Consider the following 72,089-nt stretch of genomic DNA (forward strand, 5'->3'; position numbering starts at 1 on the left):
AAAATTGAAGAAAAATAAAAGGTAAAATTGATGCCCCAAGGTAATTTTTATTGGTGTTGATAATTGATGTATGGTTGATTGATGTGATATAATTGATGTTAGAAATATTTTCATGGTTGTGAAAAAATAAAAAAGATTGATTGTTTTGGTAATAAACTATATGCTCACCAAGTATTTGTGAAAATGCTTAAAAGAGATGTGGTAAAAACAACAGATATGGATGATGGAAAGTTGTAATTTGGTTGTTAGAGATTTGTTTTAAATGTATGATGTAGTGTATTAAATATCTTAGAGAGGTTAGTCACTATTCTTGGCCAAAATAGTTCCTACCCATCCCTTAGCCTACATTACAACCCAAAAAAGACCTATTTGATCCTAGGTTCATCATTCGAATATTAGTGCAGCATGACACTAGGGGCAAGCCTATGTTTCATTATGTGTAATTTGTGAATTCTTTGTGAGAGTGAGCATAGCTTAATTTGTATACCCATTATGATAAGTACTTTACTGTAAGTATTTATGGGTAACTCTCTTATTGTGAGGCCACATGTTTGATGATTGTGGGTAATTTGTAAGATGTCTTATATTGAGAAATATGCATGAGTTTTCCATATATTGAGTAAATTCTTGAAGCTAGGATGTTTTGGAGTAGGATTCTTGAGCTTTCAATTATGTAAAACATGCTTAGTGTTGTAAACTTTCATTCCACGTAGTCATTGTAGTGCTATTTATTGCATGTATTAGAAGTGTGGAGTCTTCCCAGCTCATAATGCTTTTAGTAAAGATTTGTTCAAGGACAAACAAGGATTTAAGTATGGGGTGGTGATGTTGGGTGTATTTACGCATTCTAGAGCTACTATTCTAGCCTTTTTAGCCTTGTTTAGAGGGCGATTCATGTGATTAATTGGGTGAAAATTATATAAATGATAATTTATGTGTCCAAGTATGTGTTTACAATGTTTAATTGTGGATTCACATTAGTTTTTATTCAATTTGAGCATATAGAGTTCAAACGAGAAAACTAGTGTAACTACCTTGAGCTAGGTGTTTATCTAGTCTACTGTGTTGGGTTATAATGTATTTTAATGAGTTACTAAGGTTTTTATTATGTATTATACATGAAAAAACTTGTTATAAAGTTCAAGGGTCAATTGGATCAAGAAAAGATTCAGAACAATAAGTTAAAGCTCAATTTGAATTTAGCCTATGCTTAGTCGTGTTTCTAGTTCATCGTTGAGAATTTTGTGTTGTTTTGATCTCTAAATTATTGTGTTTAATGCTATAGGATTCTTTTTTAATGGACTATTATGATATAGGAAGGATTTACAAGCTTTAAATAAAGTGGAAACAACTAAAAAAGGCTTGGAATGGATCACGGAAAAACAAAACACAGCTTGACGCCAATTTGGATACTTGAAAAGTATTGGAAGAGTGTGGGCATGTGAGAAGGATTCTTGGAATGTGCGATATATCAATGGATTCAGAAGGCACCCAAAACAGTGAACCAATGTGAAGTCTACACGGTGCATTACTGGGTTTGCAGATGACCAAAAACTGTTTCCTTGTTCAACAAGGCATGTGCTATTTCTTCCACTATAAATAGGACATTATTCATGTTTTTTTACTAACTTTTGGACATCCTTGGAAGCTATTGGAGGATACACAACATATTTTTAGGGTTTTTATCATTCTTTTATTTTAGTTTTTTCATGATTTGTATCATTAATCCAAGGGATTGGATGATGAATATTCCCATTAAAGGCTAAAACTCCCTTTCCCCAATTAAGGCTAAGATCATAACTACTTTCATTTTGAATTAATTTTGTTTAAATTGCTTATCATTATGGTTTTTTGTTTATTCTTGTTTTAACTATTTTGAGGATTGATCACTCTTAGAATGCATCAATTGTCAAACTTGTGATCTCGGGAGAGGAAATAGTGAGATAGAACTAGGGAATAAGAAAAGTATGGTTCTTGTTTCTTTGTAAAATAAGAGATTTGAATTAGTATCTAAGACAGGGATGTACTTAGATACCTTACTTGATTCACGTGTATGATGATAGTCGGAAAGAACTTAAGTGAACTATTCCATCCCCGCTTAATGATGTAATTTATGGTTCAAATTAGGTAAAGGATTAGAGATTGAGAAACCATGATCATGCAATTAACCCTACGAATCAACAACCAAGGTAAGAGATTAAGCAAATGAAGTTCAATAACATAGTATAATTGGTCTTAAGCCTTAACTCTAGGCTTCTATCCATTGATTGTCCTAAGTCATTACTTTTTTGCATTAGTTTAGTTTCTTTTTAGTTATCAATTCTAAAACTCTATTTGTTACTCTTCTCAAATTTTTAAACTAGAATTGGATAGGAGTTGAGTCCCTAAGAGATCAATACTTGGGTTTTCTTGAATCCACTTTACTACTTGATAAGACCACGTATGCTTGCGTGTATGCTTGGGTGGTGTCTGTATTCCTTTGGGTATCTTGATGAATTCTGAGTAGTCAAGATACCCACATCATGTCACGACGTTAAATCAAGTGCTACATAGGACGCAAACCATGGTATTGTTGGTGATGTATGAGTAACCAACATAGCCAGGTCATGCCTCCAAGTTAAGTCAATCGCTTAGTGGGAAGTAGCCCACTAATTTAGTGTTCACATTTTTGTTGTTCTGTCTTTTTGTAGGTTTTTATCTTTTGTACCTTACCTAAAATACGATAAAAATTGCTACATTCATCAATTTCTAGGTAATAGATTGTGTGATTTGTCCATCATGGTCATAAGTCCCATACAGTAAGTTGAATAATAAGTCAAAAATTCAAAATTTTAAGGATACAAAATGGTAAGTTTGGCTCTCTACCTGCGCCCAACACCTGTAGGCCGTAAGTGGTACCTGCGCCCACAACCAAACTGCAGGTATGGGGCTAGCTCACTTTATAATCCCAATTTTTAATTTAAATTCTTGGCCCACAAATATTTAAATATGACCTAAAATAGTCCCCACCTATATAAAAATATTCTTACCCTCATTATAACTCATTCAAATTCTCAAAACTTCACTTTTCTGTTTGAATCAAAATTTCCTATTAAAGCATAAAGTAACCCCACACTTGAGTAACGACTACATTCACACTTATTGGAGGTATCAACTTTTCCCAACAAACTAAAAACAAGTTTCAACATTTTTTTGTTGTAGTTCTTCATTGTTCACTTCTGATTCTTCATATAAAAGGTTACTTTCTCAGTTCCTAATGGTTATATATTGGTTTATCTACTGTTTACACAATTTGATATGTGCATTTCATTGCACAATATATAGAAACTATCATTCTTATATGTGGGAGCCTTGAAGTAACCTAAAATCATAACATAGGCCCTTGTTTTGAAGAAAAATCTAAGTTTAGGCCCTATGCAAAAGTTAAACTTTAATAAATAAAGTAATACATCAAGTTGAACATGTTTTTTTTCTTTAAAATTTTTGATTCTTGATTAGTGTGTAGACATTGGACTTTTTGGAATATCAAATAGGTTGCAGGGATGTGAAATTGACAAAAAATTTGAATTTTTTGAATTTTGAGTTTTTCTTCAACTTTTGCTATCTCTCACTTTTGTTGGAAATTGACAATAGGTTTTTCAGGTACATGTGGCACCTAAAGTGGTGAATAATATGAAGGCCGGTACTTCGAGGAGACGGGCAGAGTCTCTCGAGACTAGTGGTTCAATGGAGGAGTATTTGAGGAAGTGATATAGAGACATTGCAACTGGGGTGACATGCAGAGTCAATAAATGATAGACTCACCAAGATATTCAATTATCTATAACCCAATTAAGGATAAAGTATACACGAATATCACCCTTATACACTCCTCCACATGATAATGATGATGATGAGGAGACTAAGTCCGAGACTACTCCATAGATTTCTACTTAGGATCCTCAAACCGAGGAGGGTATCGTTACTCATGTACAATAGACAAAGGTGCCCCTGTCTGATGATGGTGCTGAGAAGCCTTCCTACAATACTTCAGTACAGAAGAGCTACACACCTGTACATGCCCTAAATGCATCTCTTAAGGAGGGACATCTGAGGTAGTGTCTGGATGAGATGCGGGAGATCTATGATATTGATAGTAATGTTTGGGAGCAAGGTAAGACTACTAGATGTAATTATAAGGAGTGTTGGATCTACTTATCAAGGTTAGAGTGTATACCACCGTTACAGACAATATTTGATAAATATCACCTAGAGTGGATTATCAAACAACTCAATTTCTATAGCCCAACTATGGTATTAGAGTTTTTTGCAACCTATAGAGCTATTGTAGTCCTTCCTATGTGCCATCATCCAGGATTTATTAGATTTGTATGGTAGCCATAACCTGATCACATATTGGTTTGAGGGGTCAGAGTTGACATATCGACAGAGTTGTCTTTGGCTAATATCACATCACTCCTGTATCAATAGCTGAGTGCGACCATAAAATAAGGATCACACGAGATAAACATATTATGCAGGATACTGAAAACCATCTAGAAAGGGTTGAGATGGCTAGGAAGATAGCTAGTTATATTTCACCGCTGGGTGATGCAACCCTATTGATCGAAAGGCAAGCTATGATCAAGAAGGGCCTTTTGATAGTACAGGATAAGTTTTGGTGGTTTCTGATTAGAAACAAATTGACACCCATTGCTTTGAATAACATATTAATATGGGAGACAGAAAAACTAGTTTTCTATCTAAAGACCAGTTATGATGTTGACTTTGCAGATATTTTGAGGCATGAGTTTCATGATAGAGTCTTTGGTCAGATAACTAATTTTCCATTTCCTTTCATAATCCAGAGGCTGTGTGATAAGGTTAGAGTGCTTAATTTACCAGGGATTGATAAGAGGGTAGCTCCAACCGTGATTGTGCAGATAAGGACCTTGAAGGGTCTAGCAACTTTAGGTACTTCTAGGAGATCGAGATAGTGAGAAGTTGTACCACAAGGCCAGTCTGAGGACCCTATAGTTTTTGCAAAGCTTGATGAGGCATATTGGGATAATGCAGGTGTTAATCTGGACATATAGATAGGGTAGTAGAGAGATGCTCCAAATTAGAGTACACAAAGCGAGGGACACAGTCTACTTCTTCTTTAGCCCCGGCTTTGACCTCAGAGCCAATTAGTGCATCTACAGAGACTGCTATCTCATCCGCTACAACTCCTATGATAGGTATGAATGCTATGTCTCGTGAGTTTTTCTAGAGCTTAGTAGACGAATAGAGGTCCAAAACTACTCGATTGAAGGTTGTTGAGATTGAGATAACTACTCTCTTCAAGTAGATCAGATCAGGGGTTAGAACCAGATTTGAGCATGCCAAGGCTAGATGGGAGATTGCTTAGAGAACCAGATTGACAGAGCTACGTCCTTATTTTAGACAATAATAGATGAGCTGGAAAGATAGGTAACATCCTGATATATAGAGATAGGTGTGCCAAATCTAATTTAGCTGTAAGAGGATTTTGATATCCTACGAGTAGAGGTAAGCTCTCTTGTAGAGAGATCTGTAGTAGCCACTACCTCAATTATACCCCTTGGGGTACAGATATTACCTCTGCATGTACCGAGATACTTTGATTTATTTATAGAGGATAAGAAGGATGTCCCAATAGTTGGGACCAAGAGAGGTCACTTAGACGACTTGCAGGATCCTGATATGATAGAGGAGGAGTACGTTAAAAAGGCCAGGAACGATTGTTTATAGAATACATTTGTCAACAGGAAGAGGCATGAATCTATATAAGAGGGTGCATCCACTAGTAGTGCATCTCCACCACTACCCTCTCCGCTAGCTGATATTCCCCCATCTAGGGATGCTCCTGACTCGGATTCCTAGTGCATCCCAGATATGTTTTCACTTCTTATGTTTTTATTTATTTAAGCGCATTTAGGATAGTGTGTGGTATTTTAGTTAGGGATGGGCATACCATGTCACCGCAGGTTTTGCAGCGTACTTTTTTTCCTGTCGGCACTAATATAGTTATAGAACTTATATTTCTAGGATAATTATGTGTCATATCATGTTTTTCTTCATATCGTGTTGTGTTTGTGTGTAATTAGGAAACTTTGAGTATTTAGGGCAGTAGTCATATTTTGACTGATTTTTAATACCCCTTAAAAAATTTGCGTTACTAAAACTATGTTGGCATATATATATGTGAATTTTGTACATCTAGTTATGGCATTAGTATTAGGGATATGATAACTATTTGCTAAAAATTGCATAAACTAGATAGGTAGTAGTTGGTAACATTGACTCTGTGCTTTGTGTGTGAGAGATACTACCTAGTTCCCTTTATATGTCGAATTCAGAACTTTTCTAGTTCGTCTTGCCTAGGTTGAAGGATAGTCGATTTGGAAATGATTATAGGCCATTTTTTATTTTAGTGCATTTTTAGCTTAAATGACCTTCCATGTGAGAATAATATCCTTTGATCCCTGCTTTGAGCCTTGTAAGTCTATTTTTCTTTTTTTTCACCGTTCATCTTCCCAATTGTATTATAATTTACCTATTTTGACCAAGGTCATCCTTGTACATTGTGCACCTCAACATAGGCAAAATCCCTAAGTTGAGGGTGGTATCATAGGGGTGCGTAATATAAATGGGTATGAAGAAGGGTTATAAGAGAAAAAGTTAGTAGGGGTGTGGTAGAAAAAAAATGAAAATGGACTGAAAATAAAAAAAATGTGAAAAAGTAAAAACGAAGGAATAAAAAGACAACACCCAACCTAAATGCGCATAAGAAAATAAAGGGTGGAATAAAAAGAAATTTGGTTAGTAAGTCAGACCCTACAGTTAGTGCAGTGCCAAAGGGGCTTAGTCACTTTATATGTCCATATGTACCATACCATCCCCCAAGCGTACATTACAAGCCAAGAAAATTCCTATATTGATCCTAACATGACTATCTGAATGCTAAGGTAAAAAAAATTAAGGGCAAGCCTAAGTATTTGACATGTATTGATTGGAACATCTATGTTGTGTGTGAGTGTCTCTTGACTGTCCCTACATTAACATGCATTATTTTATATGAATGAGTGGGATATCTTTGTTTTAAGGATACTTGAGTCATATTGCCACCTATTTTATTTTTCGAGTACTGTAATTTGTATATGTGTGGTTGTCTATTGTTAATGTAATTGTCATACCTTGATCCCATTGTGTCATACTATTGTGCATCATGTTCTTACATAATTGGTTTTGAAAATAGAGATAGGGGGGATGTTGTGATTTGAACTTAATGTGATGTCTGACTGTCTTGAATAGCTTAGTTTGTCATAGTTAAGCATCTTTTTTGTTTTGTTGTGTTTTTGTTGTCTCGGGACATACAAACATTCTACATTGAGGGTGTTGATGTGCTATAGAAATATAGCAATTTCGACACTGAACACAAGGAAAATATGCAAGTTTTTGAGGCCTTTTTGTTAGATTTGATCTATTTGTTTATGTTTTTCAAGAAACCATATTCTCGATGCTAAGTTCATAAAACAGCTGAAAAATGTGTTTTTGGACACTTTTGGAGCAATTATGGATGTTTGGGATGGTTTTTTGGCTTGATCATGATCAATGCATGTTTGAGAGTCGAAGAAGAGTTGGAAAACTACGGACCGCATGTAGACCTATGGACCGCATGATGACAAAACAGTTACCTAGAACCAAAAAATCTCGAGAGTTGACTTGTAGACAATTGTCCATCCATAACATGTGGTTCACCCCTATGCCCTATGCCAGAACATAGGTACTAACTGCTCTTGTGCCAGACCGCAGGTACAGAGAGCAGGTAGCCACCGACCCAATTTTCTCCTAGTTCATTCAGTTTTTGTTTTTACAGTTTTCTCATGTACTATAAATACCCCTTATGTACTTTTTAGCAGAAGTTATGCACTTTTAACACTCATAAACATATTTTGATTTCAAGATCCATCTTTGATCATGGGATTTCCTTGTACTAACTTTGATTGATTATTCAGTTATAGTTGAGGTTTTTTATTCATCTTATAATTGTGATTTCTTTTATGCTTTCTATTATGAATTTTATTGATTTCTTCATAATCAAGAGCGGCTAAACCCATAGCTAAGGTTGTGGAAACCCTATCGAATTGACGAAGTAGGGGAAATACAGTTATTGATCTAGACCAATACCAATGGTATGTATTGCTTTATCTTCGTTATGATTGATTTCTTAATGGGTGCACACATTAGGATCCCACCTAGATATTGCTACTTACTCAAAAACAGGAGTATTGACTAGGAAAAGATAAAGACAATAATAATTTTGAGTTTAACTATCGATCCATGCTCCTTGGTTCTATCTACGTAAGATGGTTAGGTTTTATGTAATAACTAGAGACTCAAAAGGTGATATTTAAATTGGATAAAGAAAAGGGTTATTAGTGTGAAACTTTGAAACTCAAAAGGTACATAACTAATTGATTCTGCATGCAACATATTGGATTGGTTCAACAACGCATGATAAGCCTAAGGAGTTAAGAAACTAGGGGAACACAATCCTAGTGTTCACTTACAAATAATCTCCATCAAGTTAATACTATTCTTTGTTCGAGATTACTATAAACAAAACCCTCCAATTACTTTTCCTGTTCTACCCATTGACTTCAAATGCCGAGATCTGCTAAACCAAGTGTTCCCTTGCTTAGTAGGGTTACTATATCTTGACAACAACCATATCATCATCTAATAGAAGGTGTTTCTTGGACAACATCATATAACTGATATTGATATGAATAAAATTGATTTCAATAAAGTGATAGAACCCCCTTTCACAACCCTAAATATGAAGTCTAGTGGCACTATTCCCAACATACAAATTTTTAAATAAATTTTTAAGTGGCTAGTTAGGCCATATTAGTAATTAAAATAAACAAAACAAACGAGTCTGTCCAATGCCCAAACTAAAATAAAAATAGTACAAAATTCGAAAAAAGAAACACCCAACCGACCGATAGGTAGCCAAACTTTAACTTGTTACTTAGTGAAATGCATAATATAAGAAATAATAACAGGAAGAATAAATCTTTAATTAATTCTTCATAAAACCTTAGAAGAAATATGAAAATAACATCCACACATGGAATCTTATAACCCAAAGTACAAGCTTAAAAAATATTCAAGTATAGAATAAAATTATAATAATATCTAACAACAAATGAATAAATGGACAAACTATAAAGATAAAAATACGGAATATTATGGAACTTCCAATCAACTTCTTCCAAGACCTTGACCACCCACAACAGACATGATGATCACCTTCCGTTAATATCATTTTCACTGCAATGATGATATGAGGACCAGTTCACTACAACAACACAATCTTACCCCAAAATTTGGATTTCACTAGTAATAGCCCTCTTAAAATCCTAATTGAATTTATTACTAAAAATTTATAAAAGAATTACGACACTACCATTACGAGCAACTAAATCATAAATTGTAACACCTCGAGAATACACCCTAGACGCCACATGGTGCCTAAAGTCACTAGTGACCACAAGCTAACCCATGAGCTGGTACCTGGTGTGAGCACTGAATAAAATTGCTATTAAAAGATACAAAAATGCAGAATAACTGAATATGCCATAAGGTTTTATAATACTAAGACATTACTAGACTCTTAAATATAAAATAACTATCTAAAAGCAATAACGTAAAGAATGGCAATCAACTGAAAAACTTGATAATCTCCTGAAAGTGTCAGAAATCCTCTAACTGAATGACTGTGGAATTGATGGGACATGTCCCCAACTAACTTCGACTGACTATTGGACTGAAGTGCTAAAATAAACATAATAGGTACTTGAATTATGAGGACTCACCACTATTACTGCTGCTGATGTGCTGCAATATCTTGGTGCGGTTGGGAACCTAAGCATCCGAACCTAAGATATGATATATCACAGCACAAGAAATGAATATGGGTTTTGTGAATGAGTAATAACTGAATGGATGAGTAGCATGAGGTAACTAAGTAACTGATACGAATATGTGAATGCTGTAAAATCTAAGATGCATGACAAAGCATATAACATGATTCTGAAAGTTTGTAAACTAAAATACTTAAATCTGATAACTGAATATTGATAAATTATATACTATGATCAAAATAATTTGAACTAAATTCTGTACTGAATATTCAAACTAAAACCATGGGAGTTATTTGTAATGCCCCGAGAGTACACCCTAGGGGTCACACGGTGCTTACAATCTCACGAGAGCAGAAACCAACCAATGAGCTGGCACCTGTTCTAGCACTGAATAATATAATAACATATGTGAAAGAACAGTTGATAATCCATAAGGTTTTAGCAACTAAAAATATTACTGAATCATGAATCTGGAAAACAACTATCTAAAACTAATAAAATAAAGATAATCTAACTGACTATCTAAAACGTCCAAAAGCCTCTAAACAGACTGAATATGAGTAGATAGGACAGGCCCCAACTAACTCCAACTAACTACTGAACTAAAAGAATTAAATATAATAGTCTGTCCTAAAAATATGAGGACTCACCACTGCTATGGCTAATAGTCTGAAAAATCTATGCGCGATCCGAGAACTGGGCATCCAAACCTATGATATAATACATCATAGCACAAAAAAAGAGTATGTGATCAGTACTTTAAATGTATAGGTTTGCTAAATAAGGTAGGCTGATATGCATGATTTCAAGAACATGAATAATAACTGTGTGAATATATATATATATATATATATATATATTTATAATGTGAAGTATTGAATAAAGTCCATGAAATCTGCAGATACTAAGGATACTTAAAATCTATAAATACTGAGGATGCATAAAATCTATAAGTACTGAGAATGCATGAAATCTTTAAGTATTGAGGATGCATGACCAAGCATATAACATATTCTGAATATAATTGGTAAGTAATGAAATACAGAAATATGATAACTGAATCACTGATATCTATATGCTATGTGGTCAAACAACTAAAACTGAATTACTGAACTGAAACTATGGGAGGTATCATCTAGATGACATGCCCCAATCTGCGCTAATTGGGGTCCAACCTGTAACCCCAGTTAGAAGGGTGTCAGTACTGTGCCACGGGTACTAACGCTGGCTGTGTGGATCCACTATACTAATGTACTGCCTCGAAGGACTAAGGGTGTCAAGCCTAAACAGACTTGTGATATTTACTAGGTAGTCAAGCCTAATCTGATGGGTTACTCCTCATATCCTACACTAGCTACGTAGTTCTGGAGTACAGGGATTGCTATTATCAACTCTGCCTATCTGATGGGGAAGCTGTTATCCCTGCACTCGCTCGGTTCTAAATCCTACTCCCAACTAAATTGACTTGAAATACTGAGTTGTTCTAAGTTTAATTGATATCTGATGATTGACTGAACTGATAATTCTTATAACATATTTTGAAACTATTCTAAAGATACCGAGACTTGGTAAAAAAAACTAAAGCTAGAATGATAAAATGATAAGGACTTTTGAAGGTTGGAGGCTCACCACTTCAAAACAACTCAACGAATGTGCTAATCTACCTAACACTACACAGAAGCAATAGAAGTGTCTTCGAACCCTACATCATGAAATGATGTAGAGTCCTAGGACGGTCAGTAGGATAAGTACTAGTATGTAACTCAGGTAAAGTGATAACATAAGGCAATGCCCAAAATCAGTCAAAAACCACATGCAAACATTCATATATACATGTATATAAGATGTCGGAATAAGGTAAGGGTCATTGGCATGATATTTTTAAAACCATTAGCCTGAACTGTGTAGCTCTATCAATCATAAGAGCACCCATAGACTATATAGTTTAGTTCCCTCTGTTGACTGAGTATTGTTACATATAGATAACTATTTATCACAAAAGTGACACATTTAGCAAAAAGGATAATAGAGGATTTGGTATTGTGATCAAGTAAGAGATAGTAGTACTACTTATGTATATTTTTGCCTGTATTTTTTGTAATAGATTATATTTTTCAATTGCTGACTGCATATTTTATAATTATTTGTATGGCTCAAAAAAATTATTATTAGATTTATTACTTTTTTGGCCAAATTTTGTACTCTAACTTCTGAATGTTTTGTCAATTTATAGTGTTTCCTAACCCGACAAATATTTATAATTAAAAGATTGTTATGAAATATAAAGAACGAATAGGAATAAATAGAGAGAGAAGAGAGGAAGATTCTTTATTGAAGATAAATCCTTGAGAATGAATTACAATGAATAAAACTACTCTATTTATAGGGAAAATTACTTCTAATTTCTCTCTAAAAGATAGATACTTCATATACTAATAGATATCAAATAGCTCTTATCTATATTGTTTATAGACATTCACTATAATGTAAATACATTCATAACACTCCTCCTTGAATGTTTAATTGATAGATAATGTGCCTCGTTAAAACCTTACTAGAGAAAACTCAATGGGAAAAAATCTAGTGAAGGAAAAAGAGTATACATCTCTAACAATATGCATATAGGCTACCTCATTAAAAAGCATACAAGGAAAACCCAGTAGGACAAAACCTCGTAGGGAAAAAAGAGTACAATGCATATTAACTCCCCCTAATGAGAACATCCTTGAAACTTTAAATCCTGATCTTATTCACCATCTTCTTGAAAGTTGCAATTAGTGGAGACATGGTGAATAAATCAGCCACATTGTCACTTGAAAAAAATCTGTTGCATATTAATATCACCTTTATTTTGTAGCTCATGTATGTAGAAAAGCTTTGATGAAGTGTGTTTCGTTCTATCTCATTTTATGAATCCTCCCTAAAGTTTTACTATGCATGCAACATTATATTCATATAAGATTGTGGGTAAATTGTTATATTTCAAACAACATTTTCTTGAATGAGATGTATCTTGCCTCAATCATATACATTCTCATCTTGCTTCATGAATAACTATTATTTCAACATGGTTCAATGAAGTAGTTATAATAGACTGCTTTATATATCTCCAAGATATTGTAGTACCACATTATATGAACACATAGCCTATTAAAGATTGATTTTTATATAGGTCAGATAAGTACCCAACATCAACATGACCAATGAGATCGGGTCTACAACCTTGCTAACAAATTAACTGAAAAAGACTATATCAGGCCTTGTGGTATTTGCAAGATGTATTAGTGCATCAATTGCACTAAGATATGGTACTTCATAACCAAGGAGTTTCTCATTTTTTTCTTGAGGTCGGAATGGATTCTTATTCAATTTTTCATGTTTCTCATTTAAGCAAAAATTCTATTTCTTTTGAAAACTCTCCAAGAGTTCCAATGATACTCAAATCATCAAATTATCTCTTAGGAGGATAATTTAAAGTTTCTTAGAAACTTTATATCCTTCAGGCATTTTGAATCCTTAGGATTCTCATATGGATTTTTGTCAAGTGACAATATCCAACATATCAATTGTGACATCTTCAAGTGTCTGGACTACAAATTAAATAGGTTTTATGCTTACTAAAATGCACCCTTTCAAGTCACTTGATAAATATTTCTATGTCAGCATGCTTAAATAAACATAGAATTCATATCCTTGTAATCTTTTACATTATTGCATCAATATTATGTCAAGGATATCATTGATGATATATCATTTCATATCGGTTCATAGTCTGACATAACATTTTGAGATCTCATCACTTCATTATTTTCAGGTACCTAAACCTCTCATAAGGTCTTATGAAATGTTATGTCATAGACATTGCCTTTTTATTATGTTAATTTGCTCCTTATCTTTTTCAAGGATTATATCATTTGAACCGATTGGTCTACCACGCTACATACATGCGTAGACTTTTTCCTTTAAGAACGCAAAATAGGAGCACTTGTAGCTTAGATATGATACTAAATTTGAGTCAACAGATGCTTCTGACATTTGATTTGTATCATCTTTTGAATAAAGATCTGATGATAATTCCAAACATATTTCATAGATAATTATAATCTCCCCCTAATGTTAGGAAAACTAACATTCATCCTCCATCTTCTTTAAGAAATCCATCTTCGTGCATCATGGTATATTCATTAATCGTATACCGCACATTAAAACTATTAGAAGAAATAGTTGGTTCCTGACCTTGAACAAATTGAGAAGAAAAACTAATTATAATTTATTGATCTAATGCATACAAGTGTTATTTGTATGCAATATATCATATTTCAAACCAACACATGATGTTTTGTTCTCATCAACAATGGTTTATCCATTTATTGAAGGCCTTCAATGCGAAACAGTTTTCATCAAGATGAATTATCTTGATTGTATTATCTGAAAGTAATGCGCTTATCTCAATTTTATTGAGCAAGCCACTTTATGAATTTCAAATTTTAGGTTGACAATAAACGTACAAGTGATCATCTTATATTGATGCATCTTAATAGATCACATGAATGGTGAACGGGCCCATATTCACCTTTTATACTTTTCAAATTTTATGGGATCCAATCCTAAAATTAGTTGGTCCAACCAACTTATCATGAGAACAAGGAACATTCAAAGTTCATGAAGAATTTTTTAATTCTTCAATATATGTTTAATACTTAATATGCACATCTTTGGGATGTCGTAATCGTTCATGTCAACTTATGAACATTTATACTAGTAAATTCCAAGTTTACCGTGACATGTGCCTATTCGCTTTAGTAAATTTCAGATTTACAATTACATGAATAAATTTTAGATTTATTACTTTAGAAGTAGATTTTTGAAATAACTCTTCTTAGTTATTCTGTCTCATTTGGAGGTGAGTTGTGATACCATCACAATCAAGTGCAAGTTTACATTAATAGATTTCTCATTCCTCAGGAATGGAATATAATCATGACTTAAGCCTATCAAATTCTGATAGCTTAGAACCTCTTTCATGATATTGCTACTTCAGGAGAAAATCGAGGCATATATATTGCTAACACATTCACTTTACGAATGGAGCAAATTGTCATCTTTCAGACCAGTCATATATTGCTACCACATTCACTTCATGGAATAAAACATATTCAATAGACAAGTTTCTAGACTTTTCATCAAAAATACATTATTTGGCCTTAGCCATCATAATATTATCAATATGGTGCATTGAGATTCAAACTCAACGTCTTATCCATATAAGGACATCTTAGGCATAAATCGATGGGACTTGAACCCAACATCTTATCAGTATGACATATTGGAACTTTTAACCCAATGTACATGAGATTTAAATTCATCATCATATCTTTTAACAATATTGATCTTCATGAGCAAATTTAAAGCATAAGTAATTCCAAACCAATTATTTTTTCTCAAATCCAATAATAATTATACTATTAGTAGCAAAAGACAAATAACATAATGAATAACCAACCTTGAAATTACCTTTAGATTTATAATCTCACATTGTTTGGCAGAGTCTCATGCTGATAACGTGCTATGAAATGTTAAGCAAGAAGAATAAATAGAGGGAGAAGAGAGGAGACTTATTTATTGTTGAGATTTCATCTTGAGAGATACTTGAGAATGATTTACAATGAATAAACCCCCTCTATTTATAGGGAAAATTACTCCTACTTTCTCTCTAAAATATAGATAATTTATATTCTAATAGATATCAAACAGATATTGATAGATCTTATCTATATTTTTGATAAACATTCACTATAATGTAAATACATTCGTAACAAAGATTTCATATAGGGTCTTATTTTTAGACCTTTTCTTAAGTCCTAATTTGTGGTGCACATCATAGAGTATCATCTTTTTCTTTTGCCCTATTTATTGATCTTTGTTGTTTTTTTCATCTTTATTTGTTTGACCAATACACTAAGGAAAAAACAACTTTTAGCGTTCAAATCAAGATATCAAGATCAGACTTGTTATCATAGAAAAGTTCCAGTAGAAAGAATTAGTAGATAATTTTATAGGCGAAGGCAATGCGTATGAACAACACAACAATGTAAGATTTTTATCCTTCCAAAAATTAAAATTCCTTGTGTTTCTTTTTGAACTACTTTTCGTATCTAATCTTACAAATCCTTTATATATAATGAAACAAAAATATTTTCAAGTATTATTTACTATAATTGAAATATAAAAATAAGAAAATGCAGAGGAATTAGAAGATCTCTCTCGTAGATACATAGATAAAAAAGTTTGTTTTTTCCTAAAGTTTGATTATGTAATTGTTGATTACAAAAAATAAAAGAAATCTAGGTTCAATTTAATTTAATATTAGAACGTGTGATTTTCAGAGATTATGGTGAATTTTTTGTTTACTTTCTTTTATTATTACATCTTGGGAAACAAAGTACTTACATTTGGACACTACTACATGATTCAAATAGGATTCAAGATACATAATCTAATGAGAATTCTATTGAATATCTTTTACTAAAATTTCTTATTTTACATTTCATCACATATAAATAAACTAAATATCCAGTGCTATGCTTCATACTATATATATTCATTTGCAAACAAATTTATTCAATTACATTTTCGAGCTGCTATAGAAATGAACAATTAGATTCTTCATAATCATGTTGGTGGTCAGGCTAATACAAAAGTTGATTCTATAATTGACTAAAATCTGAATTTGTACAGCGGGCATTGATAGCACATATTCTTCTGGGTATTCACTGAGAAAAAGAAAACCATGCATTAGAGTGGTCAATGCAATCAAAGACTAGTGGAAACAAAGATTACTAAAACAAAGATTTCATCAAAATGTACATTTCATGACGGATCTGAATCAACACAAATATTTTAAATAAAAACTTGCTTATTCGACATAACATCATAAATTTAGTTGGTTGAGGAAAAAGAGGGACAATCTTTCATAAAGCAGTAGCATGAAATGAGAGGAGGAAACAAGATTCAGACATAGTAATACTATTGTAACACCATCAAAAGTCTGTTTTAGAGCAGGTAAATTATGAGTACTACTTTGATATGTAGAACATTTTCTTTGCAATCTTTAGCCAGATACTGAACCAACATATTTATACACTTGTTAAGCCAATTTAGAATATGAGTCTTAAACCTATTTCAGGAAGAGACCGAAAATCTGAAGTAGAAGAAAACATAAATTATATTCATTACCAATATAACAACCATAATCACATATATTGCCACTTAGTCTAGTATGTTCCTATTTCTACATCATTATTACTCTATTTCTATATCGTTATAACTCTAAGTATAATAATAACAACAAATACTTACATTATATTTTCAATTTGATCATATGCAAGAAAAAACTGAAGTGGTTCTCTAATGTCTTTTCTTGGGAAAAATAGCCTTGGGTTAAATAGCTGAAAGAAATTTAAACTGTGATTTAGGGTCACATTCTATAGTGACCAAATATCATAACGTGTAGAATCTGCTACATTGGTAATCTAAGTTGCAAAGTAGATTTTGTCTACTATCATCCACGAATGGGAGAATTTTTTTCAACATACTAGGTAGACACATCATGTAATACAGCTTATGTCATGACTCGAACTAGGGCTTGGTCGTGACGGGTATCTCAAGTCCCACGTGGACCAGAGATTACCCTCTCACCTAACCTAACCAACATACCATCCGCAAGTGATGGATGAATTCCGTCCATATTATAAGATAGAACAATATAAGACTAACAACAACTCGTAAAATGTCTAAACCATTCATCACCACCACACACTAAACCATCATACTCAAGTCCACAGTAACCCACAAAGCCTCTACAATCCAAATTCAACAAGATGTCGGGACATGCACCCGACAATAGCCAAAATCCAAGTCTAACATAGTCTATGACATAAAGTGAAAGACCATGAAATGAATGCCTTTTGAATTATGGAAGCACACCATTTCAATGTCAACTCACGAGCCACTCGAATACCTGGTCACTGTGTAGGAAAAGAAGAAGTTTCAGTCCCTATATCGCTTGGGGATACATCATTCAGAGACGGTTAGTGGTTGGAAAGCTAGCATGTAACTCAGGGATAAGGCTAATATAAAGCCATTATGCAAAACCAAGTCAAAACCTCATATGCAATCATATGTATGCATATATATATATATATATATATATATATATCATCGGAAAAGAGAACAAGGCTTAGAATGCACTTTGATAAAAATTAACTTGGGCTATGTAGAATAACCATCATATAACAAGGCACCCACAAGCTATATGAGCCAAGCACTCCCCTAGATGAAACGACCCCAGTACGTATAGCCGCACGAACCATAGAATATTCATATATTAATGTGCCATTATGGGGGACTCAAACCCCCCGGCATAATCAAGGTGACATAGCACCAATGTATTAAATATGAGGGACTCAAATCTCCTATTCATATATTCATTCGGGGGACTCAGACCTCCCGATCATATAGACACCCGCACCGACTAGCGCGGTTGCTAGTGTTAGTCCTCGGACACCACTTTTACGACCTGGCTACACATCCTGCTTTTAAGCCCAATTTAAATATTTCTTAAACATTTACACAACCATTGGTCCAATTAATTACCAGAGGCATCCTGTTGGTATCGCCATACCAACCCCACTTGCAAGCGTACAACATGCCATAACGAATATTATTTTACATTGGGACTCAAATCCACTGTCTATTCGAAGACATCAATTCAATTAAACATTAAGGTACTCGAACCCATTTATCTATTCAAACCACCGAGGTTACAATTCAAATAAACTTACGGCCAACAAGGCATTTATGAAATAATTTGCTGACCATTTACATTAATAGGCCAATGCCTTAGTTTAAATCAGTATTCAATTCAATGAATGGTCATCAAGTCCTTTTCAAAGAAATTCACCTTCATCAAAATTCTTATGCCAAGCATTAGTTCAAAACACAATTCATCATGTGGCAAAATTGTTCTCATAGACATTTTCACAAACAGGTTGAGCCCATACTAATTCAAGACCAAAACCAAAGTAAAAACCATAAAGTTTATAGTTAACTATGATCCAAATGTTAAACCACAAAAACCAAGCACCAACATGTGAAAACCATCATTAAAGCATGTACATTTACAATTTAAACCAAGAGTAAAAAATACTCAACAATATGCAATAAAACCCTCCAAACTGGCATTCAAAACCACCATTAATTATTCATAAGCAAAGTTTTAATCATACTATTTTCATGAACTAACAATGATGAAAGAGTCACATGGCTTATTCAAAAATATTTATGGAAAGAACTTGACCTTCGAGCCTCTAGATAAAAACCTTGTAGAAACCCTAGCCACATCTTCAAAAGAGAGTTTAAAGAGCATTTGGATCCTTCAAAGTGATGAATGAGGAACCAAATAGTGTTATAAGACGTGGGGTCTTAAGGGCTGGGGTGGGAAATGTATAAAATACCCTCATCTTAAAAATTGTAAAAGACTTGAAGGAGGGTATGGTTGGGCCTCTCTACTCGTATCCATATCATATGAGTGGTACCCTCCACTCATATAATGATCAGAACGTTGGACACCTTAATTTGTCCAACATATGACTCCTTAGCATGAGTCTTACCCTACAATACTACTAGTACCCATTAAAATCGTACCCTAAGTAGAATGTAAAGGATAGACACTAAACAACATACGGTTGGCACTATACTTCTCATATTATCAACATATTATCCTTATGATGTCCATTCATACCTTGGACAGAAAACAACTAAAACCACTCTAAGAAATATACGACCAAGACCCTTAAATCGTACCCACATTATAAGACAAGTAAGCATTTGTTGTATGATGATTAGAAAGCTCAAAATCAGGAAAATTTGCAGGGGCCGAAGTTTGAGGTGTTTCAGTCTCCCCCACTTAGGATCATTTGTCGTCGAATGATGGGACAAAGAACTACAAGCACGATTAAACCCCAAACATATCTACTTTTACCTTTAAGAAAGAAAAAAAACAAGAGATTCACAATCCATCATCCACAAAGGTATAAAACAGAGGTGTTAAGAACAACACATACCTCCAGCATGATTATTTTAAATTGGGAATAGCAATGGATACTTGGACTTTATGTCCTCCTCAACTTCCCAATTAGCTTCCTCACACTTTGGGTTTCATCATAGAACCTTCTCTAAAGCCACATCTTTCATTCACAACCGATGAAATTGCTGATCTAGGATCCTCATCGGGATCTCTTCATAAGATAAGTAATCTGAAATACTAATGTCCTCCGAGGGAACAACCACCAAAGAATCACCCACATATTTTCGCAACATAGAAACATAGAATATTAGATGAATGAAGCTCATGCTAGAGGGAAATTCCAACTTATATACAACACTGCAAACCCTTCTAAAAACCACATACAGGCCAACATACCGAGGACTGAGCTTTCCCTTCTTCCCTAACTGCATCACTCCCTTCATAGAATAAACCTTCAAGAATACCCAATCCCCAACCTTAAACTCCAAGTCTCTTTACCTTACATCCACATAGGACTTTTGGAAAATTTAGGTGGTCTTAAGCCTTTCTTGAATCAGCTTCACCTTTTCCAGAGCTTGGTCAACCAAATTTGGCCTAAATATTTTTGCTTCACCAAACTCGAACCACCCAATAGGAGATCTACACCTCTTATGATATAATTCCTCAAACGGGGCAAAACCTATACTACTATAGTAACTATTGTAATAAGCAAACTTAATCAAAGGTAAATGGTTGAAACAGATACCACCATAAAAAATCACATAGGCTTGCAACATTTCCTCCAAGTCTAAATGGTCATTTTGGCTTGCCCATCCAATTGTGGAGGAAAATTCATACAAAGACTCACTTTATTCCCCAAACCACATTGAAAAGAGCGTTAGATATACGACGAGAACTAAGTACTATGATCTAAAATAATCAAGACAGGTGCACTATGAAACATTATAATTTCCTGAAGGAACAACTTTGCATAATCCTCTGTAGAATAAATGGCCCTTGTTAGCTTTCTAAGTCCATTATTTAATAATGACAAACTAACAAGTATATCTTTCCAAAACACTAAGAATGCTAATAGTGGAAAGATAAAGAAAGTTGGCCCCAGAAATAGAAGGACACCAAGAATGGACAGACATCCACGCTATCTAAGTAAAATTAATCACAATGAGAAAAAATAGAAGGAAAATCTCAGCCCCAAATGTCATGAAGAATTAATTCAAGATATTAAAGGATATGGAAAATCATGGCATGGCAAATAGATCAATCAAATATCATGGAAATAGAAGAAGCATCACAATCCCAATATCAAGGAAGCCCATATCAATCAGGAAGAAAAGATAATGAGCATATTTGAAAAGGAATCAATATTAAAAAACCAAAAATAAAAAAAGATCACAAATATATCTAATATGTACGTGATCCAAATCCATATATGGACATATCATATCGCTACATTCCTTAATCAAGGAATAAGATTATATCCTTGATTGCAAAAAAATCTCTTGGGTTTCCTTATGAAATGTAGTAGCCCAAGACTATAAAAGATGAAAGACCGAAGACAGTAACTTTTTATGCAACTTCAAGCAGAAAATTCAAAGTGTCTCAATCTTAGTCTTAAAAGGCTTTGTAACTTTAGTTTACAATTGTTATATAAAGAGTAGGATCGAGTCAACTTTGTAATTTTAACTAAAGCTGTGTCACAAGATCTCAAGAGCAAAATAAGTCCTCAGAACTAGTTTTCTATCATTGAACTCGACTCAAACATTAAACGATCTAAGGAAACTTTAAAACACAAGGGGAATGGACGTATGAACCATATTTGTGTTCCAAACTAGGATAAATCTTTGATTTATTACTTTACATTTTGTTCTCTACTTACCTAACTACTCTAAATTTAATCTATTTGTAAAGTGTTCTGATCTGCAGGATAGTCGACTGTGAGGAGTTAGTAGTCAACTCACAGAAGAAAACTTTAATTCACCCCCTCCCACAATTGAATTTCAATTGGTCTCAGAGCAGGTCTCACAGAAAGAATTGCTTAACCACAAGTGAGCAAAGATCAAATAGCCAATTATCTAATTCCCGGTGGTCTTCTTTAGGATGGTAACTGCTTCACAAGACCACCATACTATACTGGACAGTATTACTCTAACTAAAAGAATAGGCTAAGGATCTTATCTAATCAAATGACTTCCAAACCTAGTTTTTCATCATTAAGGGTCCAAAACTAATTCCAAGACTCAAGGAGAAGTCAAAGGACAAAGATAAAGAATCTAGTAGTTCTGATATAGAAGACCTAGCTTCGAGGTTACCAAAGAACAACAAGAGGTAATTAAAAATAATGCACATGCTATAAGTGTGCTTGTGTGTGTAATTAATAGAGAAGAATACGACAAGATATTAATGTGTGAAATCGCAAAAGAAATATGGGAAAAACTGGAGGTAACCTATAAAGAAACCACCAAAGTCAAGAAGCCAAAATTTACTACCCTAGTCAATGAATATGAGCTATTCATAATGGAAGAAAATGAGGATATTGAAAGAATGTTTGCCAAACTCAACAAAATCATGTGCGAACTGAAATCATTTGGGATGATCTATCAACATAGCCTGTTAGTCCATAAGCTGCTCTGAAGTCACCCAAAGACTTGGGAAAACAAGGCCGCCATTCTAGAAGACTGAGATCTTCATAACATAAAATACGATGAACTACGAGGTAACCTTATCATATATGAAAAAAATTATATCAACAAGTTTTACGAGGATGAAAAGAAGAAACTAGTAGCCTTCAATGCTACTCCAACTGGATAGTAGGACATTTTGGAAAATGCTAATAGTGAAGGAATGACCCCCATCAATCTTGGGGTAAGGTAGATCTTGAGATAGAGACAATAAAGATCCCAAGGAGTCAAAAATAATGAATCATCTAGAAGCGATGATCTTTGTTACTATTGTGGAAGGCCAGGACATTTCAAATAATACTGTCCAAAATTGAGATGATGATCATCTAGATAAAATCAAAATTTTGGAGCCTGGAGTGATGAAGATAAAACTGAAGAAGAAATAGAGGCTGCTAATGTGAGCTTTATGGTAACAGGTGAACTTAATAAAGTAAGATCACACGATTGCCATAACTGTAATGCTCTTGAAAATAATCTGGATATGATAATTGATGAAATTCCAAAAATCATAAATGAATATAATAAGCTCCCTCAAGAGAAGAAAATTTGTGAAGCTAGCTTTAAACAAAAACTCAAAAGAGGAACGACAACAATGGCAAATGGAAATTGAAGAATGTCAAGTTGAAATTGACTTACTTCATGAAAGTCTTGGTGATGCAAAAATAAAATAAAATCATCTTAAGAAATCCCTATGCCACATTTTTGTAAGATTAAAATCTTTTAGAAACTATTTGAATTCCTCATCAGGGTTGTTTAAATCAACTAAGACCTCCTTCTCCTCTCGAGGACCTCTCTGCTTTATCTATAGATTGAGAGGGCACAGATCCTACAGCTATAGGCACAAGCCTAAAAGTGTGTGGGTTTGGAAGCCCAAAGAAAGCACACCTAACCTGCAAGGACCTAAGACCACTTGGGTACCTAAATGAAATTAATCTTCTTATTTTGAAGGAACCGGTACGCAACAGCTATAAAAAGGGAATATGGCTAATTGACAGTGGATGTTCTAGAAACATGACTTGAAAAAAGGAGAACTTTTCCTCCCTAAAAATCGTAGATGAGGGATCAGTCAGATTTACTGACAATGCTAAAGACAACGTCATTGGAGTCAAATTAGTGAGACTCAGCTCATCATGTGAATTCACCAAAGTATACCTATTAGCCGGTGTTAAAAACAACCTTCTCAGCATCAGTAACCTATGTGATGCCAGAATTGGAGTCCTCTTCAAAGCTGCAAACTACTTTATCAAATATAACAAAAAACATCTCCCCTATTAGTGAACATATTGATATCATTTATGTTTAAAATAGTACTAACTTTTCCACCTTAACTTGCCTTACTGTGTAAACCAATGATACTTGGTTATGGAACAAGAAACTCGGGTATGCTAGTATGCACATTATTGAAAAATTATCTAGACTTGATTTGGTGAAAAGTCTGCCAAAACTCAAGTTTGAAAAGTATCACATCTGTGATGCTTGCCAATTGGGTAAATAGACTTGAACAACATTTAAAGTCAAAGACATTGTCTCTACTACCAAGACTCTCCAAGCAATCCATATAGATCTGTTTGGTCCCATAAAGACAGCAAGCATTGGTGGAAAAAGATATATTTTGTCATAGTTGATGATTAGTCACAATTTACTTGGGTTATGTTTCTTGCACATAAACACAAAGCTTTCATAAACTTTGAGATTTTTTGTACAATAGTACAGAGAGAAGTTGGGCGTATAAGGCGTATAAGGAGTATTGTGCTCAGAATGGATACTCTGAGAACTTCTCTTCACCATGAAATCCTCAACAAAATACTGTAGTAGAGCGAAAGAACTGATCCCTCTAGGAAACTTCCACGACACTGCTGTTAGAACATAATCTCCCAGATCACTTTTGGGTTAAAGCAGTTAGTATAGAATGTCATATCATCAATAGGTGTCTAATCAGACCAACTTTGAAGAAAACACCTATGAACTCTAGAGAGGAAAAAAGCCCAACCTCGGCTACTTTCATCCCTTTAGTTGTACATGTTTTATTCATAACAATGGTAAGAATACCTTAGGAAAATTTGATCCACAAAATGACGATGGTATTTTCCTTGGGTACTCTCCCACTAGTCGTGCTTACAAGGATTTTAATAAAAGAAATTTGTGTGTTGAGGAATCTATGCACATTGTTTGTTATCATTCTAACCACCTCTCTATGAGTATAAGTGTTGATAAAGAACAAGTGAGTAATATACAGACTATAGAAAATCACAGCATAACTCCAGAGCCTTTGCAAGATAAGTTGACTACACACTCGACAGAGTCAACTCCCACAGCAGAAACTGTGAAGTCGAATATTCCAAAAGAATGGAAGCATGACGCTAGCCATCCAAGTAAACTCCAGAACCATATGGAACACCCTTGATCCTATCCACAAATATTGATTCAAATTTATCTAGAAAATATATGATGAAAACATGTACTGGGGGATGATCAAATCTCTGCTCTACTTGATAGCAAGTTCAGTGTGTGTAAATATTCAAAATTCCAATCAACTCCCAAGGAGCCTAATCTCACTACCTTCAAACGAGTCTTCTGATATCTAATAGGAACTCAAGATCTTGGTCTATGGTATAACTACTCCTCACACTTTGATTTATTCGGATACTCAGATGTTAATTTTATAGAAGACAAAAGTGCCAGGAAGAGTACCAGAGGAACATATAAAATTCTTGGTGATGTCCTTATCTCATGGCATAGTGAAAACAAAATTTTGTTGATTTTTCAACCAGTGAAGCTAATTACATAGTTGTTAGAAGCTATGTTACTCAAATCTTATAGATTATACATTAGCTTCTTAACTTTGACTTATCTTTTGAATATGTTCCTATTATGTGTGATAACACTAGTACGATTAGTTTATATAAGTACACTATGTATCTCTCTAGAGCTAAACATATTGATATTAAGCACCATTTCATTCGATACCTATCACGACCCGAACCAAGGCCCTAGCCATGATGAGTATTTCAAACAATAAAGGCTCAAAACACCCCTATCCATCTGGTAATATTGTACATGAGTTATATGACAAAAGAAATACAGAAGATACACAATATAACGGAAACATGGTCAAGAATCATATGAAAATAGTAATGGGGAATAATGTCCCATAATTCTCAATCAACATCTCAAAAACGTCTGCAAAATCTCTACTACATGACTGAAATAAATAACTATCTGAAAACTGGGACAAGGCCCCCAGTAGAACCAAAACTACTAAATGATAAATGAACTGACAGACATTAGGCCTTTCAAAATATAGAAGGCTCACCACTTGATTCTGCAAATCTATTGGAAGAGATCTACTGGTTATCTGGACCCCTAAACTATGCCTCCAAACCTGGAAGGGAAGGGGGTCAATACAAAAGTATTGGTACACAGAGAAATCAAAACAAAATAAAATATTTTTGTAAAATATAGGTGAGATCCATTATAAAGCAGTTTCGTATCAAATCATTTGAAAACACATGGGCATAATGTAATAGTTTTCAACAACAATATAATGCAGATAGGCTAGGTAGAATAGCCTACATATAATATATACACTAACTGTCAAACCTCGATTGCCTCCACGATTAGAGTATAAGTGAGGGGAACATACACAAGATCACACAACAGGGTGTCTCGACCCAATAAAGTATGGTAGTGCACAAGATCACAAAGCAGGGCTCCTAACAATAGTCCCTATTTGGGAATGACATAAAGTCAGGTACACAAGATCAATTAGCTTGGTACCAAATTCCTATGTCGAAAAACATGATTTCCAGCGATGAGCCCTTACACTTAAATGCCTTCTTCAGGCATCTACCTATCTCATATAAAATCAATGCATTCAACTCTATTTAATTCAACCACATATCTTATTCTGTAGGGTATCGTCATACCCGACTTGCAAGCCATCAATATCATATCATTACTTCATGAAACCATTATATTCATCATAATTCAACATAATAACCCTCTCTTTGCAAGTCAAAAATCATATCCACTTTCAAAATAGTTCATGTCATGCTTGTCAAGATGATTTCTAACAATTCACATCACATGAAAATTCAAAACAATTCCATATCAAGAGAGGGGTGTTCCATGTAATTCATGCTCTCAATTTAATATCTTTTGACTCACAAGTATATGAATATATGATATATCAAATCACTTCGAAAATAGGCCTAAATACCAAATCAATATCATCAAGATGCTTAAAAAATGTTTATATTCATAATTTCCAAACCCTCATTTTTAAAACATGAATATTTTTAAGCCCATGGGATTTTTGAGATAACCCCACGTACCTCTATTTAGGAATTCAAAGGGAGCTTTTTGATGCCCTTGACTTGGGGATTCCAAATCTTCAATTTGCTTTGAAAACCCACGGTTAAATCTCGAGTTATGTGAATTTTTATTTTGGAACCCTTATGTAAGTTCTTGGAGTAATTTGATGATAATGGATGTATTTTGGTGTTATTGGGGATAAATCCCGTGTTTGGAAGGGTATGGGGCCATGGGAAATGTCTAATTTGGACTTAGAACTTAAAATTCGAGACTGGAATACCGTCTAAAGCTTCACCGCGATGCGTTGCAAATCATGGTGAGCTACTGGAATTGACAATTGTCATTTAGAGGCTTACCACGATACGGAGCTTGGAAAAATGCCAATTATTATGAACTGGAAATTTGGCACAAAGAGGGACTATCACAGAGGCTTGCTGGAAATTGACGAGTGCCATAGTTGCCTCTGGCACGATGCGCCATGCAATGAAATATCAATTCGTCTAACAGCTAAAACTTAAAATAGCCATAACTTCTTACCCCGTTGTCAGATTTCGATGAATCTTATATCATTAGAAATCTTATTCAATTATCTACAACTTGGTATATAGTAGGTCACCTATTTAATCATATACAATGAGTTATAGTTGATTGAAGTTGACCCAAGTTTTGATGCTTACTCAAACTCGAACGATTGGAAATCTTTCAACTCGTCCTTGAGTTAGGGTACTTCTATGATCTTAATTCATGCTCAACTAAATTCATTTACTACATAATTGATTACACACTAAATTTTCATAAGATTCATGGATTTTGAAACCTCTATTTGAAAAAATAACGGTTTATGTTCAAGCCCGAAATGCAGGTGTTACATTATCTCCCCTTGAGATTATTCGTCCCCAAATGATGACATGGAATACAGTTATGCATGCTTTTCAAGTATACTCAGATATAGAAAAGAAGACATAGAACAAGAATTGTACCTTCTATCTTACTATTCACTAGATCAAATAGGCCTGGGTATCTAACTCTCATGTCGTTTTCTGATTCCCAAGTTGCTTCTTAAACTTTCTGATTCTGCCATAACACTTTAACTGAGGCTATCTCCTTGCTCCTCAGCTTTCTTAATTGACGATCTAAGATTGCTACAGGCTCTTCTTCATAAGATAAGGAATCGGTCACTTTGATTTCTTTAATAGGTAACATTATCGAATGATCTTTAATGCACTTCTTCAACATGGATATATGGAATACCAGGTGGAAAGAACCCAAACTTGCAGGAAAATCTAACTCATATGCTACTCCACCAATCCTTTTCACAATTCGATATGGTCCTATATAGCGAGGACTCAACTTACCTTTCTTCCCGAATTGTATAACTCCCTTCATGGGAGAAACTTTAAGGAATACCCAATCTCTATCCTCAAATTCTAACTCTCTCCTTCTAACATCGGCATAGGATTTTTGACGACTCTAAGCTATTTTAAGCTGTTCTCTAATGATTTTTACATCCTCCATTGCCTGATGAACAAGGTCAGGCCCAAACAACCATGTCTCACCAACTTCATACTACCCTATAGGGGATCTACATCTCCTCCCATACAATGCTTCAAATGATGCCATGTTAATACTGGCATGGTAGCTATTATTGTAAGCGAACTCAATAAATGGCAAATGATCTAGCCAACTACCTTTGAATCTATTACATAAGCCATCAACATATCCTCAAGGGTATGAATAATGCGCTCAGCTTGCCCATCAGTCTGAGGGTGAAATGTTGTACTTAGGTTCACTTGGGTACCTAAACCTTTTTGAAAAGATCTCCAAAACTGAGAAGAGAACTGTGTACCTCGGTCGGATATAATAGAGGCAGGTTCTCCATGAAAATGGACTATTTCCTCAATGTACAACTTCGCATAATCATCTTTCGAGTAATTAGTCTTCATAGGCAAAAATTGAACTGAATTTGTCAACCGATCTACAATCACCCAAATAGAGTCATACTGGTTTCGGGACTTCGGAAGTCCTATAATGAAATCCATATTTATCATTTCCCACTTCCATAAAGGTAGAGCTATCTCTTGGGAAGTACCTCCTGGTCTGAAATGTTCTACCTTCACTTGTTGATAGTTCCAACACTTGGAAACAAAATCAGCTACGTCACGTTTCATATTATTCCACCAATACAAAGTTTTCTGATCATGGTACATCTTAGTAGAGCCAGGGTGAACAACATACCTCAAAGTGTGAGCCTCATCGAAGATTCTTTCCCGTAGTTCATCAATGTTTGGAACGCACAACCTACCCTTAAATCTCACAATACCGTCACCACCAATTTAAAATGACATTACCTTTTACTGTCCCACATTTTTCTAGATTTCCATCAAGATGGGATCTTCAACGTACTTCTCCTTAACTTCAGCACAAAGGGATGACTTAGCTAACTCATGGACAATCACCCCTCTATCTTTAAAATCTAAGAGTCACATTCCCAAATTTGTAAGGCGGTGAATATCCTTAGCCATTTCTTTCCTCCCCTCTTCTACATAAGAAAGGCTACCCATAGACAACCTGCTAAGAGCGTCGGTGAAAATATTTGCCTTGCCCAGATGGTAATGTAGGCTCAGATAATATTCTGTCAAAAGCTCCATCCAACGCCTCTGCCTGAGGTTTAATTTCTTCTACGAGAAAACATACTGCAAACTTTTGTGGTCAGTATAAATATCGACATGCACTCCATAGAGATAATGACCCCAGATTCTTAGTGCAAACACCATGACTGCTAACTCAAATTCATGAGAGAGGTAATTTCGCTCATGCACCTTTAACTGCCTAGATGCAAAAGCTATCACCTTACCATGCTGCATCAAAACAAAATGAAGCCCCACATGGGACGCATCACAGTACACCACAAAACTATCCGTACCCTCAGGAAGAGTTAAAATTAGAGCAGTAATTAGCTTGTCTTTCAACTTCTCAAAACTATTATCACACGAATCAAACAATATAAACTTCACCTTTTTCTGATTCAATTTATTCAGCGGAGCATCTATGGAAGAAAAACTCTCTAGGAAACTTCTGTAATATCCTGCCAGGACCAAAAAGCTCCAAATATCAGTTGGAGTCGTGGGTCTGGGCCATTTTCTCACTGCCTCAATCTTTTGGGGATCCACTCTAATCTCGTCACTAGATGAAATATGCCCAAAGAAGGAAATAGCATTCAGCCAGAATTCACAATTGGAGAACATTGCATATAACTGATGATCCTTAAGGGTCTTAAGGATAATTCGGAGGTGATTGTCATGGTCCTCCTCACTATTGCAATAAATCAGAATATCATCAATGAACACTATGACGAACAAGTCTAGAAACTAACGAAACACCCTATTCATAAGATCCATGAAGGCTGCAGGGGCGTTAGTAAACCTGAAGGACATGACTAAGAACTTGTAGTGACCATATCGGGTTCGGAAGGCTGTTTTGGGAATGTCTGCCTCCTTAACTTTCAACAGATGATAACCCGAACGAAGGTTTATTTTTGAAAAACATTTAGCACCCTGAAGCTGGTCAAAAAGATCATCAATCCTAGGAAGAGGATTTTTTTTTAATAGTAACCTTATTCAACTGGCGGTAGTCTATACACATACGAAGGGACCCATCCTTCTTTCACACGAAACGTCTGGGCACAACCCATGGGGAAATACTAGGATGAATAATGCCTTTGTCTAGGAGGACTATGAGCATACTTTTAACTCTTTCAATTCGGCAGGGGCCATTTTATATGGCGGATTGGAAATAGGATGAGTGTCTTATAACACATCAATGCCAAAATCTATCTCCCTATCAGGTGGTATCCTTGGGAGATCTTTGGGAAAGACTTCTAGAAACTCATTCACTACACGGACTGACTAAAGAGGATGATTTTCGACCCTGGAGTATTTTACTCAGATTAGATAATACATACAACCTCTGGAGATGAGCTTTCGGGCTCTAAGATAAGAGATAAAGTGACCTCTAGGTGCCACAAAATTTCCTGCCTACTCAATTGGTGTCACATTTGGGAAAGAAAAAGTAATCCTCCAGGTTCTGCAATCAAGTGTGGCATAACACGAATGGAGCCAGTCTATCCCAAGTATAGCATCAAAATATACCATATCAAGTTCTATAAGGTCCACCACAGTATCCCTACTAAGAATAGACACAACACTATTTCTATACACCCTTCTAGCAACAACAGAATCACCTACAAGTGTGGAAACAGTAAAGGGTTCTACAATAACTTTGGGTTCAAACCCGAAACTAACAGCCACATAAGGGGTCACATAGGATAGAGTAGACCCGGGATCAAGCAATACATAAATATCATGAGAAAAGATTCGCAACATACCAGTGATAATATCTGGTGAAGCTTTCGCCTCCTGGCGGTTAGCCAAAGCATACAACCGATTACGATCGCTCCTGAAAGCTGAAGGATCACCCTTAAGAGGAGGAGCTATGGAGGCATCTTGGGGCTTAGCCCCCGCCCCCCTCCCCCTCTCCCTTCCCCCGTATTTTCTTCTATAGAAAGGCAATCTCTCTGAAGATAACCCACCTTGCCATAAGTATAATAGTTTTTCCCCTAAAAAACAACTCCCTAGGTAATTCTTTCCGAAGTCTCACACCGTGGGTAAGTACGTTGCTGCTGGGCCACACTGCCCTGCAACTGAGTGTCTGGGGTTCTGGATCCATGATGAGTCTGGAAACTCTGAGATCTTCTGTATGCTGGTGGTCTGGGAACTGGGGCACTAGCAGCAGACTGTGCAGTACCCCAATTCTTTTTCTTCTGCCCTTTATTTCCCTACTTACCACTTTGAGGCTGGATGAGACCCTGGTCGATAGATTTTTCTCCTTTTTTCTATCTTTCTATCTCCCTAGCCTCTGAAATCTTCTTTTTTTCTCATCTACCTGTTTCATATAAACCGTCAATCTAGCAAAGTCTAACTCCTTGTTCAACATATCTCCTTAACACTCAAGCATCGGGTCATCTGAAAGGCCGGATGCAAACTTCCTCATCCGGGCCCTCATACTACTTGTCATCTCAAGATCATAATGGGCCAGATGATTAAACTTTAGAGTACACTCCTGAGTGCTCATCTTCCCCTATTTTAGATTCATGAACACCTTAGCCTTTGCCTCCTTCAACTCTATAAGAAAGAACCGGTCAAGGAAAGTATCTAGAAACTCACTCCATACTGAGGGCTCAGTATTGTTACCCTTCGCATCTTCCCAATCATTGTACCACTGATTCACCACCTCCTTCAGCCGATACACAGCCAATTCTACCCCTTTTACTTTATCAACCTGCATCACCTTAGATATATTTTCCATTTTGTCTATAAATTCCTACGGATCCTCTTCTACTTTAGTACCAGTGAATTTGGAAGGATTCATCATCATGAATTGGCTCACCTGTGTAGATCCAAAAGTAATAGATGCAGACCAAGTATCTTTTAACCGCTAAGTCTATGCAGCCACCAACTGTGTTAACATATGAATGGATTGTCTTATTCTGCATTCGAAATATCTCTTTGATTAGTCGGGGGTCGGTTAAGATTAGTACGTGGAGCCCGGGGTGGACTGGTTGGGACTGAAGAGACTCCCGAAGTAGGGACAGAGATTGGAGTAGGAGCTATTTTATGTGTCCTTATCCCATGAGTAGGACAAACTTTCTCATTCTGATCACTCTGATTAGTATTGCGACGGGGAGGCATGACTGTTATTTTTGTAAGACAAAAGATTTATGATTAGGTACAGACTTGACTCTGAAGCACGAATTAATTCACTAAGAAGGGAAATATTTCCTAAACGCCTAGTATATTCCTGCTCATAAGTATGGCATGCTACACACCCATAAACAAGACTCTACCCAACGTAATTTTGCAGACACCTTGGGACCATGAATCGTGCTTTGATACCAAGTTTGTCATGACCCAAATCGGGGCTCTAGCCATGACGAGTATTCCGAACCATAAAGGCCTGAAACACCTCTATCTATCTGGTATTCATGCACGACTTATATGATAAAAGAAATAAAGAAGATACACAATATAACGGAAACATGGTCAAGAATCATATGAAAATAGTAATGGGGAATAATGTCCCACAATTCTCAATCAAAATCTCTAAAACGTCTGCAAATCTCTACTACATGACTGAAATAAATAACTATCTGAAAACTGGGACAAGGGCCCCAGTAGACCCAAAATTACTAAATGATAAGTGAACTGACAGACATCAGGCCTTCAGAAATATAGAAGGCTTACCACTTGATTCTGCAAATCTATCAGAAGTGATTACTGGTTATTTGGACCCCTAAACTATGCCTCCGAACCTAAGAGAGAAGGGGGTGAGTACAAAAGTATTGGTATGCAAAGAAATCAAAACAAAATACAATATTTTTACAAAATATAGGTGAGAGCAAGTATAAAGCAGTTTCGTATCAAATCATTTGAAAATACATGGGTATAATATAATAGTTTTCAACAACAACGTAATCCAGCTGAGCTAGGTGGAATACCCTACATATAACATTTACACCAACTATAAAACCTCAGTTGCCACCGAGATTAGAGTATAAGTGAGGGGAAGACACATAAGATCACACAGTAGGGTGTCTCGACCTAATAAAGTATGGTAGCCCACAAGATCACAAAGTAGGGCTCCTAACAATAGTCCTAATTTGGGAATGGCATAACGTCAGGTACACAAGGTAACTAAGCCTGGTACCAAATTCTGTTCTTTAGGCATCCACTTATCTCATAAAAAATCAATGCATTCAACTCCATTTAATTCAACCACATATCTTATTTTGTAGGGTATCATCATACCCAACTTGCAAGACATCAATATCACATCAATACTTCATGCAACCATTATATTCATCATATTTCAACATAATAACCCTCTCATTGTAAGTCAAAAATCATATCCACTTTCAAAATAGTTCATGTCATGCCTGTCAAGATGATTTCTAACAATTCACATCATATGAAAATTCAAAACAATTCCATATGAAGAGAGGGGTGTTCCATATAATTCATGCTCTCATATTAACATATTTTGAATCACAAGGATATGCATATATAATATATCCAATAACTTCGAAAATAGGCCTAAAGACCAAATCAATATCATAAAGATGCTTAAAATATATTTATATTCATAATTTTAAAACCCCCATTTTTAAGACATGAATTTTTTAAGACCATGAGATTTTTGAGATAACCCCTTGCACCTCTATTTAGGAATTCAAAGGGTGCTTCTTGATGCCCTCGACTTGGTGATTCAAAATCTTTAATTTTCTTTGAAAACCCACGATTAAATCTTGTGTTATGTGGATTTTTATTTTGAAACCCTTATGTAAGTTCTTGGAGTGATTTGATGATAATGGATATATTTTGGTGTTATTGGGGATAAATTCCTTGTTTGGATGGGTTCAGGGCCATGGAAAATGTCTAATTTGACCTTAGAATTAAAAATTCAGGACTGGAACATCGTCTAAATTTTCAACGCTATGCACTGGAAATCATGATGAGCTACTGGAATTGACAATTGTCATTTAGAGGCTTACTGCGATGCGGAGCTTGGAAAAATGCCAATTATTACAACGTGAAAGTTTTGTGCAAAGAGGGACTATCACGGAGGGTTGCTGGAAATTGACGAGTGCCATTTTGGCCTCCGGCGCGAAGCGCCATACAATGAAATGGCAATTCATCTTACAGCTAAAACTTAAAATAGCCATAACTTCTTACATGTTGTCGGATTTCGACGAATCTTATATCGTTGGAAAGCTCATTCAACTATCTACAATTTAGTATATAGTAGGTCACCCAGTTCATCATATACAATGAGTTATGGTTGATTGATCTTGACCCAAGTTTCTATGCTTACTCAAACTCGAACGATTGGAAATATTTCAACTCATCCTTGAGTTAGGGGGCTTATATGATCTTAATTCATGCTCAAATAGTACATAATTGATTACAAATTAAATTTGCATAGGATTCATAGATTTTGCAACCTCTATGTGAAAGAATAACTGTTTATGTTCTAGCCCAAAATGCGGGGTGTTACAAGACCATGTAGAGAATAGTGATTTTTTCCTAAATTTTGTTGACTCCGAAAATCAACTAGCAGATATTTTTACAAAACCCCTGCTAGAAGAAATATTTTGCCCTCTTCAAAAAAGTTTTGGTATTCTTAACATTATTGATGTTTAACAAAAAAAAAATTATTCATTTTTGTGTGCATTCCTTTGTTTGCATATTGCCTGCATATTGTTTTATTTTTTATTATGTCAAAGGGGAAGAAAGCTTGAACATTAGAGTAGCCTACAAGTTAGGGGGAGCAGAGCTAGTTTATATGTCAACTAATACTTATACAAGTCAGGGGAAGCAAGCTAACAGACAGGGAAGTCAACTGATGTTTACTCTTGTTGTCAGTATCAAAAAAGGGGAGACTGTTGGCTTCCAAAGTGCATGTTTTAATAATAACAAACTAAAAAGTGTATCTTCTCAGAACACAAAGACTGGTAATAGTGGAAAGCTAAAGAAAGTCGGCTCCAGAAATATAAGGACATCAAGAATGGACGGACACCCATGGTATCTAAGTAAAATCAATCATAATGATAATAAATGGAAAGAAAATCTCAGCCCCAAATGCCATGGAGAATCAATTCATGATATTGGAGGATATGGAAGATCACAAAATGGTAAGAAGATCAATAAAATATCACAAAGATAGAAAAGAATCACAATCCCAAAATCAAGGAAGACAACTTCGATCAGGAAGAAAAGATCACAAGTACATTTGGAAAGAAATCAATCTCTACAAAACCAAAAAGAAAAAAAATCATGAATATATCTAATATTGACGTCATACAAAGCCATATATAGACATATCTTATATGGACATATCGTACTGCTACATCCCTCAATCAAGGAATCAATTTACATCTTTGATAGAAATGAAATCTCTTGGGTTTCCTTATGAAAAGTAGCAGCTGAACAATATAAAAGATAAAGACTGAAGACAAACACTTTTTACATAACTTCAAGCAGAAAATTCAAAGTGCCAATCTTAGTCTCACAAGGCTTTGTAACTTTAGTTTACAATTGTTATATAAAGAATATGATCGAGTCAACTTTGTAACTTCAACTGAAGTGGTGGCACAAGATCTGAACAGCAAAATAAGTCTTTAGAACTAGTTTTCTATCGTTGTACTCGAGCCAAACATTTAAAGATCTAAGGAAACATTGAAACCCAAGGGGACTAGATGTAAGCACTACATTAGTGTTTCGAACAAGGAAAAAACTATGTCATTACTTTATGTTTTCTTATTTACTTACTTAACTGTTCTAAATTTAATCTATTTGTGCAGTGTCCTGATCTTCAGGAGATTCGTCTATAAAGTCAGTAGTCTACTCATAGAAGAAAACTTCAATTCAGCCCCCTAAATTTCAGTCTATGGGCGGAATTGGTCATGTTATCCACGATCACCCAAATAGAGTCACACTGATTTTACAACCGCAGCAGGCCAGTAATAAAATCCATATTAATTATCTCCTATTTCCAAACTGGTAATTCAATCTTTTGAAGCAGCCCACCAGCCCTCAAGTGCTCTACCTTCACTTACTGACACACCATACAATTAGCCACAAAGTCATCTATTTCTTATTTTATGCTGTTCCACAATACATTTCTTTGAGATCATGATACATCTCTATTGAACTGGGATGAACCATATACCATGACTCATAGGTCTCGACCAAAATCCTGCCTTGTAATCCATCAACATTGAGAACACATAACCTCTCTTGGTACCTTAAGTTACCATCACCATCGATCTCGAAAGCCATCACCTTCTGCCCACATCATCCTTGATCTTTACCAAGAGATGATCTAATACTTGTTTCTCCTTTATTTTTGAACCAACAAATAATTAACCCAACTATTGCACAAACACACCACCGTTCGCTGAGTCCAAGAGACAAACTCCAAAATTAGGCAAATAGTGAATAGCCTTCATATGGTCCCGCTTATTCTCATCCATATGAGCTAGACTCCCCATGGATATCCTTCTACTACATTAACTTTACCTAGGTGGTAGTGAAGACTTATATCAAAGTCCTTTAGAAAATCAAGCCTTCTTTTTGCCTTACATTAAGCTCTTTCTAGGTGAACACATATTATAGGCTCTTATGATTAGAAAAGATATCAACATGGACCCCATATAAATAGTGATGCAAAATTATCAATGCGAATATCAAAACTATCAACTCCAAGTCCTGAGTCGGATAGCTCCTCTCATGAACTTTCAACTGTCTAGAGACACAGATAACCACCTTACTATGCTACATCAGCATAAAGCCCAAACTAATGTGAGAAACATCATAATAAACCATAAATCCCTCCATAGCCTCAGGTAAAGTCAAGACTGGAGCTGAAGTCACCCTATCTCTTAGCTTCTCAAAACTACCTTCACAAGTACCAAACCACAAGAACTTCTCTTTCTTCTGATTCAATTTGGTCAATGGAGTAGCAATAGAATAAAAAAGCTCCATGAACCTCCTATAATACCTGGTTAAACCTGAGAAGCTCTGAATATCAGTTGCAATTGTGGGTCTAGGCCACTTCTTAACCATAACAACTTTCTAAGGGTCCACCATAATTCCTTCACTAGACACGACATGACCTAGAAAGTTATGACATTCAACCAGAATACACATTTAGAGAACTTAGCATATAAATGTGGATCTTTCAAAGTCTGCAACAAAAGATGAAGGTGATCATCATAATCATCCTCACTCTTAGAGTACACCAAGATGTCATTAGTAAAGATAATTATGAACAAATTTAGAAATTAATGAAAGACCCTTTTCATCAAATCTATGAATATTGTAAAGGCATTGGTTAAGACAAAAGTCATTACTAAGAACTCAAAATTCCCATTTTGAATATGAAAAGTTGTCTTAGGGATATCCACTTCCTTAATATTTAACTGATGATACCCGGACCAAAGATCAATCTTGGAGAAGAACATAGCACCTTGAAATTGATCAAACAAATCATCTATTCTTGAAAAAGAGTATTTATTCTTTATCGTCACCATATTAAACTATCGGAATCAATACACATCCATAGGGAACCATCCTTCTTACGCATGAATAGGACTATGTATATCAGGGGTACACTTTAGTGAGTTCTCCCAAACTAACCTCCTAAAGAAGTATGTTGCGGTCAATGCCAAATATAGTAGCCCAACTAGGTTAGGATCAAACCCACATAGAAGATGCTGAATAATTGCTTAACTTGATGTAATTTAGGACTAGTGCAAAAAAGTAAATGGGCAATTTTGAAAGTAATCAGTAAGTAGTAACTGAATTTGAGTGATTTGAGTTGTAAGCAATAGAAAATGAACACTAGAAATATGTTCCCCCTGGCTTCTCAACTCCACAAGTTTCTCATGTTCAACCCTCCTATTCTATATTTCTACTTGTAAAGTCGACAAGCTATGTGTTATTAATAGTCTTATGAACATGTTGATAAATCTCACCACTTATCTTGTGAATCTCAGGGTGCTTCCTTATTGCTCCTTGTATGTGACTTCAGTTCAACTCTCACCTTTTGAGTCTCAAGTTTATTAGATTAGATGGTTGAATAATAAGATAGAAGTGAATCTCAAATTACTATCTTACTTCTCTTTTCCCAATCATAAACTTCCTTGTGAGGATGTTTACAAATATAGGCTATCCCCAAGCTTCTACAGTAGCTTTGAGGAAAATTATGATGAAGAAGATTAAGATACATACAATTTACTTTAGAATAGATGAATCTCCCACTTCCTTTGCTTAGTTAATCTACTAGGGTTTCCACAACCCTAGAAGATTAAGCTTCTACAGCCGCTTATGTTCATGCAATATTCCATGATAATCAATAAATAAATCATGTATATAATTTCACAATAATGAGAAGAATAAAATCCAGAATCTACTATTTAATAAAAATCTAAAATCTCAAGAACAAAGCAAAATTATGTAATAGAGTGTATTAGAATGTAAAAAGATGTTAACGAATGAAACCTAATAAAAGTAAACCCTAGGGTATTTATAGTATCTCAAAAAGATTCAGAAATCCTAATAAAATAGGAAAGGTAAAGTTAGGTCGGTACATAGTACAACTCACTCATCCACTCGTATGCTTATCAAACGTGTCATACCTTGCCTATCATATCCATTCCAATATCTAATCTCCCAAGGCTTCAACTTTCTAATCTTCATACGACTTTATCTCACAAGTTATTCTTTGATAATACAACTTGTGGCCTACACTCGTATGCATCTGGGACTTGTGTATTTCCAAGATTTGAAAAATGGTCTACTTATAATTTATATATATGAGTCATACTTTGAATTCTAACTTGTATATTTTTTAGACTTCAACTTTGGCTGGTATCTTTAGATTCTATTATGCTTATGATTCCTTGTCATGACCCATACCTTTAGCTTATAACTTGGATGCTCCAGTAGTATATTCTCCATACATAGATTCTCAGTTTGGGTTTGGGTTCTATTATGTTTATGAGTCATCTTACGAGTCGTATGTTGTGTTGACGACCCGTGAGGTAACTCGTATCTTGAACATACTTTATATTTCCAGGTATTTTTCTTCAATTTTCATCTCAACACTATTGTAGACCTATTTTACCTACAATAAACACCAAAGTGCATCATATCTACTAAAACAACTTAGACTTTTGCATGTCCTCAGGCAAACAGAAGTCAAATTCTATCTCAAAACATAGAAATAATGCATAAATAGGAAGATCTTATGCTGCCTATGGTAGTGATTATTCAGTTCGCATTTCAACCATGTTTTCCCCTCCTAATTTTAAATTTTCAAGAATCAAACTATGTTTAACGATTTATCACATGGCAAAACACTAGGGACTCCAACGATGGCATTAGTTATAGACAACTGGGCATAGATACAAATGAAATTCACCAAATAATCTATCAAACTAGAAACATACCCCATGTGTGGTTACAGTCAAAGAAATCCCATTCACTCTCAATATGGATCAATCAATGTATTTAGGGATATAACAAATGACTCTCTCAGTAACAAAGATGTATTACCGATGTATACAAAATGCCATAGGCTATCTTTTATGCTCTCTTTCAAAATTTTTAGAAAGTCTAGGTAGGATCACCACATGACTTTATTCGGCTTGTAATGTAGGCTTAGGGCTGGTATGATTTCTTGTTAGGATATATTTAGTGACTACACCTCCTTAACACTACACTTTCTTTGGGGTCCATATATTCTTCCACTTATTCTTTAATTTTATTTCCGCCCTTATATCACCCTTTTTATTTTGACACATTTGGATTTGACCAGGTATAATTTTCTCACTTTATTTTTTCTGTTTGTTTTTTTTGTTTCTGTTTCTTTTCATTGCAATTTTTCTTCTTCATTTATTTTCACCGCACCTATCCAAGTTTCAACTTTTTCTTCTACACGACTTTATTCATACTTGTTTTCTCCTATGCACCCCTAAATTAAGGTGTACAGTATCCTTGGATGACCACATCAAAAATAGGTCCACTGTAAGGGAAATGGGAAGGTGAAATTGGTGTAAACAACAAAATTCAATCAATTTAGGCTCAAATATTTTGATCATAGGGATTTATTTAATTGGTTTGAGTGTTTAAGCTCAGGTGGAATTACAAAAAAAAGGGCCTATGATAATGTCCTACTTGACTATCCAAGACTAAGGTAAAAGCAACCAAGTATGTTGTAGATTATGATACACCGAGAACACAGTAATATCTCACACACCCTCACGTAAGGTAACATTGCTAAGTACTAATTATCTAGTTATGCAACTGTTTCCCTTAGTTTTTCTACCCCTAATCCTAATGTCATTATCAGAGTAACAATAGTCTCACACATACACATATCACATAGTTAACAAAAATTTAAGCGGGGTATCAAATTTTCAACATAACTCAGATTAACACAAGTACTTTCAGTATAATCATTTAAAACCCATAATTCATTTCATATTTCAAAACTTATAATAAATTTTAAAATCACAATTCATTACAAATTAGTTTCAAAATCAATTTAAAAATTAGTAAAATTCTTCTTATGCCATAGGTGCTGATTTTCTCCCTATTTCAGCCCTTTGGCAGCACCAAACCTGCAATTCATAATAGACTTTCAACTACTTAGATTTTAAGCTACTTCCAGACACAATTCAAATCAGATATAAATCCCTAGCCCCATCTTAAAAATCTCTCACTTTCCCCATATAAAAAATCTTGCACATGACTCATACCAAAGCTTACTAGGTTGGGGTCATGGGTCAACTCAGCCCAACACTTAATTTAAAAAGAAAATTAGGTACCCAATATCCAAAACTACTCTACACTATAAATATCTCTATATTCAATCAATCTTAGAGCTCCCAAAGCATGAAAATACTCAAAATCATACACCACTTTGATTGAATTCCTCATATTTCATGGGTTAGCCACGAATTTGAGGAAGAACACGTGAAAACTCAAGCAACCTAATCTATCACTCATTTAAGTAAGTTTAAAACCTAAAATCTTTACATTTCAAGTTGTAATTGTGAATGTGAGATATCTTGAACTTGTTTTGAGTTTAATTTAAGTATATATGCATTTTTGGTACCCTAGTTCATAGGTGTTAAGGTGACAATGGAAAATAGGGGTGAAATTGATTTTTAGGTGTTGATATTGTGTGTTTTTGGACTAGGGTTGGGTGATATTGCTGCATAAAGGAATGGGTAGTTTGGTAATTTAAATAGGAGCCAACTCTAAAGTTAAACCTCTATGTTGTAGTGGATATGATTCTTTATACGACTCGCCCCACAAGTAAGAGGGTCATAACGAGGCTCGTACCTACTGACAACATAGAAGTCTAACTGATTATGGATTCTAGTATGGGTATGACTAGCCTACATTTTTTGTATCCATACCATATAACTCATACATTGCAGTTGTACTAACCTGGGAGAAATTAAATATTATAAGTTGTTTTTGATCTGTTTATGACTGTTGGTAATAAGTCATACCTTATCGGTACTACTGGTTAGAAAGACTCGTAATCACACTAGTGAACAATTCTATATGAAATGTTTATCATACGACACGGTCATATGATCCGTACCTAATTCATACGATTGGTACCCTCCACTCATACCCTGGACAGAACTTGCATGCTGAACTTTAGTTTTTTATTTTTATTTTGTTTTATTTAATTATTTACTATTGAATCTATAAATTCAAGTACAATGCCTCTAAAACATGCATCTTCTTCTAAACAAGTTCTTAATAACGGAACCCAAAAGGAAAAATCTTCCAGTTTTAAGGCTACGGAGTCTTCCACCAGTAGTGGTGAATCATACGACTACCCACAGAAGAACAAAGTTGACCCAATGGTAAAAAAGGGTGTAACAGAAAAGAAGATAGCATCTCCAGAGGACACACCTCCATGGTGTTCAAGGAGAAATAACCCAACTATATCCCATCTTTATTCACCTCCACCTGCAGATGCCAAAGCTGATGTTGAATCTAGTTCTGAAGAAGCATGTTCTGAAAATAGTTATGATGAAAAAGAGGTCTATGTTACACCAATTAATAGACAGAAACCTTCTCTAGCCATCACCATTGCTCCAGTTCCCATTGTTGAACGATGGGGGTACCCCGGCATGTAGAAGATATTTATTAATGTACTGAGGAGACTCGCCATTGGCAAAATTAAAAGAAGTTTGTACCTCAAACAAAGACTAATGACTATTGGGATGACGAAGTTGTCTAGATTTGAGAAAAGCTTCTGTAGGTATAAAATCTTATGGATGAACATTGCACCTGAGAAGTACAGTAAGGTACTAGTAATAGAATTTTATGCAGTATAAAAGGGTGAGTTAAAGAGACAACATCCACAAGGTTAAATAAGGAAATGTGGTAATCCTGGTCCTTTACTGACTATTCAGGGCGTGTAGGTAGACATTTCCCTATGAACTATTGGAAGATTCTTGAATGAACTAGATTATTAGCCTCTGCTAAACACTGGTGAAATAGACTACCATATGGGGGAGATGAGAAAAATTTCACAAAAATAGATGGGGTCGGATGAAAAAATAGGTTATTTTTGATGGATTATAGAGTGTATAGCATCCAATGGTAAGAATTTAGTGTGGATTTGTTGGAGGCCTTGGAGTGGATTCCCAGAAGATAAAAAATAATAATCTTATGTTTGAGGCCAAGGCATGGTGGACATTGGCCCAACACAGGTTTTGTCCCACTACAAAGGATAATATTTTGAGCTTGGTTTGAGTAGCTTTTAAAGTTGGATTCATAGCTTGATATGTGTTTGATATCGGAGATTTTCTAGCCTGGGAGATGAGAAACAGAGCTGTAGGGGATGAGAAGTCACTGATGTCGTAACCATGTATGATTATGCAGCTTTGTTTGGCTATAGGGGTACAGGAGATCCCATGGGTTGATGAGATGATCGAGGCTACTAACATTATTGAACTTGGGATTATTTGTGATGCAAAAAACCCAATAGCCATACAAGCAAAGAGAGTAGTAGATATGGTAGCAGATATATTCCGACAGAGCAGTCAGGCTGAAACTGCTAAGGCTACTGAGACTGGTGGACCCTTGGAGACTACATAGGCTTATGAAGAGGGTAATTATAGTGCTCCTCCTTTGGTACAGTTTGTACCACCTAGGCCATGAGGTATGCCTTCTGGACTTATTATGTTTTCCCAAGCCATATGGACCGAGGCCATAACCAGATTGGGTACATTGAAGGCCAAGGTCCACAACATGGAAGGGGGCATAAAGCCCTGGCTGGATGTGTAGATGGCAATCTATGACAGACGAGTACAATAGTGAGTTGCTGCATTTGAGTCACAAATTACTCAATAGTTACGGGCAGACACATGATATTACTGCAATCAAGTCTGAAGTTGTTTAGATTAAGAAGATGGTCGCAAAGATATATTATAGACCAGTGATGCCATAGCCTGTGACTGAGACAGTTGTGCCCATGATCAATTTGGACAATATTTTGGCTATTCTAGAACCGACTGAGGAGACAAGAGAAGAAAAGAGAAAGAGAAAAGAAAAATGAATGAGGTGAAGGATGTAGAGAAAAAGGCTAAGTCAACTATCATACAGGATGAGCAGGACTAAGAGGTGCAGGTGACATCATCCAAGCACACATACAAGTGTATGTGGTCTTATCAAGTAGTAAAGTGGCTTCGGGGAAGCCCAAGTATCGATCTCCCAGGGACTTACCTTCTCCGCTTATCAAATTCTAGTTTAAACAATTGAGGAAAGTAGCAAATTGAGTTTTAGAATTAAAAATAAACTAAAAAGAAACTAAACTAATGTGAAAAAGTAAATGACTTAGGACAATTAATAGATAGAAGCCCAGGGTTAAGGCTTATGAACAATCATACTACATTATTGAACTGCATTCGTTAACTTCATTTTCTTGGTTGTTGATTCGTAGGGTTAATGGCATGATCATGATTTCCCAACCTTTAATCCTTTACCTAATATGGATACTAAAACTATATCGAAGAGCAAGGATGTAATAATCCAATAAAGTTAATTAAAGCTATCGTCCTACATTTGAATCAAGTAAGGCATCAAAGTATATCCCCATCCTAGATGCTAATTCAAGTCTCTTATTTTATAAAGAAACAAGAACCCTACTTTGCTTATTCGATTGTTCTATCTCCCTAGTCCCTATCCCGAGATGACAAGGTTAAAAATTGATGTATTATAAGGGTAGCTAATCCTTAAAATAGTTAAAACAAGAATAAAAAAGAAACCAATAATGATAAACAAATCAACAAACTTAATTCAAAATGAAAGTAATCATGATCTTGGCCTTAACCCCAGAAAGGGAGTTTTATCCTTTAATGGAAATATTCATCATCCAATCCCTTGGATTGATGATGCAAAGCATATAGAAAAATAAAATAAAGAGATATAAACCCTAAAAGAAGTGTTGATCATCCCCACAACTCGTTCAAGACGTCCAAAAGTATGTAATAACGTGATATAACATGTATTTATAGTATAGGAGTAAGCCCAATCCATGTTAGAGTTGAAAACCTTTAGTTACTGAGTCCGGGAGTGGGTGACTCATAGTCCTGGGTTGATTCTCGCTCTAGGATAGGTGTACCCTCCAAATCGCCCTACCTCTCAGGAATTTGTTGTTCAGAATTTTTCTAAGGCAAAAGGGGCACCGAAATGAGCCCGTGTCACATCCAAATCGAGGTTAGGATAACCACACGCCTATTGGTTATAATTTTTGGACTATTATTATTCCATTGGTTTTTTGAACATGTTCATTGGACACTCCATCACTCCACATGCTCCCAACACATTCTAGGGGTCCAAAAATACGTCTATTTGTTTATTGTGCCTTTGTTGAGCCATTCTGAGCCTTTTTGCATTGTTCCTACTTGATTTAAAGCTTGTATATCCTTCATATATCATCATAATACATTCAAAAAGCATAATATATCAATAAAATCAACAATTTAAAGATCAAAACAACACAACATCCGACACGATGAACTAGAAACACGAGCTAAGCATTGGCTAATTTAACTTTGATCTTTTACTAATTGTTTTGACCCTTGGCTTGATCCAATTAGCCCTTGATCATTATAAACAACTTTTTTCAGATATAATTAAACATAAAAACTATTTAGAACGCTTTAAACATAATAGAATCAACCGAAATCGACTAGACAAGCACCTAGCTCAAGCTTGTAACACTAGTTTTCCGAGTTAAACTCTAAATGAATCTCTTAGATACAAATTTGATTGAAACTCACTTTTAACATAATAAACACATGATTTAACACTTTTATACATATTTATCTCATTATAAACTCATATATCACATAAATCATCCTTAAAACAAGGCTAAAAGGCTAGAATAGTGACACTAGAATGCATAAATTCACCCAACATCACCACCCGACACTTAAAGCCATGTTCATCCTCGAACAACTCTTCACTCTGAGTATCATGAAATGAAGATACTCCACACTTCTACTACATGCAAGAAACTCCAGCTATTACTATAATAACTACATGGAATGCAAGTTTACAACACTACACATGTTATACACAATTGAAAGCTTAAGAATCCAACTCCAAAACATCCTAGCCTCAAGAATTGACTCCATAAATGGAAAACTCATGCATATTGTTCAATATACGACATCATATAAATCACCTATATTTATCAAACATATGCCCTCAAAACCAAGAGAGTTTCCCATAAACACTCACAATAATGCAATTATATAATGGGTATAAAAATCAAGTTATGCTCGCTCTCACAAAGAATTCACAAATTGTATTTAATGAACCATAGGCTTGCCCTTAGTGTAATGCTCCACTAATAGTCGAATGTGAAATATAGGAACAATTAGGACTTTTTTGGATTGTAATGTAGGCTAAGGAACAGGTAGGAACTATTTTGGCCAAGAATAGTGACTAACCTCTCTAAGCGTTTTAATACACTACATTATGCATTTAAATACATCTCAAATAACCAAATTACATTTTTTCCATCCTCCCATATCTTTTGTTTTTGCCCCATCTCTTTTAAGCATTTGTAAAAAAACTTGGTGGACGCATAGCTTATTCCTTCAAGATTCAATTTTTCTTATTCTTTACAATCATGAAAATATTTCTAACATCATTTATATCATACACATCCACCAAGAATCAAATATAAACACCAATAACTATTACCATGGGGCATAAATTTCACCTTCTTCGTCTTCAATTTCTCAAACTCCTTTTTTAATTAATTTTTTATTAAAACACTTAGGAGTTTTTTGGATCAAATTATTGTCTATCAAAGAAGGTATTAGCCTACTTATGAGGTTGCCAAAGAAAAAGATAAAGGCTCAATGGGGGTTAACTAGGATAATACAAAAGGGTAGTAAAAATAGAAGGTATAAAACAAGGCTATCAAAGAAATTCCTATATCATCTCCTAATACTGACATTCTTCATTTCGCTTTACGCACACACCAGGTAAGTTTTAGACATCACATTCAAAAAGGAATATACAAAAATCTCACACACACATGGCACATTCTTAACTCAATAGGATCATCATAGACTCCCAACCAAACAATAGCACAAATTCAAAATTAAGCCAACAAGTACAAGAGTCATAAACCTGAACCTAGGAATCTCAAAAAATAGTAATTCACACAATTCAAAATGCTTTTACCAAACAAAATACTTGAACCATGCAATCAAAAATAGAACCAAAAAGAATATCTCACTTATTCCTAACCTAAATTTTTTTAAATTGAGCTAAATATTAGGAATTTCCCCATCCATACTTAAAAATCTACTTTGTCCCCAAAGTGAATTTAAAAGTAAGAGATAGAAATACTTCCTGGGACCTCTAGGCGTAGCTAGTAGAATCTTTACATATAAAGGAGGTCCATAGGACCCCACACTTAGTTTTGGCCATGCTTCTTAGCTCAAGTTGTCGGTACTCAGACTTCCCATCAACCTGTGACTTAACAAAACAAAAACTACATGAACTAAAAAAAACTAAAAAGTAAAAATAAAACATACCTTATCTTGGGTTGCCTCCCAAGAAGCACCAAATTTAGTGTTGCGGCATGACCGAAATCAAATTCTTCCTCCACCGTGAGGATATAAATTTCACCCCAAACATCGCATTCATTTTTTTATCTCGATCATAGGGAGGTGGTACAAAGATTAAGGAACCAAGTAATGGGATGTGTATGGTGAACCACTCGACCTTGAAATGAAGTGTGTTTTATACAGCTTATCTAGTGTAAAATTAAGAATATAGGATTCTTATTCCTCATCTTCACACTCTTCCTCCATCTTAAATAATTCCATAGACAAGACATCATCTAAACATAATGTGGAAAAATCCTTTGAATGGAGCCCAACTAATCCTACTTTAAAATCTACACAATCTACTACATACTCACTTTTGTTCACCTTCTCAATTTCATTCTCAAAAGAAAGATGACAATCTAGTGGTTGCAATTCTTGTGTTTTCTCCATGAATTGGCTAATATCCTCCTTATATTTTTCTTTTCTTAGCCACTTTAGACATGGTGACAGTGGTATCACATCAACCTGTTCAACAATTCTAGTTTTCGAGTACTCAGACTTCCTCGAATTATCCGGAACTTGATGTACAATAGGTTGGGAAGTCAATTCTGCATCTACCTCCAACTTATTTTCCTATTGCTCTTCAGCCTCCCTCTGGTTCTTTATGTATGCCAACAACTCATTTTGAGATGCTAAAATTTATTTCATCAACTCTTCCAAATTGTTTGTTTGAGTTGTGGCTTGTATGTTTAGATGTTGCTATTGAAACTACTGTTGGTTGTACCATGATTGAATTTGTCACTAATTCAGCCCTATTTGATTATAGTAGTCTATGTAGTTTTTCTTTTTAGCATAGCCTACAAACATTATTGAATCAGGGTTTACAGCACACATATCTTTAGAATGACCACTTTGACTGCAAACCATACACCATGTAGAATTGTCATCACTTACAAACCATTTATCCCAGGCTGCCATATCAAGAAATGTGATAAAAAGAGAAATAAAAGAAAATAAAAATAAACTAAAAAAAACTATTTAAAACTCAATATAGAAAAACAAAAGATAAGATAGTTGCCTAGTTATAAGTCCCCAACAATGGCACGAAAAATTCAACAACACCCAAGTGCACACGCAAGTGTAAGTGGTTTTATCAAGTAGTAAAGTGGCTTCAAAGAAGCCCAAGTATTGGTATCTCAGGGACTTTCTTTGCCTTCTATCTAATTCTAGTTTGCCCAATTGAGGAAAGTAGAAAATAAAGTTTTAGAATTGAAAATAAACTAAAAATAAACTAAACTAATGCAAAAAAGTAAATAACTTAGGACAATCTATGGATAGAAGCCCAGGGTTAACGCTTAGAAACAATCATACTACGTTATTGAACTGCATTTGTTAACTTGCTTATCTTGGTTGTTGATTAGTAGGGTTAAAGGCATGATCATGGATTCCCAACTTTTAATCCTTTACCTAATATGTATATTACAACTACATCGTTGAGCGGTGATGTAATAATCCAATTAAGTTAATTAAAGACATCATACTATGTTTGAATCAAGTGAGGAATCTAAGTACATCCCTGTCCTAGATGCTAATTCAAGTCTCTAATCTTATAAAGAAACAAGAACCCTACTTTGCTTATTCCCTTGTTCTATGTCCCTATTCCCTCTCTCGAGATCACAAGGTTGACAATTGATGTATTCTAAGGGTAGCTAATCCTTAAAATAGTTAAAACAAGGATAAACAAACAACCAATAATAATAAGCAAATAAACAAATATAATTCAAAATAAAAGTAATCATGATCTTGGCCTTAACCCCAGAAAGGGAGTTTTAGCCTTTAATGGAAATATTCATCATCCAATCCATTGGATTGATGATACAAACCATAAAGAAAACTAAAATAAAGAGATATTAACCCTAAAAGAAGTGTTGAGCAGCCCCACAACTCATCCAAGATGACTAAAAGTATGTAAAAACATGATATAGTATGTTTTTATAGTATAGGAGTAAGCCCAATCCGTGTTGGAGTTGAAAACCTTCAGTTATTGAGCCCGAGAGTGGGTGAGACGCCACCCTGGGTTGAGCCCCATCCCAGAAAAGGTGTCACCTCATAATAATATATTATCCAAGTATCTTATATCATTAAACACAAAAAATTAAATCTCTAAACAAGAAAACATCCAACACAATGAATTAGAAACATTAGCTAAGAATAGGTTAATTTCACTTTGATCTTTAACTCATTGTTTTGACCCTTGGCTTGATCCAATTGACCATTGGGAATTATAAAAAAGTTTTGTCACATTTAATTACACATCAAAACCATTTGTAACACTTTAAACATAATAGAATCCATCGGAATCAACTAGACAAGCGCCTAGCTCATGCTAGTCACACTAGTTTTCTGGGTTGAACTCTAAATGAATCTTTTAGATGCAAAATTATTTGAAACTCACTTTGAACATCATAAACACATGATTTATCACTTTGATCCACATTTATCTCATAATCAACTCATATATCACTTGAATCATCCTCAAAACATGGCCAAAAAAGCTAGAATAGTGACGTTAGATTGCATAAATTCACCCAACATCTGCCTAAGCTGGTGGTTCAAGACTGCTATTTATTGATGCCTTGGGGGATGATGTTTTTCCCTGACTACTATTACTGAATCAGTCTCAGTAGTTGATGGGATGATTGTTGAGGAGAGTGGGACCCGACCAGAGGACCTATATGCTGATATTGCATGATTTGTAGCTTTGAGCTCCTAGGTATGACTTCTCATCCTTGATTTACAATTTTTTTTGCTAGGGATAGTGTGATAATTTTTAGAAGAGGGTGGGGTGTATATCTGACTTTGAATTTTCTTCTAGGTCCTTACGACTCATACTCACGAGTCGTACCATCTACATACGACTCATGAAAAGTCTATCTGACCTATTTACTTGGAATTTTCTAGATCTCTCCTTCAATCTTAGATCCTTTACACTGAACAAACTTATTATACTATAAATAAGTAAGTAAAAAATGAGGGTTTTCTTTGACACAATGCTTGATTTAACATCGTGGCATGACATGGCTAAGATGGGAACTTAAATTTCACCAACTAGCCTCATGGATTGCCTCCCATATAGCGCTTGATTTAACATTACAGTATGACGTAATTACCTTGGTTACTCAAACTTCACCAATGTCCATTTCAAAGATCATATTTATTTCCTAAGTGTTATCTAAATAATGCTTGACTCTTTGACCATTCACCTTGAATAAGGCTTTACCATCCCGCTTTAATTCCAAAGAACCAACCTATGGCCATCTTAAATCTCTGTAGCACTGATAACAAAGCTTCTACTTTTGTTTCACCCAAGTCAGCTATAATAATTACCAAAGAAGTATTGTTAACTCCCAAAAATACGTATCAGGGATGGGAAACGAGAGCCTTCAACTTTAAGATAGTGGCTCCTCAATAGATGGACGAGCAGGCATAGTAGTTCTATTCTCCAGATCCAAATCAAGCTTCTTTGGTGTATAAGTGTAATAACTTCTAGCATAGAGTGCATATACCATCTCATCATAGTCTTCACTACCATCCCTATCAAAGTTCATGATCACGACTGCTAGAGTTTCATACCTAATCATTCTTTAATAGAAATAGCAGCATCCGAACCATTATTCCAAAGATTAAAATAATCAACATCATGGACAAAGTCTACCTATTCATTATACACATCAACCTCATATATAACTCTCAACTCATCTACTTGCTTCGTGTGTTTGATACATTAAATATCACTTATTCTTTAATAAGTCTCAGTATCAAATATCCTAATTCTAAATTAATCAACGTTCTTATTGTATCCAAGAAAGGTATTCTCAAGATAATTAGGACTTGGAAATATATTTCACAATCTAATATCACAAAATCAGCAAGCAAGATGAAATAAAATACCTTAAACAATAAATCATATAGAATACCAATTGGCCTTTTCACCATCCTATCTACCATCACTAGTCTCGTGGTAGTTGGAGTAGGAGCCCCTAACCACAACTACTTAAATACAACTAATAGTATGAGGTTGATACTAGCCCCCGAATCACATAGAGCACGAGTAAAGTCAAAATATCCAATGGTGCAAGGTATAGTGAAAGCACCTGGATCTTTCATTTTCTCTTCCAAAGATCTAATTGCAATAGCGTTGTAATGATGAATATTGTCAACTAGCTCATAACTGAATAACCTCTTCTTAGTGATTAGATCCTTTATGAATTTTGCATATCTTGTTATTTGCTCAAATGCTTCTACACATGGGATGTTGACTGATAGTTCCTTTAACATAGATAAAAAAATTTGATACTCACCCTTTTCTTGTTACTTTTTCAGCCTTTGAGGAAAAGAAGGGCAAGGTCTTGTAATGGGTTTCAAAATAGGTACCTCAATCTCAACTTTTGATGTGTCTTTCTTGCTACTACTCTCCATATCAATATCATAATCATCATTCATTAGCTTATCAATAGTAGCTACAGGTGTGTCCATGGTGGTTTTACCACTCTGAGTTGTAATGGCATGGCAGTTACCATTATTTTTTGTACTTGAAATCATGTTACTAGGAAGAGTACCTTGTTGCCTCTAATTTTAATATAGCAGACATCTGACCATACTATTGTTCTAGTTATTTAATTGCAGTAGCATGTGATTCAACTTTTTGATTCAACCCGAACAAGTCTGCCTTAATCTCTTTAAGACACCTCTTTTGACTTTCTTGCCTTTTGAATAGTTTCAACAACATTGCCTTTATTCTAGATTTTTAATTACGACTGCTTGGTGGAAAGTAATTGTCACTCTTCTCCTTATAGTCATCTTTTTTCCACTAATCACCATCTCTCTTTACTTTTATCTTTGTATCTTTTATTATAATAGTTCCGACCATGATTTATTTTTTCTTAGGCTTGGAAATCCACCAACCTATGCTAAAGATACTTAGCTTTCTTTTTAAATTTGATCTTAAAAGTTCTAGAAGTAGACCCTTGTGCCTCAATTGCATTCACTTTCTCAGCATTCATCATTACAAACTATTTTGTAAGCATCCCACTATCTGTCCAAAGCTGTGCAACCTCTTATGCTACTAAATCATGACTAGCTATATATGCATTATCAGTTCTAATAGTATATGTACTAGCACCATGCTAAGCATATCTAGTATGCCAACCTCTATTCATCACTGAAATATCATCCAACATATCTGCATAGCATCCCATTGAAGACACATAAATGTACCTATTAAAATCATATCTATCATTACTCTTGAACTAACATTCAATGATCTATAGAAGATTTCCAACAAACTTGATCCTCTAATTTTGTGATTAGCTACTATGCTCGGCTTCTTCTTGAATTTAAACTATTCCTCATACAAAGTTGTACAGGTAAATGTCTAAAGTTATAAATCTCATCTTTCAACATTAGCATCCTTGAAAGAGGGAAAAATCTATCCAAAAACTATTTATAAAACTCATGCTAGGTAGTAATTGAGCCTTTTAGAAGTTTCCCTAACCATAGTGATGCTTCTCCAGTCAACGAAAATGGGAACAACCATAGTCTCAAAGCTTCCTGATATACCGCTGAAATAACATATGACAAACATATCCCAGTGAAATTAGCAAGATGCATGTTTGCATCATTAATTGTTGATCCCGAAAATACACCTTATAAGTTCAATAATTGAATCATGATACTTGTAATATCAAACTTCAGAATAGGAAGCAAGGCAGAAGGAACAATGGCTCGTGTTTCAGTAGGTTCAACATATATCATGTCTTAATCTTTGTCATATGGTTAAAGGTGATGATAAGCATGAATCATCAGAGCTCTGACTCATTTAAATCTCCTTTGGTGTATAGGAACTTGTCATGGGCTATCTAGCATTCCATTCTGAGCTAGTCTATCCTCTTCAACTCGGGCCTACTCTTTTGCCACTCTAACCTTTTTCAGCTTCTACTGCTAATAATTGTTTTGTCTATCTATCAATAATATTTTGTGGATCATCCGGTTGTGACGGAGGAGGAACATTATGAGAGGCTTGAACCCCATTCAGAAAACCATTACAAACTTATTCAGCCATATTTCATAGTGTTTGAAGAATTCTTTCTGGATCTGGATCAAAAGGAAGTAAGGGATTTCCTCTTCTCCTAGTGTTTGACATACGCCGATGTATTCAAAATCTAAACTAAAAACGAAAACCTATGAGCTTCACCAAATTCAATAAATAAATTACAACGTCTTCCCCAGCGATGGCGCCAAAATTTGATGTTGCCCAAAACTAACATCCTAAAGAAGTATGCTATGTTTGATAATAAATATAGTAACCCAACTAGGTTAGGGTCTAAACTATATGGAAGATGCTAAATAGTGGCTTAAATTGATGTAATTCTCAAGAATGTGGAAAAGTAAATGGGGGAATTTGGAAGTAATCAGTAAGTAGAAACCAAAGTTGAGTGCTTTGAGTTGTAAACAATAGAAGACGAACACTAGAGCTGTGTTTCCCCTAGCATCCAAACTCTACCAGTTTCTTATTTTCAATCCACATATTCTGTTGCACTGAATGTAAAGTCAAAAAGCTACCTATTATCAATAGCCTTGTGACCATGTTGAAAAATCTCACTTTTTACCTTGTGAGTCTCAGGGCATTTCCTTATTGCACCTTGTCTATGACTTCAGTACAACTCTTACCTTTTGAGTCTCAAATTGATTAAATTAGATGGTAGAATAATAAGATAGACTTGAACCTCAAATTATTGTCTTACTTCTCTTTTACCAATCTTAAACTCCCTTGTGAGGATGTTTACAATTATAGGCTATCCCCAAGCTTGTATAGTAGCTCTAAGGGAAATTATGATGAAGAAGATTAAGATACATGCAGTTTACTTTAGAATAGAGGAATCTCCCACTTCCCTTGCATAATTAATCCACCAGGGTTCCCACAACCCTATTTAGGGAAGTTAGCCGCTCATTTTTATGCAAAAATCCATGATAATCAATAAAGAAAACATGTAATTAATTGCACAATAATGAGAAGAATAAAAGTTGGAATCTACTGTTAGATAAAAACCCCAAATTTCAAGAACAAAGAAAAAGTATATAATAGAGTGTATTGGAATGTAAAAAGATGTTAAAAAATGAAACCTAATAAAAGATAAGCCCTAGGGTATTTATAGTATCTCAAAAATACTCAAAAATCCTAATAAAAATTGGAAAGGTAAAGTTAAGTCGGCACATGGTACGACTTGTTCATCCACTCGTATGCTCATCATACGAGGTGTACTGTGCCTCTCGTATCCATTCTAGTTTCTAATCTCCCAAGGCATTAACTTTCTGATCTTCATACAACTTCAGCTCACGAGTCGTACCTTGATGGTATGACTTATGTCCTTCACTCGTATCCACCAGGGACTTCTATCATGCTAAGCTTTTAACACTTGTCTGCTTACGGTTTCCCTATACTAGTCGTACACAGACTTCCAACTCATATACTTCTGATACTTCAACTTTGGATGGTATCTTTAGATTCTATTATGCCTACGATTCCTTGTCATGACCCGTTCATTCATCATATGACTCAGATTCTTTAGTGGTATCTTCTCTATACTTAGATTCTAAGTTTGGCTTTAGGTTTTTTTGTTCTTATAAGTCATCCTACGAGTCATATAGTGTGTTAAAGACTCGGAGGTAACTCTTATCTTGATCAACCTTTGTCTTTCTAGGTTTTTTTCTTCCATTTTTATCTCAATACTATTGTAGACCTATTTTACCCACAATAAACACCAAAGTGCATCATATCTACTAAAACAACCAAAGTCCATACATAAATTCAAGGTTTTAAGCATCGAAAGTGCTATGTTTCCATGACACATCACTAGGATGGATGAAACCATTATCAAAAATATCCCTTAATTGTTCCTTAAGCTCCTTTAATGCAGTCGGGGACATTCTATATAGGGGAATAGAGATAGAATGAGTGTTCAGAATAAGATAAATACCAAAATCAATCTTCCTATCAGGAGGGATACCAGGAAGGTCATCAGGAATGACCTTAGGAAACTTATTTACCACATGAACAGAAAGCAATGAAGGACCTTCTAAGTTGGAATCTTTAACCTGCACTAGATGATAGAGACAAACTTTGGGAATCAACTTTTGCGCTCTAAGATATGATATTAATTTTCCCTTCAGAGCTAGGGAACCACCATCCTATTAAATTACTAGCTCATCAGGGAATTTAAAGATGACCTTACGTGTTCGATAGTCTAAAGAAGCATAGAACAAGTGCAACCACTCCATTCCAAGAATAACATTGAAATCAATAACGTCTAACTCTATCAAGTCCACCAAAGTTTATCTACTATCAACATCTTGCACACACACCCTACAGAATCTTCTGATGACCACAAAGTTTTCTACAAGGGTAGAAATAGAAAAAGGGTCAGACAGATATTCAGGACCAAAACCTAAATGCATAACTAATAATGTCACATAAGATAGAGTAGACCCCAAATCAAGTAAATAGTACACATTATGAGAAAATAGTTTTAAATTACAAGTAACAATATCCGGAGATGCCTTAGACTCCTGATGAGTAGCAATTGCATTCAAACAATTTTGGCCAGTGTCGGAGTCAGAAATAGAAGTAGAAACAAAAATAGCACCATTCGATGTAGGAGATGATAAGGTAGTAATAGGGAACCTATTTTCACCAGAAGAAACTCTACAGGAGTAATCCTATTACATATGTCCAATCAGACCATAACTAAAAAATTAGTTCCTCTTCTTCTCACACTACCACAGTGTATTCGACCATAGAATCTATAAGGAGGATATGATGGAGTGGACTGAGCCCCACCAATCTGAGATTAGGCACCTGTTCCCTGTACCCTCTACCATGCTAATAAAAATAATCACGCGATGACTTCAGGTAAGAAGTACTATCCATAGAGAGAGAATGAGAACCCTCCCACCTCTTCTTAGGCTACTTTCCCCTATCTCTACTACTTTGTTGCTGGCCTCCACCCTAATTAAGAACCTAAACTTTTTACTTTGCCTTTAACGAATATCAATATGCTTTTTGTTTTCCTCTTAGACCTATTGCATATACACAATCAATTTAGAGATATCCATGTCCTTGATTAGCAAGGAAGCGTTAGTCTTAAGAATCAAATCACAGGACAATCCTGAAGCAAACTTTCTCATTTGGGCCCTCATATTAGATACCAATTCTAGAGCATACCAGGACAACTGATAGAATTTCAAGACATACTCTTTGACTATCATCCTTTTATTTTTCAATTTAACAAATTCATCTGCTTTAGTTTCTCTCAACACTTGAGGAAAGAAGCAATCCAGAAACACACTATGAAAAATCATCCCACATTATTAGTATTGAATATTGTTATTGGTATGGCCTCAACCTAAGCTTGTGTAGTTGTTTGTTCATATGATTATATTTATATTTAATTACTCTTGAATTATGGAAATTACTTAAAAAGGCTAATGAAATAGGAATGATTTGAAAGGATTTTATAGCAATGGATTGATTTTGAAATATAAATTTGGAGTCCATATATCTAACTGGTTCGACTCCAATTAACTAAATATTTTAAAGATCTATTGGCTAATACGTTAGTCCTAGTTGGCTAAATGGGTTAAAGTCCTATTGGTTAGTGGGCTTGAGTCCGATTGGCTATTTGGTTTGACATAATGACATTTACTTACAAGATATAATCAGTATAAAGATACCACTTGATATTGCCGTAATGAATGACTTCTTGATTAAATAAATGGGTTATCTTCTAAATATTTAAACATAGCTTTAAGGAGGTTGTGCAGTTCTTTATGAAAGTAGAGGTCCTAAGAGGACTAATACTGGAAATCATATTTGCTAGCGTAGGGGTTTAACTAGCCAGGTGTTCGAGTCACCTTTGCTTTATGATCTGGTGTTTATCTCACCCTTGATATATAACCAGGAGGTTTAAGTCCCCTATGCATGTATGCTATATTTATTCTTTAGTTCATGTGGCTAAATGACTTGGGGCCTAACTAGGGGGTGAGATCTAGGTCCCATATAGCCCATGTATGCTAAGTCTTGTTCCCTATCTCAATATAATATATTTATATATGTATATGTATAGTATTATGTGTATTAGTTTTGACTGGTTTTGAACTGTTGATCATGGAATTACTTTATCCCTTTCTTGAGTTACATGATAGCGCTCACCCTGCTAACAATCTCCATTGTATCCCTATACAATGCTGAAACCAAAGATATTTCTACTTTTCCCATGTAGTGCTAGGATCTCTGGGTTGTCAACAATCAGCTTTGAAGTGGTGAGCTTCTATTCTCTGGAAGGTTTATTATTTTGAAGTCTCATTTTATTTATGTCTTAGACTACTTCTATTGGAAACTTTGGTTATCATCGAGGGCATGTCCCAACTATTATTGGTTTTGGTCTATGTAGAGGCTATGTGGACTACTGTTGATTGGGATGTTGTTGAAATTCTTAAATTCCTTTCTGAGTTACCTATTTTTTTATATGTTCGGAACTCAACTTATCTTGGTTTATGTTTGGAATTTATCTTTTGCTAGATATATTATGTTTTATTTGGCTAGGAAAAAGAGGTGGTCTTCAGTCCTCAGAGGACTTCAGATATCCATCACGACCATGCCTTGTTTGGGGTCATGACAAGGTTGGTATAAGAGCCCTAGGTTCATGGTAAATTAAGTATCCATAAACTCATGTCAAGTAGAGTCTCTTTTTTGGGTGTGTAATCCAGCACACTTATAAGGGAGAGGCTACGAGGCATTTAGGAATGTCTCCCTTTCTTGTGTTCTACTTTTGGGCTATAGGATCTAGAATGTTGAAACCTCCTCTAATTCTATTTTTTTGAATTTCATATCATGGCTCACTAAAGATCTAATGCCTGTGGAAACTCTTCTATCCCACCTGAGCATAACATGGACAGAGCTCGTCCTGCTTATAGGGTATAGAGCTTATCTAAGGTACCTGCTTATGATTGCCCTAATGAAGTTCCACTGGTCTTTACTAGTGATTCTTGAGATCCTCAGGCCGATGATACTTCTGCCCCAATGCCTTAGGGTGATGTTTCTAATATTGAGTTTCTCTAATTGATTCATTTGCTTACTCAGTTGGTGTCCTTCTAGTCGTACCAATCTGAGTATGTTACCCCTATCACTCTTTTATCTAAGGACACAAGTGTTGGTTAATTCATAAGGTTGAATCCTCTGACTTTCACTAGTTTCAAGGTTGAGTATGATTCTTAAGGGTTCATAGATGAGATTACAAGGATTTTCTAAGTGATGCATGCTTTTGACTCTGAAGGTGTAGAGTTCCTCGATTATTAATTAAAGGATATGGCATCTCAGTAGTATAAGGAGTGGGGAACAGTCGAGGGGTGAAGATACTGAGCTAGTTATTTGGGATGACCTCTCTGATGCCTTTCTTGATTTCTTCTTTACTCAGGAGTTGAGGGAGGCGAAGGCTGAGGATTTCGTGAATCTAAAGTAAGGTAGAATGAATGTGAAAAAGTATGCCTTGAAGTTTCAATAGTTGTCTCGCTATGCCTCAGAGTTGATGTCTTCTATAAGGGCTAACATAAAGAAGTTTACTTGGGGCTTATCTCGATAATTAGTGTTGGAGTGAAATACTACCTTGTTGGATAATGATATGGGCATCTCTAGGCATATGATGTATATGCAGTAGGTCGAAGATTACAAAAAGAAATGAGCTAAACTAAGGGAAAGGAAGAGTACAAAATTTAGGTATTCTGAGTAGGGCAGAGGCCAACAGAATAGTGGTAGGGATGGTAGGTAGTGGACTAAGAATAAGTGCGAAAATTCTAGTTCTTATTCTATGGCTAGTGCTCCAGATCCAAAGCCATTGAATGATCTTTTTTTCCAGATAGATAGTGGATTTATGGCACAAGGTTCCTAGTCTTAGGCTAGTGAGGCTCAGTTGGCCCAATTTTATCCTCTTTTCTATTTTTTTTGTGTAGGTGTATTATGGAGTGTGTGATGAAAGAAGAAATAAGTGCTTTAAGTGTGGTCAGGTTGGTGACTTACAACAGTATTGTCCTTCAAGGGTTGATTTTGGAGCTACTAGAGTTTTCGTTTCTACTTCTTCAGCTCCTGTACCAAAAGGTGCTACTGCTAGTACCATCATTGGCCAAAATCATCTATATAATCATTCCACCTACCAGGAATCAAAGACTTCTCCATATGTTGTCACTATTTTCTTTTGTGATGTGTATTGCTTACTTGATCTGAGTTCTACTTCTTCTTATGTGACCCCTTATGTGGCTATTCATTTTGGTTTTGATCCTGAGTGTATTTTAGATCTATTTTTTATGTCAACCTCAGTGGGTAACCCTGTTGTTTATAGAAAAGTCTATAAAGGTTGTGTGGTATTTATATATAGTAGAAAAATGTGGGTGGATCTGATAGAGTTAGATATGTTAGATTTTAATGTAATATTTGGGATCGATTGGCTCTATTCATTCTACGCATCTCTTGATTGTCAAACCAAAAGGGTCAATTTCCAATTCCCAAATAAATTATTGAATGAGTGGGAAGGTAGTTCTTTAGCACCTAATGGGAGGTTCATTTCTTATCTAAGATCCCGGATATTAATTTCTAATGGTTTCTATATCATCAAGTTTGGGTTAAGGATTCTGATTCAGAAAGTCCTCTTTTGAAATATAAAACTGTGGTTAATGATTTTTTTGAAATGTTTCCTGATGATCTTTTTGGCATTCCTCCCATAGGGAAATATATTATAGGATTGATCTTCTTTTGGATACCCATCCAATCTCTATCCCTCCTTATAGAATGGCTCCATCTAAGTTGAAAGAACTTAAGGAGTAGTTGAGTGATCTTCTTGATAAGGGTTTTATTTACCCTAGTATCTTTTTGTGGGGTGCTCTTATGATTTTTGTACATAAGAAGGATGGTTTCCTTCGAATGTGTATAGACTATCGGTAGATAAATAAGGTGACTGTGAAGAATAAATATCATCTTCCTAGGATTGATGACCTATTTGACCAACTTTAGGGCTCTAAGTACTTTTCTAAGATCGATCTTCGATTGGGTTATCATCAGTTGAAGATTAGGGAAGGGGATATCCTTAAGACTACTTTTCAAACTCGATATGGGTATTATAAGTTTTTAGTGATATGATTCAGATTGGCTAATGCTCCGATTGCATTTAAGGATTTAATAAACAGGGTATTTGGACAGTTCTTGGATTCGTTCATCATTGAGTTTATTGATGGCATATTAGTATATTCTAAGAGTGATGAGGATCATGACAATCACCTCTGTATAGTGTTGTGGACTCTTAAGGATCAACAATTGTATGGCAAGTTTTCAAAGTGTGTGTTTTGTTTGAATTTTGTCACTTTCCTTGGTCATGTTGTTTTTAGTTAGGGTATCATGGTGGATACATAGAAGGTTGAGGCTATTAAAAAGTGGCCTAGATCCATAACTCCAATTTATATTCAATGCTTCTTGGGTATATCCGAGTATTATAGGAGGTTTGTAGAGAGTTTCTCTTTATCGCTGCTGCATTAACTAAGTTAATTTAGAAGACGATAAAGTATCTGCGGTTCATTGCTTGTGAGGGCAGATTTGGGAAGTAGAAGTATAAGCTTACTTCTACTTTGATTTTGACCCTTCCTGAGGAACTGATGGCTTTATTGTTTATTATGATGCATCCTATGTGGGACTGGGTTGTGTGTTAATGCAAGGCGGTAAGGTTGTGGTGTAAGCTTCTAGGAAGCTTAAGGTGCATAAGAAGAATTATTCAAATCACGACTTGGAATTTTTTGTTGTGGTTTTGGCTGTGATGATTTGGCGCCATTACTTTTGTTGAGTTCATGTTGACATATATCATACCATAAAAACTTATAGTATGTGTTCACCTAGAAGGAGTTAAATCTTAGGCAAAAGAGATATCTTGAATTATTCAAGGATTATGACATAAGTTTTCATTATCACCTAGGTAAAGCTAATATGGTTGCTGATGCTCTTAGCAGGTTGTCTATGGAAAGATTATCTCATGTAGAGGTGGAGAAATGAGGGTTGGTGAAGGATATTCACCATTTGGCTAATCTTGGAGTTCATATTTTGCATTTAAGGTGACTGTGCAAGAGGTGGTGAAGTCATCTCTTGGTGTCAACGTAATGGAGAACTTGGTTTATTATTCTATCTTGATGCATATTAAGGATGATGTGGGTCAGCAGAAAGTCATTGATTTTGAGAATAGTAGTGATGGTATCTCGAGGAACCAAAGAAGATTATGTGTTCTCATTATTGATGGGCTACAAAAAAGGACCTTTGCTGAGGCTCATGAGTCGAGGTATATTGTTCATCATAGTTCTATGAATATGTCCCATGATCTGAAAGAGGTCTATTGGTGGAATGACCTGTAAAGAGATATGGCCAATTTCGTAGCCGAGTATATGTTTTTCTAGTAAGTAAAGATGGAGCACTTGAGGCCTAGTGGTTTGTCTCAAGAGATTGAGTTATCCATGTGAAAGTGGGAAGTAATTAACATGGACTTTGTTAGTGTTCTTCCGCTTTCTCATAGTTAGTTTAAATCGATTTGGGTCATCATTGATAGGATGACTAAGTCTGCTCACTTCTTACAAGTGAGGACTAATTATTCTGCTGAGAATTAAGCAAAGCTTTTCATCCAATAATTGTGAAATTTCTTGGTGCACCTATTTCTAATATATCTGATTGAGGTATATAGTTCTCTTCTCACTTTTGGAATTCTTTTCAAATAGGTTTGGGGACTATGGTAAACCTTTTCACAACTTTCCACACTCAGGCAGAAGGAAAATTGGAGAGGATATTCAGACTTTAGAAGATGTGCTAAGGGTTTGTGTTACTGACTTTGGTGGTAATTGGGTTATGTAACGACCCAAAATCGTCTCCCGGGACGTCACATTGTGCCTAAGGTTACGAGTAGCCCCAAGCTAACACTTAGAGCCGGTTTCTACCAATGACACTCAATTCAAGATAAGAATGGACTTAACACTAGCATAGTCATATCACATGAAATGAAATATGGAAAAGATACTTAGTCCATAAGACTACAATATAGAGAAATCTCAACAAAACGACAATATCAAACCCTCGACACATCACAAGTATGACACTAGTATGACAAGCCTCTGCAAATCAAAATCTGAAGAGCTATTAGGACAGGTCCCTAACTGACTAGAAATGAACTGAAGATAAACCATAGTCTCTCAAGTACGGTAAATATCTGAAGATCGGTCCTTGAACCATGAGTACTCAACACTGTAGAAAACGTAGGCAAGGTACTCGAAGAATCACGGGCGAGGCTGGGACTGAGCACCTGAACCTACATTATGACACAATGTATCACATAGACATATATGTGGATCAGTACTTGGAATGTACTGTGTATGCAGGGGTGAATGCATATGAATAAAATAGTAACAATATTCTTCAATCAAATCATGTATGTATTATGAGATGACTCTCATGGCTTTAAAAAGTATAAAATATAAAGCTCATAAGTCATGTAGAATGGAGCATGTAACACAAATCTCCTGAGTCATCATTGTTTAATCTCAAATTTCTAAATCTTATCTTATTCTCAATAACCAAAGGCTAAGTGACTTTAAACAATACTTTCAACTCATGCATAATCTCATGGAGAGTAAAAATTCTTCAATGCTCAACATTTCATAACTATTTAGAACTCATATACTTGGAATTCCGAATCATATAACTTGAAAACATACTTGAAGGCATTTCATTCACTTTAGAAAAATATGTCATCTCAAGCTTTAGGGAAATCACTCCATCTCATATGGAAAGGGATTCTAGTTTATGGAAATAACTTCCCTCAGGGCTTTATGAAAGTACTATAACAAGGGAAGATGCTTTCATTTAGGAAATAACTCATATCAAGAAAATACTTTAGTTGGGGAAACATCTTTGCAATTCAACCATTTAGGAAAATAGCTTATACGAAAGGAAAAATAGGTATTTGATCTCAAAATCTAAATGTCAAGGGAGGTTCTCGTAACTGACATAAACCATATGAGCTTCATGGAGTCAAACATTTTGTCCTCCTAAGGAAGAGAATCCACGTTAGGGAGGAGCATCATACTCTTGCCAGGGAGTATAACCTAGGTCTAGTGATCACTAAATGAAACTCGACCTCGGGCCCAGTCATAATTATCATAAATCAGCATCAGGCCCAACCTACGGCGGCATATAGTTTTAGGGTAATAAACCATAGTAACTTACCCACTCGGTGCTAAATACTACTACCTTTAGATTATCTTTGCTCATCTCATAAAAAAATCCACTTTTAGAATAATCACATGGTTCACTACGAACCTAATAATCAAATCGATAATCTCATATAGGGAAGTGGATTTCAAAGCTCAAGGACCATTAGGTCAATTCATTTCTCAATCTTCTCAAAATACTCTAAACATAGGTGCTCATAGCATTAGAGTTCATAATTTCACAAGTCTCAAATAGGACTTACTAACCCATAATGAAATCTGAAGTTAAAGCTTATCAATAGCATAATATATAGCATATAGATTCATAAATCATGTGGAAATCTGAGAATTTCAGCAAATTACCCCAAAATCTCAATATAGCCATATGCTTCAATATCTCAACAATGCAAATATTAGCTTATCAAGGAGTAAAATCATGGAGTTTATACCAAGCTGTAAATACTCAAGAAAACATGTAGAAATCATGCCATTTGACTCTTAATTCATGGGAAATATCAATATAATGCATTCAATAATAATGGATGAAAAACTCAATTCAAATTCATGTAAAAACCTCATATATTTCAAGAATTTTATGATGTAAATAGCCTTTTGGGCACAAGGGTGGAAGGGTTACCCTTGTTTAAAAACCCCACATACTTTGAATTAGAAGCTTTTGATGAACTCTCACTTTTGGAACTCTATTTGTGCTCTATAATGAGTGTTCTTGAGGCCCTTGACTTGGGAACCTTGAATCTTGACTCAATTTAGGAAATCCATGGTGGATTCTTGAGGTTCTTGGAAGAGGTTTTATATACTTAGGTTTTATATTGAGAGAAAACTTAGGAATAATCTCATAAGATGCTTGTAAATGGCTTTGATTTAGCGTTTCCACGATTTTATAGGATTGGAAAAGGTCTAAAGTGCTATTTTAAACATCTGTGTGAAACTGGAAAAATTAAACTGGAACCCAATTTCATTGGCCTCCGCAATGCACCACTTATCGCGGTGGCTCACTGGAATTCGACAATTCGGAAATTGGTAGCCTCCGCGACGTGGAGCCATCATATTTTCCCACTGGTTGGGACCTAATACTCCTAAACCATGCACCACTATCATGAGGTTCCACTAGAAATTGACTATTACCAAATCAATCCTCTCTGCGACGCGCCAGACAGTTAAATGATACAGTTTTACGACTAAGGCTCAAATTAGCCATAACTTCTTACCCGAGTGTCGGATTTGGGAAAATCTTATATCGATGGAAAACTTATCAGATTTCCGATGTGATAAAAAGTATAAATTAGGGAAATTGTATATGGTTAATACGTTACTCACTTAGGAAGCAACTTCTCAATCTTTTAGGGCTGGAATCACGCCTCACTCGACACGTCCTACGGCTCAAACTATGAGGGAACTTTGCGGGGCCCTACAGGTTGATCATTTTCCTCTCATAGATTTTGCATATAATAATCGCTATCACTCAAGTATTTAGATGGCTCCATTTGAGGATTTTGTATGATAGGATATTTCGTTATCCTATTGGGTGGTTTAAAGTTTGTAAGACTAGGTTGTTTGGCTCGGACTTGGTTCACCAAGCCATGAAAAAGGTGATGGTAATTAGGGATTGGATTAAGACTACCTGAAGATACCAAAATTCCTATATGGATGTGATGTATAGGGAATTGGAGTTTGATATTGGTGAATAGGTATTCTTTAAGGTATCTCCCATAAAAGGGGTGATGTGGTTTGGAAAGAAGGGGAAGCTTAGTCCCCGTTATGACAGATCGTACTTGATTTAGAAAAGAGTGGGCTACGTGGATTATGATTTTGAGTTGCCTTCAAGTTTGGATTCAGTCCATCTGGTGTTCTATGTTTCAATATTGAAGAAGTGTCTGGGTGATGCTTTCTTGGTTATTTCTTTGTAGAGTGTTGGTGTTTTAGATTCCTTGTCTATTGAGGAAGTCCTAGTTGAGATTTTGGATAGGCAAGTCCGTCATTTGAAGAATAATGATATGGCTTTGATGAAGGTTCTATAGAGGATTCATAAGGTTAAAGAAGCTACTTGGGAAGATGAAGAGGACATAAGTCCAACTATCTATTTTTGTTTCCCTCTTTGGATAATCATGCTTAAGGTATGTGTATTTCTTAATATTTTGGTTTTCTGTCTTTATTAAAGAAAATTATGGTTGCTCTTCTGTGTTAAATCGTGTGAATGAATTCCTTGACTCTTCATTCATGGACGAATAATCCTAGGATAGAGAATATTACACCCAAATTTTGGTCCATGGAATATTCCTTGATTTTGAGCTTACTTCCTAACCTACGACTTACCTTATAAGTTGTAAGGTCATTTTTCGGGTACTAAGACCTAATCGTAGCTTGACTAGTATGTTTACCTAAATTTTCTATTGTGATTATGACTAGGGGGCCATGAGTCATAAGGAATTAATACTAGTCATACAGTCTCATCAGTACCAAACTAGCATAGTTGGCCAAGTTCCTGTCCTAACCATGATTGGGACTCTATATGTCGTAATGACACCTTATGAGTCATAGTGTTTGACTTGTAGGGTCAAAAAAGAGGGTTCCTTGAGTTACTACTCAAACTATGAGTCGTGGAGATGACTCATAGCCAGATATCACGAGTTATAAGGTTTCCCATGATGACTAGGCAACCTTTTCTGCAATTTTAAGTGGGGGGAATTCTTGCCATTTCCCTCCTTCCCACTTAGACTTCAAGACCATAAACCACCCAAAAAGGGCTATTTCCATCCCTCTAACAATCAAATAAATGCTCTTTTCTCTTTCAAATAACTAAGTTGAGAACACCTAGGGTCATGGATTCCCTAAATGGGTATGGCTAACTGGAATGGGGGTCATGGATTCCCTAAATTATTGGTATTGAATATTGTAATTGCTATGAACTCAAACCCAATATTGGTTTGTGGGTTTGAGTACCATTATCTATTTGATTTGGCATGATGATATTCGTTTGCAAGCTATTGTTGGTATGATGATACCACTTGATATTGCTATAATGAATGACTCCATGATTAAATGAATGGGTTATGCACTAAATATTTTAATTGCACTTAAAGGAGGTTGTGTAATTTGTTGTGAAAGAATAGGTCCTAAGAGGACTAATACTAGAAACCATGATTGCCGAAATGGGAGTTAAATTGGTTGGGTGTTCGAGTCACCTTTGCTTTACGATCAGGTGTTTATGTCACCCTTGATATATGATCGAGAGGTTTGAGTCCCCTGTGCATTTAGGTTATGATTATTCTTTGATTCGTGTGGCTACATGCACTAGTGCCCAACCAGGGGGTGAGAGCTGGGGCCTATATAGCCCATAAGTACTGTTATGATGTTTAAGCTACCCAGCCCAGCTAATGTTTTACTTTTATGCCAAGCTTTGTTCCCTATCCTGACATGATATATTTATATATGTATATGCATATGATTGTATGGATTGGTTTTGAATGATTTTGTACATTTGATCATGGTATTACTTTATCCGTTCCCTTAGTTACATTCTAGCTCTTACCTCACTAACCATCTTTAGATGTTATATCCCTATGCGATGCAGGAACTGGAGACACTTCTACTTTTTCTGCACAGTTTTAGGATTTTTGGGCTGTTAGCAGTCAAATTTTAAGTGGTTAGCTTCTGTTCTCTGGATGGGATATCATTTTGAAGTCTCATTTTATTTATGTCTTAGAATACTTCTATTGGATTCTTTGTCTATCATCGTGGGCACGTCCCAACTTAGATTTGTTTTGGTTTATTTAGAGTCTCTATGGACTACAATGGATTGGGATGTTTTTGAAATTCTTACATTTCTTTCTGAGTTTCCTATCTTATTATATGTTCGTAACTCAACTTATCTTGTTATATATTTAGAATTCATCCGATGCTAGCTGTATTGTGTTCTATTTGTCTAGGAAAATTGGGTGGTCTCCGGTTCTCTATAGACTTGAGATAGACATCACAGCCAGGCCCTAGTTTGGGTTGTGACAAAAACCTCAACCTGCTAACCCTGGACTGTTACTTTTAAGTTAATCAAAATTGGATGACCATCCTGCTTTTCCTTAACACTGGCTACTAATGAGGATTTCGAGCCATTATTAACCAAGATACTACCTTTGGTGGAGTCAACAAACTTAACGCCTAGTTTAGTCAATTTGTGAACGTCGCGATCTAGTTCTTTCTTCTCATCCTCTATGTGAGCAACACTTATCATTGATAATCTACTAAGAGCATCAACCACCATTTTAGCCTTGCCTAGATAGTACCAAACACTCATATCATAATCCTTTAATAGCTCTAGCCAATTTCTTTGATAGAGATTTAAATCTTTCTTCCTTAATACATACCGAAGACTTTTGTAATCGGTCAACACATCGACATAAACCCTATAAGGTTAATGTCTCCAAATCTATAAGGAAAAAGCTAATGCTGCCAACTCCTGATCATGAGTTAGGTAATTATTCTCATGAGGCTTAAGCTACCAAGAGGCATATGCTATTAATTTTCCCCACTGCATCAAAAAATAACCAAGTCCAACTCTAAAAGCAGTACAATAAACCATAAAACCATCAGAGCCCTATGGTAGAATTAAGATCGAAGCGATAGTGAGTCGAGTCTTCAACTCCTAAAAACTATTCTTGCATGAATCAAACAACTAGAATTTGACTTTGTTGTAAGTCAACCTGGACATAGGATAAGCAACAGAGGAAAATCTCTCAACAAACGATCAGTAGTAATTGGTTAAATCTAAAAAGCTCTTGATATTTAATGGAGAAATAGGTCTAGTTCAGTTTCTCACTACTTCTGTCTCTTGAGAATCAACTATAATGCCTTAGCTGGATAAAATATGACCAAGGAAAGTGATTTAATTTAACCAATATTCACACTTTCTAAATTTGTAGAATAGCTGGTGGTCCTCGAGAGTCTACAAGACAAACCTCAGATAATTTGAGTGTTCATCCTCACTTTGAGAATAAATGGGGATTTTTTCTATAAAAACTATAATGAACATGTCCAAGTATAGCTTGAACACCCTATTCATCAAGAATATAAAAGCTATTGAGCATTCATACTCCAAAATACATAGCAATAAATCCAAAGTGATCATACCAAGTTATGAAGGCTGTCTTTATAATGTCACATTCTTGGACTCTGAGTTGATGATGGCCTGATTTGAGGTTTATATTATAGAAGCAATTTACACCCTAAAGTTTATCGAACAAGTCATTAATCTTGGGGATGGAATACTTATTTTGATTGTTAACTTGTTCAACTGATCACAGTCGATGCACATTCTAAGAGAACCATTTTTCTTATGCATGAAAAAAATTAAAGCACCCTAAGGAGATACACTAGGCCTGATAAAACCCTTGTGTAGGAGGTCCTTTAATAGTTCTTTCAACTTTTTTATCTTGGCTGGAGCCATTCTGTTGGGTGGAATTGAAATAGATTGGGTATCTGGAAGATTATCTATTTCAAAGTCAATTTCTATTTGGGGAGGAACTCTGAGTAGGTCTTTTATAAATACTTCTAGAAATTTATTTACCACTACAACTAACCCAAGAGTTATGGTTTCAGACTTTGAATCTTTAACCTTCATAGCATGACAAATATACCCTTTGCAGATCAACTTTATATCCTTAAGGTAAGAAACAAACTGACCTATAGGCATTGAGTTACTACCTCTCCACTTATTACTGACTCACTTGGAACTTGAAATTGGACTACCCTATTTATACAATCAGCTGAGGAATAGTAATAATGTATCCAATCCACACCACGAATTACATTGAGATCTACCACGTCTTACTCTATAAGACGAATTGAGATGACTTTGTAGGAAACTATAATTGGGCAATTTTTGTGTACCTATTTAGCAATGCTTGAGTCACGAAATAGAGTAAAGACTGTGCAAGGTTCTGAGAGAATCTTGGTACTGACACCAAATTCTACTGCTATATAGGGAGTTATGAAAGAAAGTGTAGATCTAGCATCTAATAATACATAATCATGAATAGAAAAACCTGTAACATAATTGCGAATACATCAAGAGAACCCTCTTGATCCTATTGAGTCAAAAGGGAATGAAGCCTATTCTAATGTTGTCCACTAGTTGCACTAGGTGACATATCCTATTAAGTAGGGCGACCTGCATAAGCTGCTGATGAATTTGCTTTGCTTTGCTGATGGGCATCCCTACCTTCTTGGGAGAACACTAGGCATTCCTAAGCCCGTGGCCTAGCTTTCCATGCTGAATGCACCTATCACTATTGGCCATACACTAATACTTCTAGTTCCTACCATATTTTTTATATATTGGGTTGGTACGATTATTGTTCATACTACCTTGAGACGTAGTGTCGGGTGCCCTATCACGATGATCCTTCCCGAACATAGGCACTAGGGTAATTGTAGAAGATGGTTCTGGAGATGAATATTTTTGGTGGAACTGAGAATGCTTACCAATATCTAGCCTTTTCTAAGAGAAACTGAAGCTACCTATTTTGTTCCTCTTATTCTCCCTTTACTTCTCCTTAACTTTCTCTTCTTTTGTCTATTGAGCATGAACATTAGTTTAGAGAAGTCCATCTCCTTCACCAACATAGTAGTCCTGCACACTTTGACCATATTATTTTGAAACACCAGACATAAACTTGCTTATATAGGCCCTGGAAACAACAATTATAGCCGAAGCATAGCTCTCCAACTAAGTAAATTTAAGGTATACTCCCTCACACTCATGATACCCTTTTTCAAATTTATGAACTCCAGCACCTTGGCCTCCTACCAATCCAGTAGGAAGAACTATCCTAGAATCCAACCACAAACTCATCCTATTCTACCAGTTCTGTGATTTCACCCCTATTCCCTTTTACTACTTATGCCAGGTGTAAGATACTCATGCAATTGATAGGAAACTAGGTTAGCTCACTTATTTGGGGGAACAGCCTTAATATTTGTAACCTTTTAGATACTATCCATAAATTTCTATAGATCCTCCTCATACTTGGATCCAAAGAACACTGGGGTATTCATTCGAGTGAAGTCTCAACATCTTGCCACTGTTGCATTCACTGTTGGTTTAGCTAGTGCCATGATAGGTTGGTTATGTGGGCAGTCATGAACTAGGATAAGGATATAAAATAATCCCTGAATTTTGCATGGAAAACTTATTTATTGAGAGTTTTTTTAGGAGTTGGTGGTGCGTGGTGATTATCCACCCATCCCATATTTCCAATCTTCCTTCTGCTCATCCATTTCAGAGAAATATGTTGTAAAAGTGTGAAGAATGAGTTAGAAGAATATTTTAATAGAGCTCACACTTTATCGCATGACATGAGCATGAAATAAGGGAAAATTTTCCAAAAGTGTCTTATAACCTCTCACTCATAAGTTTAGCATGTTTCACATCTATGAATAAAATTCTATTCGATGTTAGTTTTAGATACCCTACGACACTTTAATCCCATTGCACAGATACTAAGTTTCTTATGACCCAATAATACCCCTATTCATAACATGGTGCTTAGAATCACAAGTGACTCCAACATAATCTATGACTAGCAAAACACTACAAAATATAGATCATAATAAATAAAACACCACTAATGTTGAAGCTGGACTTGAATGATATATAAATATCAAAAGGTAATAAATACATTACTAAACAAATCTGAGTAAAAACTGAACCTCAAATTGTATGTCTGAAAAGCCTCTACTAAGATGAGTTGTGGGAAAAAGTCCATAACTACCTCTAATTGTCTGAAAACTGGGAACAATAAAGACAAAATAACTGAAAAATTGACTTTGGTTCTAGCATGATGAGAACTCACTAAAACTGCTACTGTTGATATAGGATGATATCGTCCTAAGTTTGTTCAGGATGTTGAATGTTTGAACCTATATTATAAGATAATGTAGCACACAGAAAGCGATCCATTAAGACAATGTAGCACAAAGAAAGTGATCCATACATTCAATGT

Source organism: Capsicum annuum, chromosome 11, assembly GCF_002878395.1.
Source record: "Capsicum annuum cultivar UCD-10X-F1 chromosome 11, UCD10Xv1.1, whole genome shotgun sequence".
Lineage (NCBI taxonomy): Eukaryota > Viridiplantae > Streptophyta > Magnoliopsida > Solanales > Solanaceae > Capsicum > Capsicum annuum.